Source organism: Acinonyx jubatus, chromosome X (assembly GCF_027475565.1).
Source record: "Acinonyx jubatus isolate Ajub_Pintada_27869175 chromosome X, VMU_Ajub_asm_v1.0, whole genome shotgun sequence".
Taxonomy (NCBI): Eukaryota; Metazoa; Chordata; class Mammalia; order Carnivora; family Felidae; genus Acinonyx; species Acinonyx jubatus.
In genome coordinates, this window is record NC_069389.1 from 62,434,007 (window position 1) to 62,506,095 (window position 72,089).

Genomic DNA, 72,089 nt, shown 5'->3' on the forward strand with positions numbered 1-72,089 from the left:
TGCTCAAATATTCGTCCATAGTTTCTAATATGTTTGCTTACCCTCTATACTTTTATTTTTGTGCATGTTTGTTTAATTACAGTTTTAAAAACTCAGCTACCTAATTCAGCCTCTTCTTAATAATATCCATGACATGATAGATATGAAGTGCCAATTTTATTACATTTTAAAGCCTTAAAACAAATGTGTAACTTGTAAGTGTATAAAAACCTATTCCTAGCACCACCAAAAATAACTTTTCATTCCTTCAGTGAAATTTGTTCCACCCACTGGAAACACCGGTCTTGTCTATTGTGCAAGGACCAAGAAACCTTCCTAAACAGGTTCAGCCCATAGTGAACTCATCTTCTCACCTTCTACATAATTTAATAATGTTATTTACTATGCAATGTTTTGTAATTATATTATTAGTGATCAAGTTGTCCCCCAAACTGTTGAGTTTAGAAAATAGATGGCATATTTTACACTTCTGAATCCCAACCTTTCCACTCAGCATTTAAAAAAAATTGTTCATTAATGTAGCTCTTTGGGTACTTCTTGTATGATTAATTCCAAAAAGTGCATGTATAATCTGCCGAAGAATACTCTGGCATATAGAATCAGAAACTGGAAAGTATGTTTTTTTCATTTCCTTCATTTTGCCCTTCAGTCAAACTATGCTCTCTCTGTTGGATATTGAGGGTCATTATCTCAGAGTTACTCCCACTGTTGTTTTTTTTTAAGTTTTTATTTTTATTCCAGTATAGTTAACATAATTTGTCACATTAGTTTACAAGATAGTGACTCAACAATTCTCTACATTACTCAGTGCTCATCATTTTAAGTGTACTCTTTAATGCCCATCCCCTATTTTAACCATCCACCCACCCATGTCCCCTCTTGTAACCACAAGTTTGTTCTGTATAGTTAATACTGTTTCTTGTTTTCTCTCTCTCTGTCTTTCCCTTTGAATGTTTTGTTTCTTACATTTCACAAATGAGTAAAATGATGTGTATTTCGCTGATAGACTAATTTCACTTAGCATTATACTCTCTCTCTCTCCTCATGTTGTTGTGAATGGCAATATTTTATTCTTTATTTTCGCTGAATAATATATCATTGCATATATATGCTACATCTTTATCCTTTCATTTATTGATGGACACTTGGGTTGCTTTCACAATTTAGATATTGTAAATAGTGTTGCTATAAACGTGTATCCCTTTGAATTAATCCCTTTGTATCCCCTTTGAATTAATGGTTTTGTAGTTTGGGGTTACATACCCTAATGTGAATGCTGAGTTACAGGGTAGTTCTGTTATTAACTTTTTGAGGAATCTTCATACTGTTTTCCAGTGGCTGCACCAGTTTGCATTCCCACCAACAGTCCACAGGGGTTTATTTTCCTCCACATTCTTGTGTGGAAATAAGCAGATTTCTGTACATTGATATTGTATCTTGTGACTGTACTGAATTTGTTTGTCAGTTCTAGACATATTTTGGTCAAATATTTTGGGTTTTCTATATATAATATGTCATGTACAAAGAGTGAAAGTTTTACATCTTCCTTACTTTTTTGGATGGCTCCCATTTTTTTTTCTTGTTTGATTTCTGTGGCTAGGATTTCCTCTACTATGTTGAACATAAATGGTGAGCATGGGCATCTTTGTCTTATTCTTGACCTAAGGGGAAAAGCTCTCAGTTTTTCCCCATTAAGGACAATGTTAGATGTGGGTTTTTCATAGATGGCCTTTAAAATGTTGAGGTATGTTCCCTCTAAACCTACTTTGTTGAGGGTTTTTATTATAAATGGATATTGGCCCTTTTCAATTTTTTTCTGCATTTATTGAATGATCATGTGATTTTTATCCTTTTTGTTATTGATGCGTTGTATCATATTAATTGATTTATTAATATTGAAAAATCTTTGCAACCCTAAATATGTCCCACTTGATCCAGATGAATGATATTTTAATGTATTTTTCGATTCTGTTTGATAGCACTTTTTTTGAGGGTCTTTGCATGTGTGTTCATCATGGATATTGGCCTGTAGTTCCCTTTTCTAGTGGTGTCTTTTTTATTTTATTTTATTTTATTTTATTTTATTTTATTTTATTTTGTTTATTTTTTAATTTTATTTTTTATTTTTTAAAAATTTACATCTAAATTAGTTGTGGTTTATATACACAATGGAATACTAAGTGGCAATGAGAAAGAATGAAATATGGCCTTTTGTAGCAACGTGGATGGAACTGGAGCATGTTATGCTAAGTGAAATAAGTCATACAGAGAAAGACAGATACCATATGTTTTCACTCCTATGTGGATCCTGAGAAACTTAACAGAAGACCATGGGAGAGGGGAAGGAAAAAATAAGAGAGGGAGAGAGCCAAACCATAAGAGACTCTTAAAAACTGAAAATAAACTGAGGGTTGATGCGGGGTGGGAGGGAAGGAAGGATGGGTGATGGGTATTGAGGAAGGCACCTGTTGGAATGAGCACTGAGTGTTGTATGGAAATCAATTTGTCAATAAATTTCATATTAAAAAAAAAAGAAAGAAAAAGAAAATTTACATCCAAATTAGCATATAGTGCAACAATGATTTCAGGTGTAGATTCCTTAGTGCCCCTTACTGATTTAGCCCATCCCCCCTCCCACAACCCCTCCCGTAACCCTCAGTTTGTTCTCCATATTTATGAGTCTCTTCGGTTTTGTCCCCCTCCCTGTCTTTACATTATTTTTGCTTCCCTTCCCTTATGTTCACCTGTTTTGTCTCTTAAAGTCCTCATATGAGTGAAGTCAATCTAGTGGTGTCTTTATCTGGTTTTGGTATCAGGGTAATGGCCTCATAAAATGAATTTGGAAGTTCCTTTCCTTTTCTATTTTTTGGAATAGTTTGAAAAGAATAGGCATTAATTCTTTCTTAAATGTTTGGTAGAACTCACTTGTGAAGCTATCTTGTCCTGAATTTTTACTTGTTGGGAGTTTTTTGATTATGTGTTCAATTTCTTTGTTGGTTATCATTCTGTTCAAATACTCTATTTCTTCCTGTTTCAGTTTTGATAGTTTATATGTTTCTAGGAATTTATCTATTTCTTCTGGATTGTCCAATTTATTGGCATATAATTTTACATAATATTGTCTTATAATTGTATTTCTGTAGTGTTGGTAATTATTTCGCCTCTCTCATTTGTGATTTTATTAGAGTTCTTTCTCTTTTTGTATTGATAGGCCTGGCTAGAATTTTAACAATTTTATTGAGTTTTTCAAATGCCAGCTCCTGGTTTCATTGATCTGTTCATTGTTTTCTTAGTTGCTATATCATTTATTTCTGCTCTAATCTTTATTGTATCCTTCATCTGCTGATTTTATGTTTTGTTTGCTGTTATTTTTCTAGCTCTTTTAGGTGTAATGTTAGGTTGTTTATTTGATATTCATCTTTCTTATTGGGGTAGGACTATATTATAAAATTGTTTATTGGAACTGCTTTTGCTGGATCACAGAGATTTGAACTATTGTATTTTCATTTTTATTTGTTTCAATGTAATTTTTTATTTCTCCTTTTATTTCCTTATTGACCCATTTATTGTTTAGTAACATGTTATTGAATGTTTATATATATGTGGTCTTTCCATACTTTTTTCTTGAGGTTGACTTATTTTCATAGCATTGTGTTCAGAAAGGATGCGTAGTGTGACTTTAATCTTCCTCAATCTGTTGAGGTTTGTTTTGTGGGATAAATATAATCTATTCTGGAGACTGTTCCATGTGATCTTGTAAAGAATGTGTATTCTGCTGTTTTGGGATGGAGTGTTCTGAATATATATGTTAAATCCACCTGGTCCAAAATATCATTGAAGGTCATTGTTTCCTTATTTTGTTTAGATAACATGTCCATTAATTAAGTGGGGTATTCAAGTCTCTTAGTATTGTTGTATTATTATTGATTAGTTCCTTTATGTTTGTTATTAACTGCTTTATGTATTTGGGTGGTCCTATGTTGGGCCCATAAATATTTACAATTGTTATATCCTCTTTTTGGATTGTCTCCATTATTATTATATAGTGCCCTTCTTTGTCTCCTGTTACAGTCTTTGTTTTAACATCTATTTTGTCTGTGTAAGCATTGCTACCCTGGCTTTCTTTTGGTAATGATTTGCATGATAAATAATTCATCTCCTCGCTTTCAGTTTGCAGGTGTCTTTGGGTCTAAAGTGTGTCTCTTACAGACATCATATAGATGGGTCTTGTTTTCTTATCCATTCTGTCATCCTATCTTTTGATTTGAGCATTTATTCAACTTACATTCAAAGTAATTATTAATACATAAGTATTTACTTTCATTTTATTATATGTTTTGTGATTGTTTCTGAGAATTTTCTCTGACCATTTCTTCTCTTTCTCTATCATGTTTTTCTGATTTTATTTAGTGATATTTTTTTATTTCTTTGTCTTTATTTTTTGCCTGTTCATTAGTGGTTTTTGATATATGGTTACCACTAGTTTTGTATAAAACATCACTTGCAGATAGCATTCTATCTGAAGTTGATAGTCATTGAAATTTGAAGACTTTTTTTTACTTGTCTCCTCCCCATGTTAAGTATATATTGTAATATTTTACATCTTTTGATTTTGTGAGTTCTTCACTTATTTCTGACAGAAACATCCATTTTTACTATTTTTTATTTCTTTCTTTTATACTACTACTTTTGGCCTTTCCTTTCCATTGAAAGTATGCCTTTTAATATTTCTTGAAGGGCTAGTTTGTGGTCAGGAACTTCTTTAGTTTTTATTTTCTTGGGAAACTCTTTATCTCTCCTACTCTGAGTGACAGTCTTGTTGTATAGAGTATTCTTGCATGAAGATTCTTCCCATTCAGCTCATTGAATATATCATACCTCACCCTTCTGGCTTGGAAAATTTCTTCTATAAAATCCCCTGTAAGATGTTTGGATTTTCCCTTCTAAGTTACTGTTTGTTTGTTTTTTTTCCTTGCGGCTTTAATTTTTTTTTTTTTGTTATTACTGTATTTTGCCAATTGAATTACAATATATTTTGTATTGATGTGGTTTCCTTGATTTTGATGGGGGTACTCTGTGCCTCCAGGATCTGAATATTTGTGTCCTTCTCAAGATTAGGGGATTTTTCAGCTATTATTTCTTCAAATAAATTTTCTCCTCCATTTTTTTCTCTCTTCTTCTTCTGAGATCCCTTTAATACAAATGGTATATGTATATAGTGTTAATAAGTTCCCTAAGTCTATTCTCATGTTGCATAATTCTTCTTTCTCTCTTTTTTCTTCTTGATTACTTTCCGTTACACTGTCTTCTAGGTCATTAATTCATTCCTCTGCTTCTTCCAGCCTGCTGTTCATTCTGTGAAGAGTATTTCTCATTTCATTTATTGAGCCCTTTATCTCTGCTGTTATTCATTATCTGTGTTAAGTGTCTCACCGATGTCTTCCACTTTTTTCTCAAGTCCACTAAATATCCTTGTGATCATCACTTCAAATTATTTATCAAGTATGTTACTTATATCTGTTTCACTTAGATCTCTGACAATGGCCTTGCCTTGTTCATCATTTGGGATTAATTTCTCTGTATTCTCATTTTTTTCTGAGTCTCTGTGCCTGTTTCTGTGTATTAGGAAAGTCAGCTACATATTCTATTCTTGAGAGTAATACCTTATGACGAAGAGGTTCTATAGTACCCTGCCACGTAGTGTTTTCTGTTTTCCAGGGGCGGGTGTTTCTGGACGTGTCCCCAGTACGTGCTGCTTGTGCCTTGCTGTTTTTTCTTGGCTGCTTTATCCTTCAGGCCAGTCATCTCCAAAGGCTGTCTTTGCCTGCTGTGGCCAGTGTTTTGCCCCTGTCTTGAATATGGTGTGTTTCTCTTCACAGAGAAGTGTTCTCTTCTCTGTGAAATAAGACTTGTCCCCAATGCCACTGTAACTGAAGCTCCACAAATCTGTATCAGGAAATGCAATGTGTGCAGTAGTTTGTGCTGGTCTTCTGAGGGAGTGGGCTTACTGTGCTGGGACTGAGGCAAGCATGGCTGGGAATGGCAGTTCTGCTGGAGTTGGGGGCGGAGCTTGGTGTAAGCAAGTTAGCAGCCAGTTTGGGCACTGTGGTGGTTCTCACAGTTGCCCTGTGCTTATGCTAAGGAACGGTGGAGGGAATGGCACTGGCCAGTCTCTTTTTTCCCCAAAGGTGTCTGTCCATGGACACTATCTCTCTGGGACGTTCTCCAAGATGAACGAATACGTTTCCCACTGTGTGCCCCAGGTTTTTTCAGGTCACTGATTCCAGGCTGTATATTCTCAGGTTGTTTGCCTGCCTTTTCACATAGAGCACTGCAACGCTCTCTGGGCTCTATTAGGTCAAGCCTGCTGACCTTTAAACATCCAGGGTTTAAGCTCCACTGATTGCCAGAATTCATGAAATTCTGGCCCTCTCACTTTCCAAACCAGTTGCTATGGAGGTTCATTTGTCCTGTGTGGTTCCTTTGTGCACTAGTCTGTCTCTTCCCCTTCTCCATTACTGTGGCTGCCTTCCAACTGCAGGATACATTTTTCTCCGAAACTGTGCTCCACATTTTCTAATATTTTTGATGTGGCCTCTTCTCCACATTCAGTTGTGAAGTTTGTTCTGCCAGTATTGAGGTCAATTTATGGAGTATGAAGGATGATTTGACAGTTATCTAGTTGTATTCATGAGGTAAGGTGAACCTAGGGTCCTCCTATTCTGCCACCACCTTCCCATTCCACGTTCAAAATAATTATTGATGTATATGTTTTTATTTCCATTTTGTTACTTGTTTTGTGGTTGTTTTGTCATTTTTCTATGACCCTTTCTTCCTTTAGGTTTTTCATGATTTTTTGGATTTCTCTAGTGGTATACTTGGATTCCTTTCTTTCTATTCTTTGAATATGTAGTACTGGTTTTTGATTTGTGGTTACCATTAGGTTTGTATATAACATTTTATTCTTATAGCACTCTATGAAGTTGATGGCTGCTTAAGTTTGAATCCATTCTTTACTCCTCTCCCCACCTCCATGTTTTAGGTATATGGTGTCTTATTTTACATTATTTTATAAATACTTTAATTTTTACAGAAATATTTATTTTTACTGTTTTGGTATTTTTACTTTTTATGCTTTCACTTATGGTCTTTCCTTTCCACTGGAAAAGTCCCCTTTATAGTTTCTTGTAAGAGTGGTTTATTGGTCATGAACGCCTTCAGTTTTTTTTTTTTGTTTGTTTTTGTTTTGTTTTGGAAACTCTTTATCCCTCTTTTTATTCTGAATGATAGCCTTTCTGGATAGAGTATTCTTGCATGCAGATTTTTCCCTGTCAGCACTTTGAATGTATCATGCTACTCTCTTCTGGCCTGAAAAATTTCTGCTGAAAAATATGCTCATAGTCTTATGGGGTTCCCCATATATGTAACTGTCTGCTTTTCTTTTGCTGTTTTTAATTTATTATCACTAGATTTTTCTCATTTTAACTACTATGTGTCTTGTTCGGTTTGGTTTGATTTTGTTGGCTGATATTTGTGCCTCCTGGATTTCCCATATTAGGAAAATTTTCAGCTATTATTTCTTCAAATCTTCTCTCTCTTCTGGGATCCCTATAATGCCAATGTTATTATGTTTGGTGGAGTCACCAGGTTCCCTTAGTCTATTCTAATTTTGTGTAATTTTTTTCTCTCATTCTGTCTTCCAGGTAATTAATTCATCCCTTGCTTCATCTCACGTGCTATTTATTCCATCAAGTGTAATTTTAATTTAATTTATTTTGTCCTCAATCTGTGATTGATTGTATCTATCTCCTTATTATGGGTCTCATTGATGTCTTACAGTCTTTTCTCAAGTCCAATGGGTATCTTTATGATCATAACTTCAATTTTTCTATCATGCTTATTATTTATATCTGTTTCACTTAGGGCTTTTGCTGCGGTTGTGTCCTGTTGTTTCATTTGGGAAATATTCCTCTGTTGCTTCATTTTGTCTAAATCTCTTTTTCTGTTTCTGTGTGCTAATAAAGTCAGCTACATCGCTTGGTATTGAAGATGATGGTTTCATTAAAAAAAAAAAAAAAAAAGGAGTTCCTGTTAGTGCCCTGCAGTGCATTGTCCTCTGTTCCCCAGGATGTGGTACTTCTGGAAGTGTCTCCTATGTATGCTGCATGTGCCCTATTGTTGAGTCCTAGCCATTTTTTTCTTCAGTCCAGTTGTCTGTAGAACCTTTCTTTGCCTATTGTGGGTAGTGTTTTGTCCTCGCCTAGGTGGAACACATTTTAACAAATTGTGCAACAGTCTGCTAGAAAAATGAGACCTGCTACTGCCTGTTGACAGAACTGTGTTTTCACAAACTTGTGGGTTAGGAGATGAGTTGTTGATGGGGTTTGCACATGTTTTCTGTGGAAGGGAACCTAGAGCACTGAGACTGAGGCAGAAGTGATGGGAAGAGCAGATCTACTGAAGGGTGGGGTAACAGAGCTTGGTGTAAGCAAGTTAGGTAAAAAGAGTTGGCATTGAGCTTGTGCTCTTAGAGTTTATGGTGGGTTTGTGCTAAGGTGTAGAGGAAGGAAATGTCATTTGCCAGCTCCTTTGTTCCAGAGGGGTCTTCCCATTACCCCTGACTTTCTAGGCCACACTCTGAGATGAGTAAATAACCCTCCTTCCTGTATGCCCCAACATTTTTCAAATTCTGCTTCCAGGCTCTATCTCTTCTGTTTGTCGTGCTCCCTCTTTAAGAGTGGGAACTCAGCTTCCCAATGCCTGCCAGGCTCTCCCAGAACTAACTGTGATGAGTTTTAAAGTTCTAGACTTTAAGTCCTACTGGTTATAAGAACTCATGAAGTTTGGCCCCTTTCACCGTCTTGCTTTGAAAGCCAAATGTTTTGGGGCTTTGTCTTCCCCATTCAGGATAGCCAGTGTGATAGTGTGTTTCTCACCCTTCTCTGTGCCACCAGCTCCCTCCTCATCATGGATTGCCATAGTCCATTTCACTCCCAAACCACAGCTTCACTCTTCCTACCTTCTTTAATGTGTCTGTTCTCTAGCTTTTGTGGATTTTTTTTCTGCCTATCTTCGGGTCATTTTCTGGGTTATTTACACTGATGTGAGTGTTATCTAATTGCATCCGTGGGATGAGGTGAGCTTGTGGCCCACCTACCCTGCTATCTTCTCTGTTATTCCCCCTCCAGATATGAGAAAGTCTTGAAGACTGCTTATCTAATGCAATTAATATTCACTAGTTGTAATACAAAAGGAATTGAAATCACAGTTCACTCTTTTATAAAAAAAAAAAACAAAACAACTTTTTTGTTTCACTATTGTTCCAGAAAGGATTGAAAATAACTCAAAATGCTGCATACTATAGCAAGACCACATAAATAAGTATGAAGTGGTGTAAATTAATAAAGACAAAACTAAGTAAGGACATAAAAATAGAGGCATGAAAGATTATAAATAAAAGAAAAAACATACCATAAAAAGAAGTCCAAACTTGCTACCAGTAGACTATAAATTAGTTCCAGGTTTTTCAGCAGACTATATAAAAAGAGACATATGAGACACAATTATCAATATCCATAAGAATCAAATCAAAACAATTACTTAGGAAATATTTAGTTTTTCCCAATATTAAACATTAACAATATATTGTGTTTCTAAGGAGAACACAATAACAATAAAAATAGTTATCACACTTAAACCTGCTCATATTATTAAAGAATACCCAAAAGCCTTTAAACTACCAACTCATAAATTTACCCTAGTCTAGGGAAGATATGATGACATCAGTTAAAAATAAACTTTGAGGAGATACATACAGAGACAAGAGGAGTTCAGAACTATGGGAAAAATAGGACATCTGTACTTTTTTTTAGACTCTTATGACTGAATATTACTTTGTTAGAAGTGATATTGATTCCTACACAGTTAGTAATATTAAATAACTAAAAAACTCTGTTCTTAAAGTTAATTTAAGTTATCAGCTTTTTCGGTTGATCCACAGATTTACTTTTTTTTAATTTTTATTTTTTAAAAATTTATATCCAAATTAGTTAGCATATAGTGCAACAATGATTCCAGGAGTAGATTCCTTAATGCCTCTTACCCATTTAGCCCATCCCCCCTCCCACAACCCCTACAGTAACCCTCTATTTTTTCTCCATATTAAGAGTCTCTTATGTTAGATTTACTCTTTTTAATTAAAACTTTAAAATCAAAACTTTACCTGAATTGAAATTGTCTTTACCTAAAATGAGTCACTGACTTCTGAACAACTTTTTCTTCCCTTTTTAGGACCAATGAAAAGAGAAGACACTTGCATGCAAAAGGAAATGAGGTAAGCTGCAGGCTTTCTTAGCATGTTAAGGTTTTTTTTTTTTTTTCTTTTGTGAAATGAAGGTAGGAGGTAGTGAAAATAGCTAATTATCAGGAAAAGATTATTTTTCTCCCTCTGTCTCAGGGTTTGGCTTTAAAGCTCAACAGTTATGGAAAGTTTTTTGTCCAGAAAATATTAACACCCTAAGAAAACTGGCTCACACTGCCCAAATTCACAAAGGATAGATTTTTACTAGAAATCCAATTTAACAATTTATATTGAGGAACAGAACTTCCAAATGGACTGAAACGTGTATTGGACTGTCAGTGTATTCTCCTTTTAGTAGGATGTCAAGCCAGAAAACTAAATTAACAACAGATTCAAACGGGATAAATATATCGAGTCAGAATTAAGAAGGGGATTAGAAGGTCAAATATTTGATATACCTCAGCCAGGATTGGTATCTTTTCCTTTTGTCAGTCCTCACAAGTCATGGTCTTTTTATAAATCAGTTCAACTTCATAGTTTCTAGTGTTAAAAGTTTGTCTTTCCCAACTCTTGATGCCCTTGAAATTTGTATTAAACATCTCTGAGTATTATACATGGCTTCATCTAGATCTTGAATGGTTCTGGTTTTATAGGGCGAGCTTGTTGCAGATCTAGATTGCCCTCCCACAAAAATGTTGTCATTTACTTTCTCCTTATTAGTTTTATCCATAAATTAAAGTGCTACTGTTCGACCTAACCTACTATACTTACCTTTTTTCCCCTTTGCTATGGTTATTACCCAGAAGGCTCTTTGCAGCTCTTGGCCTTGGTTTCTGAATGCGGTTCCCTTACATGCCCACAGAAGTTTGTACATTTTGTAAGCCTTGTTTTTTCAGAACTACTTTCAGACTTGGCTGACACTATAATACCCAAGTATATATTTTTCTTTATTTTCATAATTATAAGGTCCCATAAACTTTTTACATAAAGACCAAAATCTTAGTACACTGGAAGGAGACTCTAATCAGCACTTTTCATTTATTTAGTCATGAGTTATTTGAACATTTGTTTTTTTTCATTCATTCCCTCACTTATTCATTCAACAAACATAAAAGTGCTTTGTTCTAGACTAGTTGGGAAAACAGAGATGAGTCAGACATAAAATATTTGCCCTCAATCAGTTTGCAGTATACAGAAAGGATAAACCATGAACAAAAATAACTAACTATACATTAGGTTTTAAGCCTTGAGATGAGAGGTTGAGGGAAAAGCACTCCATGTGGAGGGAACCTTTTAAGCAAAAGTACTTCAACTGCTGTTCTTAAGGTTTTTTCACCTTATGTCCTCAGGCTTGAAGGAGTTGCAGCTTTCTTTTTCTAAAGTAAACTCTCTTCAAATTTTGCACCAAAATCCTATCTTTCCATGGAGATTCTAATGAGACAGATAGACATGTGAGTTGTGTTGGAAAGAGATAGGGTGAGGGACAGTAAGGAAGGCTGTATGCAGCTATGGTTTGATTTTGTACAGGCTTTGACTCCATACTCTTTGAATTTATCTGTTAAATGAAATAAAAATGAAATAAAACTTAAGTACTGTCATCTGCTCAAGGGACTTACCTTTGGTCTGTACAAATAAGGTTTCTGTGGTGAGACACCAAATGAACTCAACTTCCTCTTTCAACAACAAATTTTTCAGTTATCAGCAGAATCTGTGCCGCCCAGAGTTAGGCTTTTTCACTCCCAACTCCCTGCAAAGAAACAGGAGTGCTAATCCCGACAAGGCTCCAGGGTAAGTTACAGCCTAGTATCTTGGAATTGGTGGTTCCATGTGGGAATATTGGTGAGGGCATGAAGATCCAGGATAGAGACAGATGTGGGACCAGTGTCCAACGTGAAAATGGCCACTGGTTTCTCATTTCAAATTTCTTACAGCAAGATCAATCGTGCTTGCCCTTGAGCCTGACTAGAGTACAAAGTCAGGGGTAACGCTATCAAGTACCCCACCATTCTTGAGGAGCATGGAGTATGTGATGCAGCTCACTTTTTGCTAAGGGCTCTGTGGTTCTCCATCAACCAGGGAAGAGAGCACAAAGTGTTGAGAAAACTGTGTTAAGTGAGACTCATTGAGACAACTTGACATTTTAAACTCAAAAAAGAGTATTTGAATATTTGTTTTGTGTAATTTATACAATTTCATAATAAAAAAAGTTTTATGTATTAGGTCCTTATTTTGTTAAGTTTAGTTTTTCATATACAGAAATAGCAAGTTTTTTCATGATAGAAGGAAAGAAAGATCATGGACTTTGGAATTGAAAGAACTCTTAATGATTCAAATCTTTCATAATACAGATGGGAAAACTGAGAGTCAGTGAAATAAAGACACTTGATTTCGGATAAATGTGAAAGTAAATACACATGATTTCAGAGTGTGCTCAGGGATGTTTCTTAATCCTTTAAAAGTTGCTTTGTTAACTCTAGCCCTTCTGTATAGAAGAACCCAAAGGAGAGGCACCTATCTTTTAAGTGATTATTGTTCTTATTACTCTGAGTAGTAGAAACCTCTTTGGTTCTGAGCCAAGATGACTGAGTCAAAAAGAAACTTCTACTGGGGAGTCCTTAAGGGTGGATTGTGCCATGCTTTTTGGTACCAGGATCATTGTGGATAGAATAATAAACTTTGTTGTGCTTTTGGTGGGGAGTAGTCTCAATCCCTAAGTCCTGTCAGTGGGAACATTTTTATTTTGATTGCTTAAATGGATGGAGGGTGTCACTGCCATTTCTATTAATTGAGTAGCTTATCATTTAGCAATTGTTACACAGTAAAATTATTCAGTGCTGAAATAGATGATATGCTGGTATACTGAGGTGGAAAAAGGCCTGAACTAAGAATCAGGTAATGCATTCAAGGTAATGGTCTTTGCCATGATTCTTGTTGAACACAGGTCCTCCTTTGGTTAAAAGCAGTTCTTATTGGGGTTCAACTAGGAAAGTTGTTAATTCATGTTGTACAGACTGCTCAAACCCTGGAAGTGGTGGAGCATAAGACTGAAAAATGGGTGATCATACTTCTGGGTGATTTCTGTTGGCTTTTCATGGCTAGTTATGTTGGGATAACTCAACTGGTACCATAATAGGCAGGGAAGTCTATACCCTTCAGTCACAGCTCAAGCAAAGAGGACAGAGCTGTCTATTGCAAAACCACTCTAAGAGGCCCAACAATCAGGACAATGACTGGCAGAGAGTCTGCTTTACTTAAAAACTTTTGGTCAAGAAGTCTACTTACATTGAGGTCAAATTATTTTGCAAGGAAGTTTTTACTTAGTATTGGTTTGCATGCATCACAGGAGGAGTGATGGAGTAGGTGGATCAATAAACACAGAATCAAAAAGACTTGGTCCTAACTCAAGTTCTGCCAATGACTTGCTGCGTGGCCTTGGGCAAGTTGCTTCATTTGTGTAGGTCTCAATATTCTCACTTGTAATAAAGGCAAGAGCTTAGAACAGATGGTCTTTACTTTCCTTCATAACAATGCAATGATTTGACTCTAGGCTCCTAGGTACCTGAGAAAAGTGACATATCATTAAGTGGTAAATAATAGGGCCGTAACATGAAAATTTCATTAGAGGGGACTTTCTGGAAATATAATCTAGATCATAAATGAAACCCAGTAAACTTTGTCAAGGACCATTATATTTCATTCAGAATAATGTTATTGTGAGAACTTCAACTTTTAGACCACAGGCAAATTTTTTGTAATTAATTTCCTTTTTAAATGAAAAACACAAACAACAAACAAGCGAACTAGGCCTGAAATCTGACTTCCACAATGATATTGTCACCCAATCAGTATTACTCAATCTTTTAAGACCAAAGTATCCTTTGAGAAACATAAAAATGTCACTACAAGGTTATGGACTTCCGTCCCTAGGAACCAGACCCTGGACTCTTAGAGATGTTTTTTTTTTTTAATTTTTTTTAACGTTTTATTTATTTTTGAGACAGGGAGAGACAGAGCATGAACAGGGGAGGGTCAGAGAGAGGGAGACACAGAATCTGAAACAGGGTCCAGGCTCTGAGCTGTCAGCACAGAGCCCAACCAGAGCTCGAACTCACGGACCGTGACATCATGACCTGAGCCGAAGTCCGCCGCTTAACTGAAGTCCGCTGCTTAACCGACTGAGCCACGCAGGCGCCCCAATGGACTCCTAGAAAAACCTGCCCCTTTACACTGACATTTTCCAAATACTGCATGCTCAACAGCCACGAATATTGTGTAGATCTGTATTTTCAACAGTTTGTATTTTAAGAACAATGATTTTGATTTACAAATATATTTACTATAATAAGGGATATTCTTTTTTAAAATAACACATGCTTTCCAGCCTTCTACTTTAAGAAATTTTATTTTAGCTCTGTTAGCCGTCTCTCACAACTATACATTTTTGGGGATTTTCTAAACCCATAAAAGTACAGTATCTAACCAAGAACCCATGGAGATTACTTTCTATACAAGTGAAGGGGAAATGAACTACCATTTATTTAATGTCTACTGTGTACCAGACATGGAAATAGGTCATTTCATGTACATTTTCCATTTAATCTTCACAACAATCTATGTTGCAGGGACTATGATCTTACTTTTATAAATGAAGAAACTGAAGCCCACGAATATGAATTAAGACATTTCAGGCTAGTCAGCTGATAACTGAGTTAAGATATGACCCTAGTTCTGCCCAAAGAACCTGATTCCTGCTACCTCCAAAATACTGCAACTGCAAAAAATGATATATAGTTAAGCATCTTTCCCAAATGATTAAAAATATAATACAGATGCATGAATGACAGTTAAATTCAAACATTTAAGATTTGTTTGTCAATAGTGTAGTTACTTTAATTCATTTTAGGGATGAAAATAATTTTCACTTCTTCTAATTTATAGAAAAAAATGTCTAGACTTACAGGATATATACAAAGCTTAGTGTTTCTGATGTCAAGTGGGTAATTTAGAGTTGATTCTAATCAATTCAGGAGATAACAGGGTTCCAAATTCAAGTTATTCTTCTTCAGCTGTGATTGTGAGTGATTGAACAAAGGACACCATGGTCATATGGGTCAGACTGGCATAGGTAATAAATGTGAGACTTTTAAGGTTTAAAGAAGGAAAAGGTAAAGTAAGACAAAGCAAGTTAGGTTTCCAAGTGGCTTGTAAAGGTTGCCCCCTAGAGAATGGGAGGGAACCCCCTTCAGAAACCATTCCTTATTTAATTTTCCCTTGTTCTCCAAAGATGGCAACCTCACATACTGGCCCTATTGTCAAAGAAAATAGAAGAAACAAATTTTATAAACATGCTCACTTAACAGTATTAGTGACTTAATGATAAGGGGTGGAAAGAGGGGGAGGACTGAAACAGTGAAGATTTGTAGTGTTGTACAGGAAGAGCAGTCACCTTAGTACTGGAAACCTTGGTTTCACTCTCCTCACTCTGCTACATGCTAACTTTATGTATTCAGGTAAATAAGGTCATTTCTCTGAGCCTCATTTTTCTGATCCTTAAGATAGACATAATATTCACTGACCAGGTTATTCACAACCTATACCTTTACTAATGATTAACAGCAATTATTGGTGCAATAATGGTTTGCAAAGTATAAATCAGTAGGTGGGTTGAGATGGTGGTTGCTGCATTAATGATGACAGTGGCAGTGCTGGTAGTATTATTTAGATACAGGGGTTGAGAGGAACCATGCTCATAAAATCATGGCAAGTTAGTAAAATCATGGCAAGTTAGGGCTGGAAGGGAGTTAAAATCATCCAGTTCAAATTGTCATATTTTAATAATGAAGGAAATGAAAACCACAGAAAGGAAAAAACTTAGCAGGGCAACACAAAGAACATTTGAATAGTTACTAGGACCCACATATCTTAGCTCCAAATCCAGTGCTCTTTTTCAATATATACTACTGCTTTTAAGTCTTTCCCAATCTAGGGCAAATATTGTCACATTCATATCACTACTGTTATAAAGAAACTGTTCTAGTACTCTATTCACAGATCTATTATGGTTTGGGTTCATAGGCAAATCTTCATAAAGATCCCTCGTTTTGATGCAATACTATGATGACACCTGGTGGGCAGTCATTTGCCATCTATGCATAGATATTAAAAAAAAAAGCACTAGAACTAGAATTGAGAATAACAGCCTTATATATTTGATGGGCACTCTTATTCATAGAAATGCCACTTAAAATATCTTTTTGTTTGTGAAAAAAGTTGTATTATAATTTTAGCTTTCTTTGCTCATAAATTACATTTACAACTGAAATCATAATAGCTGTGACTTTAATAAACTTAATCCTGTTGAGCCTACATTTTCTGATCTCTAAAAGGTATAATAGCAATTAACTCAGAGCTCTTACAAGGATGAGGTAACATGAATAGCACTTGGATAGTGACTGACAGGATGCATGCGAAAACTTCTTGGATTTAGCATTTCACTGAAACTTAGAAGTCTGGTATGAATTCTGATGACATAATAATATAAGTTACATTGGCTCTACCATTGTGAAACCACAGCATGGAGATGGTTGGGATGCAAAACTACTTTTGGTTACATGTTATTGGCAGCTCCTAAGTTTTTGGACTCAGCTCCATTGAGTTATATTTAAAGACCCAACATACCTTTATGTTCTGAGACAACAGACCATTTCTCTTCATTTCCATAAAAAGAATGTTTAATGACCATATTCTTACTTAAGCTTAAAATCCTGTTGGATTTTAAATAAAAATCCAGAATTGCACGCTTTGGAACTCTCAGATGTCCATCTTTATTAGACTCTAACCTTATTTTCCTTGCTTTGACCATGTATTCAGTAGTAGAGGAGACCATAACTATGCCTATTCTCCATACTCTTGTCTTTACAAACCAATGTGTATAAACTTATTGCATACCTAACCGTCTGCTAAGAAAAGTGAATAACATAAAAGTCTAAGATACAGAGTCCTCCCTCAGAAAGACTACATTCTTATAGTGCAGGCTATAAGTCCTTATAAGGGTATTATAAATGTACAAAGGAGGAAGTCAGAATAGGGTTTCCCAGTGCATGGGAAAGATTAGAGTTGAGAGAGAGTAAAATATTGACCTTTGAGATAAAATCCAGGAAGAAAGTTCCCGTTAAAGTTTAGCTTCTATCATCATATTCCTCTTTCAAGAGAAGAGGCATCTGTCATCATGGTCCTGGATTTTGGTTTAAGCAGCATGTACCTTGGACATAGCACTGCACACTGGAGTGACCAAGGGCATTTACTTCTATAATGCTGGTATTGGAGGCACTAAAAATTCTGTTCTTATTTCTAAGTGGTTCACAACTACAGAGCTAAGGGCTGAAGTATATGCTGAGGATGTGGCATTTTCACAGGTTATAATTTACCTGGAATTTATTGTCAGTGTGGTTTTGGTTAGATGACTTGATTATGCAACAACAATGAGATTAAGCCCTTGGGATTAATCCCTACATGGGCCGGTTAACAGCAATTGGTTTACTAGTGCTATATGTTTAGCCTTATTATAGAGTTAGAAAGATAAATTTGTTTAAATTTATTTAACAAATAAATTTAGTTTATTAGATTCCAACCTTATTTTCCTTGCTTTGACCATATATTCAGTAGTAGAAGAGACCATAACTGTGCCTATTCTCCATAATCTTGTCTTTACAAACCAATGTGTATAAACTTATTGCATGCCTAACCGTCTGTGTGGAGAGATTCATAAATAGTTACACAATATAAGAGTTGTTACAAAGCAGTATATTTTTTCAGTCAAAATATTGACTTAATGACTATGTGCCAATCATTCTGCTGGATTCTGGAGATTTAAAAATGATTAATATGTGGTTTTAGTCTTCAAAATTCTCATGGTTTAGTAGAAATACAGAAAAAAATGGAAACATTTGATATAATGCAATGAGTGTATTATTAAAGCAATTCCTATGGTGACATGGTAGCCAAAATTTGCATTTTTATACATCATTTTGATACCATAGTAGATAATAGTAGATAATAATTTTTAACAGGGCAGTCCTTGAGGGAGTTAGATCAGTTAATGAATGTTTCAATAATCCAGAGAAAGAAGAGAGAGTGTGACAGGGAGGGAGAGAAAACTTGGTTGACTGAAAGAGAGAGAAAGACTCTAGGATTATTCTAAGAATTCTGATAGATAGTGGTGTATAAGTAAACGTTCAGGGAATATGATGACTTTTTTTTTTTGGACATACTCATTTTGAGATGCCTGGGAGACATTCATATGTGAATTTTCAGCTGGATGCTGGACAAAATGGGTTTATATCTTAGGATAGGCCAGTCCTGGACATAGAGATATGAAAGTCATCAGAATATGGGTGGTAACTTAAGCCATTAAAGTAGGTGATGTTACTCAGCATTAAGGTAATGAATAAGAAGAGAAGAGGCAGACCTAGGGAAAGCAAATGGTTGAAGGATGTGAAAAAATTAAATAAACCATGACGGAAACTCAGTGTAAATGAACAAGAAGTTAAGAGAATTAAGAAATCATTGTTTGAAAGCCAAAGGAAGAGAACTTTGCAAAAAGATGGAAGTGGTCAGACTGTATCAAGGGCAGCAAAGAAGCCCTGCATGATTTAGCAATGTGGTGGTCACTTGTCACTTTTGCTAAAGCAGTTTCAGTGAGGTTCTGAGGGCATATACACCACCTTCGAGTGCATAAAGAATGGATATAAAGTGAGGAAAGGAAACAACAAGCGTAAACAACTATTATGAGTTTATTTTAAAAGATTAAAAAAGTAACAAATAGCTAGAATAAGATGCATATAGAAGAGAAGAATTATTTTGGGGGTTGGTGAGACTTGATAACACAGATCTAACTGAGAGTGGAGGAAAGGATGATGATCTAGAATAAATGGGAGCAATTAATGAAAGAGGATCTTGAGAGATATAAAATGAATTAAATTTTTAACGTTTATTTACTTTTGACGGGGGCTCAAGGGACAGAGAGAGAGGGAGACACAGAGTCCAAAACAGGCTTCAGACTCTGAACTGTCATCATAGAGCCCGAGGTGGGGCTCGAACTCATGAACCATGAGATCATGACCTGAGCCCAAGTCAGATGCTTAACTGACTGAGCCACCTAGGCACCCCTAAAATGAATTGAGAGCATGGTAATTCATCTTGAGCAACAAGAAAAGTAGCTGTGTTTGGAAGTAAGAAAGATGCAGTTGTATATAAGATTATGTGTTGGGAGGAGACAGTAGATGAAATTGAGTTTCTTCTCATCCAACAACCTCAACGTTGTCTGTGATTTAAGAAGACTCTGCTGAACAGTTTGTGGGAATGCAAACTGGTGCAGCCACTCTGGAAAACAACATGGAGGTTTCTCAAAAAGTTTTTTTTTTTAACTACCTTATGACCCAGCAATTGCATTAGTAGATATTTACCCAAAGAATAAAAAAATAATTCAAAGGGATATATGTTTACAGATGTTTACAGCAAAATTATCTACCATAGCCTAATTATGGAAACAGCCCAAATGTTCATCGACTCATGAATGGATAAAGAAGTGGCATATATAATATATAATATATATATATATATATATATATATATATATATATATATATAAAATGGAATATTACTCAGCTATAAAAATAGAATGAAATCTTTCCATTTGCAATGATATGAATGGAGTTAGAGAGTATAATGCCAATCAAAATAAGTCAGTCAGAGAAAAACAAATACCATATGATTTCACTCATATGTAGAATTTAAGAAACAAATGAGCAAAGGGAACAAAAGAGAGAGGCAAAACAAAAAAAAGACTGGGTATTGTATGGAAGTGTTGAATCACTATACTGTACACCTGAAACTAATATTACACTTTGTTAACGAACTTGAATTTAAATAAAAACCTTAACAAAGTCTCTGCCGGGAAAGGTGGTAGATGGGAGAGTAGGAGAGAAGAAACTTTAGTAAAGTTGTGAAGCTGTTGAATGGCCACCATGGAAATGAAAGAAGATAGTAATCACTGGTGTGCAAAGAAAGGCTGAAGCAAAAAGTCTTAGGCTAGAGTCATAAATTTCTAGTTTTTGCACTCCAAATAGATCCTAGTATTTTTAATAGGAGCATTCAGCAGATTGGATAGTAAAAAAAGAACACGCAAAAAAGAGCAAGCATTCTCTTGCTCTCATACAGCAAGAGAATGGTGAATAAGGAAGTTGAGGTTTTTTGTGTAAGAGTAGTTGGTTTGACCATTTAATCTAGGCTCAGTAAGGAAGGAAGTAAGATAAGGGAGGGTGCTAGGTTGGCCATCAGAAATGGAGGGATTTAAATATTTAAGGTCTCTGGGAGTGTATGATGCATGCTAGTATGGTACAATTTGCAGTGAAACTTAATAATTATACTGTTGATGAGTCAAGAATTGAAAAGGCTAGCCAGAGAGTACAAATTTGAAAAGTCCCAGGATAAGGAAGAGGTGAATTGGCTCAGATTGTCAGGAGAGGTGAATGCTATGTGCTACTAATCTGAAAGGGCTTTGGAAAAGCGCAAAACTGTGATATCTCTTTCTAAAATTTCACACATTCTATAACTGAATTTATCTTTGAATCCTCAAACAATGTCCCAAACTGGTCAATTCCATAACTGAATTTTACTTGAAATTCTAATATTCCTGCCATAACAAGTTCAGAGTTGTTGTTTTCACCTCAACTGTTGTACTAATAAGGTGATCAACTATACTGTTCGCCTTGCACTTTCACAGTTTTAGCCCTGAAAATCCTGTCTCAGGAAACCCTCAGTCTTAGGTAAACCAAACTGTTGGTCACTCTACAAATTCCCAACTGATACGGATTTCCTGTCTGACATGGCCCATCTTTCCAATCCATTTCTACACTTTTGCCAGAGTGATTATTTTAAAACATTAGTATGGTAATATGACTGTCTTCCCAGAATCCTTTAGAGATTTTTGCTAAAACTCTCCATGATTGGGTTGCATCTACCTTTTTAGTCTCTTTTCCCTTCTACTCCCTTCTCCCATTCTCACCTCTCATTCCACCTTCCCTACCATCTCACTGTTTTTCAGATGGACTAGGACACCTATTATTGCTACCTATGTCATTTATTTTTATAGTTTGGGATGTTTGAATTCTATTTATTCATTGCTGGAATTCTTCCCCCATCCTTTCTTCTCCTGTACCCTGCCCACCCAAATTGTTTGTTGAAAATGGACTTTAATCTTTAAGTTGAACATCCAATCCTCTTCTGTGCAAGATTAGTTTCTACTCCCACAAAAACTTCTTTGTTTTCTCTTTCATGGCATGTTTCAAAAATCTATTATGGCTAGTTATTCTTATGTCTATCTCTCTTAAATAACTGTAAACATTTTGAGAACAACAGTCATGCACTACATTTCTCTGAAATTTCCCACCTCAATCTACCATTATTAGCAATTAGCATATTGGATATACTCATAGCAGAATTTTAATTTGCTGTATGAAGTCATAAATTTCTGAATCCCAGATGAATAGTATTGGTAATACCCAGTGCAGGCTTTCTTGAAGAGATGAAACTTCACCAAAGCCTTAAAAGGGTATTAGGATTAAAAAAAATAGTGTATAAATCAGGCAAAGTACGTTAACTTTATCTCTTCCTCAGTCACCATCTCTATTTTTCTTTCCAACCCTGTTCCTAAAGAGATCAATAAGAAAATGCAGATGGCATGCCACAAGTGCTATTTCTTCTGGCTTGAGGTGCTCTATCTCTCAGAATTCAAAAAGAAATCAGCCTGATATGGTAGAAAGAGCATTGAGTAAGAGGCCTACAAGTTTGGCCTCTGGTCTCACTTTCACCATATTCTTACCCTGTGAGCTTGAAGTGGGTATTTAATTGTTCTTAAATTCATCTCATTGTCAGTTAAACACTATGGTAAGGGTATTACTGGTATCTGTCTCACTTATTTCATAGGGATGATGCTATGATAATATGAGAATTTGTTATCACCTATGTAATTTACTGCAGTTCTTGTGATGCACTGATTATGATGTTGGAGATTTTAAAAATATTTCCCCCACCAGACCAGAAGTTTCTCAGAGACACAGAGCAGAAGGTTCTTAGGGACAGAGATTATGGCAGATAATTCTGTATTCTCCACAGAACCTAGCACAAAGTTTATAAGATTTTGTTAATTAAATATATATTGATTAAGCAGCCAGAGTTCTCAAAAATCTATGGAAAAAATAGAGTTATTTTCCCTTTATGCTTAGTTTTAATGAGTGGAGAGCTTTGGGGATTGCAGATGCACCCTCACTCTCCTTTTAGTTCCTATGCATAGGTGGGTAGGAAGTTATTTGCTGATTAGATGAGGCAGTTTTACCCTTTGCAGAATGACAGCCTAGAAACATAAAGGGTTACAATATTTTTAGAAGTAGACCACAAGTACTAGCTTCTTTCTGAGGTCCAGATAATGCTTTTAATGATACTCTGAGAACTTGGGTGGTACTGGTTCATACCCATAGGATATGTCTGACCACTTGTGATTTCTAAATTAATTAGTTTGCTTCTCTGTCAACCTTCTACAGGTATGAATTTTCTGAATTGAAAAGGATAGGTGCAAGGTATGTTGATGATAATAACCCAAATCAAAAAAACATCCTAGGGAAATCAGGCAGCAGAAATGTATTAGTTGACATATCTGAGTTTGCATTTTTGCTTGAGGCTTCCAAATAAGGACTTTAAGCTGCTCTGTAGTAAGCTGCTCTGGCTATATGGTGATTAACATAGCAGATGTTGTTATGGCACCAGTGAAGCTAATGGCACAGTGGATGAAAAAGCCAATAGACAAGTAAACAAACATTTAAATTACAAATGTTGATGCTATGAAGAGAAGGAACAGAGAGTTTGAGTATATAATGATGTGCAAGACTGCCTAGATAGTATTGGCAGTGGCGGTCTCTGATCTGAAAACTGAGATTAAAAGCAACCAGGCATGAAAATCTTGAGGGATATAGTCGCAGACAGAAGAAATATATGTAGAGGGTGTTGTCAGAAAAAAAAAGTTTGGCTTGTTCTAGAAACTGAAAACATCTCAGTGTAGTTAAAATATAGAGAATGAGTAAGAGAATGGAACAAAGTGATGTTGAAGGGCACAGGAGACATATTAGCTATGGCCTTTAGGCCATGGTGAGAAGTTTGGCTTTCATACAATGGAAAGCCAGCAAAGAATTTTATGGAGGAGAATGACATATATCAAAGAAAGTTTGTTTGGGCCACCGTATAGAAAGTGTTAGAAGAGGTTAGTAAGTTCCAGGACAAAGGTAAGAGAGTGTGAAAACAAGCATAGGCTCTAATTCTAATACCCTACCTCTATACTATGTAAGTTTTGTGACTGGCAAAACTTATTTAACTTCTTTTCATCTCAGTTTCCTCATCAGTAATATGGAAATAATCATAGGGCTGCAATGAGGACTAATGAGATAATATGTGAAGAGTGCTTAGCCTGCAAATAAATGGTAGCTTTCAGTAAATCATGGCCAAAATTAATATTAGTGTTATACACAGTATGGAGAATGGACTTCAGGGGGCTAAGACTGAAGTGCAGGGAGTCTGGTAAATCAATCTGTTTTAGTAGTCAAGAGGAATGATGACAGTAGTGTAGATTAGGATGGCAACAGTGGAAGTGTAGATGGATTGTACAGATTTTTACATGGGAGAATCACCCCATTTTCTGATTGGATATGGAGGAAATATAGTGATATGGGTTGGATAAATCCCTACTCTCCAGGTTGAGTGTCTGGGAGGAGAGTCAAGGCGCTTACTGAGAAGGGGAATTCAGACACAGGAGTGAATCACCAATCTTATACATTTTTCTGAGACAGGAAACAAAGATATGTGTAGGTGGAAGGGGAGAAAAATTGACAACAGAGGTAGCACAAGCCACCTGGAAATAGTCAACAACAGGGCTAGAACCAAAGAGAAACAGAGACAGTGGCAAGAGCAGAGACAAAGGAACACACTCCAACTTTAGCCCTTCCATTCAGCATTTTTCTGTGAGCGGCTTCTTAGCTTGTTCTCCTTTCTTAAATTTCAGAAGTGTCACAGATTGTCCACAGCAAGCTAAATGTCCCCTGAGAGAGCTTATATTTCTGTCCTGCCCAAAACAAATCCCCCCAGCTTCACCTTGGGAATTTTACATTTAATTGTCACCAGATTTGGGGCAAAACCATCCTATCTTCCCTTCAGTCTAGACAAGAGATTTTGGAAAGCAGACCATGCAAATCTCTAAGCTCACATTAAACTGAATTGCAAAGGCATAAAAACCCACAGAAAAAAGAAGGTGTGAATTTGATCTCTAGTTTGCTGTTCTGGCTTAAGAGGTTTCTGTTATTTAACACAGAGGTGTGAATAGAACATCCCCCTTTAGTAAGTGAAACTTTCTACACCAGTGAAGCAGGAACAAATACCCAGGTCTATAAAGTACAAAAGTGGAAGTGTGACTTGGGTGGGTGTGAGATGTTCTCAGTTCTTGGAACTGTAGTGCACGTTATGCATCTTCCCTTGCTTTCTCACAGTTTTTGTACGGATAATAGATAATAGTAGAAACATTGCCAATAATGAAATCAAAGTGGTTGTTGAGGATGGATGGGTGTTATATGTGGGGAAAAGTGTTTTGTTATATCTTATTAGCCTAATTAAAGTAATCCTAGTGTTATAATATTATGAAGTCTTACTATGGAATTAGAAAGGTTCTTCTATAATGTACCCTCCAGATGTCATAAGCCCCATTCTATTAAGTAGTCCCTCCTAAGCAAGGAGAAGCAAGTGGTGTAGTAGAAATAGCATAGACTTTGGAGAAAGTAAGGCAAAATAGTATAATCCCATTTTTACTATTTTCTAGGTTTGTTACCTCAGAAAATTTACTGCATCTTTCTGAACCTCAATTACCTCATCTCTCATCTGCACATGAGAGTAATAATAGTACTTACCTCTTATGATGGCTGTGAGAATGACATTGGATAAATTCATGTGAAAAATTTCATTGCAGATTCTGGAGTGCATTGATGATAGTCACATCATGGTAATTATTTCCTCTTTTCACCTGTGAACATCCTTCTACCTTCTGTTCAAAGTCATACATACATAAGCAAGATGACTGCATGACATTTCAGGAGATATCACAGGCCAAGTAGGGAGCATAAAATATTAAGGGAGGGAAAGTGAAAGTAATGGTAGAGTAATGGTAGCTCAGAATGTTGACTCTCTTTTATATGTGAATTAATTGTTTGGGGTTCTGTTTTTATTTGTGTATTTATTTATTTTTAATTTGTTAATGTTTATTTATTTTTGAGAAAGAGACAGAGTGAGAACAGGGGAAGGGCAGAGAGAGAGGGAGCCACCGAATCTGAAGCAGGCTCCAGGCTCTGAGCTGTCAACACAGGGGCCAATGCGGGGCTCAAACTAACGAACCCTGAGATCATACCCTGAGCCAAAATTGGTTGCTTAATGGACTGAGCCACCCAGGTGCTCTTGGGGTTTTGTTTTTAATTCAAATTTCTATTCCCTGCAATAAGACGTAAAATGATATAGGAAGTGATTTCTGCTCCTTATGAGGAGAATCTAAACTTTTGGTTTGTAAACTTACTTAAAACAGAAACAATTAAAAACAAAAGTGCTATTCCACCTAAGGAACAACTTCACTCCTTTATTTCTTCCACGTTTAGCTCTAATTGCAGTAAACATTCCTGCAATATGAACAGAAGCTATGTTTGTAAAATTTGTTTTGGAGAGGAAAACAAATGAAGAGAAGGATGTAAGGATATAAGTATTAGGCACCTTGTACTCCCATTTGAAGTCCCAGATCTTCTGTTTAGTAGCTTTGTGTCTCTAATAAACCTCTCTTTTGGCCTTACTTCTTCTACATGTATTATGTGAAGGCAGAATTAAATAATTTTAAAGGTTCTTTTCAGTGTAAAATTCTATAAAAGTGTTAAAGTAAAATACTGAAGTTGTTGCTTTCTTATTATTTGCAGGCAGCTTGCATAAATCCATGACCAGACCTTGGGAAGTCCTAAAGATTACTTTATATTCTCCATGTTCTACATATAACAAACAATAAAAACCTCACTGAAGCATAAAATAAGATTAAGGGAATTAAATTTTTAAAAACTTTATGGTGACTATTTGAATGAAATAAGTATTAAGTTTCAAATTGTTTCCAAAAAATGATTTTGTGGTCTATGTTGCTGGTTCCCTAATCAATGTTTACTGTGACTTTTGGATCATTTGCCATGTCCATGATGTTACTGCAGTACAGAATTCCTGGCAGAAAATTCCAGATCACATAAGGAGAATTCCTAGTTCAGCCTATAAATTCATGCATTAATGATATTTTTCATGTAAATTGGAATATACCCAAAGGCAAAAGAGAGAGAGAAAGAGATTTTAAGAAGTACCTATGCTATTGTGATAGAATAATAAGGAGGTAGTGTTCTCAAAGTTTTGAAACTTAGCCAGCATTAGCAATGCAAGCTTAAGTGGCAGGGCCATTTTCAAAGTGCTAGAGTACCAAGGTAGGAAGTCAGAACCCAATGGACCAGGTGGTAGACAAAAGAGAAGAAAGGGGACATAAACGGTGAGGTTGGATTTCTATCATTGCAATTGTAAATGAGTAAGCAGTATTCACATTAACCAGGCCTTGGGGCAAGAAAAATTTGGATACAAAAGGAATAGACTGAAATACCATACGTTATTTTTGTGGTGGTGAGACCACTAGAGTAAATATTTCAGGATGTCCTTGCCTGCAAGACACAATTTAGACAATCTCAAAGGTCAGTTTGGGGACAATTGCATGGTTTTCAAACTGATTCATTAGGTGACCTTGGATCATTTACATATCTTCCTTGAGCATCTGCTCTTTCATCTGTAAACAAGTCTTTTCTAATTTTAATATTCTGTTCTCTTTAAGTATAAAAAAAGAATCTGGGTGTTGGCTATAGAACTTATTAGTCATTATATTCTTTTTTTTTCTTTCATTAAGGAGGGATTATAATTCCACGGCTTACCTTGATGAGTATACTGAAATATTCAAGATGGGTAGCAACAGTACCAGCAATGCTGAGACTGACTGCAATGCTACTAATGTGACATTTCAGAACTCCCTTTATGCAACTACCTACATCCTCATATTCATCCCCGGTCTTTTGGCCAATAGTGCAGCCTTGTGGGTTCTGTGCCGCTTCATCAGCAAGAAAAATAAAGCCATCATTTTCATGATCAACCTCTCTGTGGCTGATCTTGCTCATGTGCTGTCCTTACCTCTCCGGATTTACTATTACATCAGCCACCACTGGCCCTTCCCGAAGGCCCTTTGCCTGCTGTGCTTCTACCTGAAGTATCTCAACATGTATGCCAGCATTTGTTTCCTGACGTGCATCAGCCTTCAGAGATGTTTTTTTCTCCTCCAGCCCTTTAGGGCCAGAGACTGGAAGCGTAGGTATGATGTAGGCATCAGTGCTGCCATCTGGATCATCGTGGGAACAGCCTGCTTGCCATTTCCCCTTCTGAGAAGCACCTACTCATCCAACAACAATCAGTCCTGTTTTGCTGATCTTGGTTACAAGAAAATGAATACTGTGGCTTTGGTTGGAATGATTACAGTTGCTGAGCTGGCAGGATTTGTGTTCCCAGTAGTTATCATTGCATGGTGTACCTGGAAAACTACTATATCCTTGAGGCAGCCACCAATGGCTTTCCAAGGAATCAGTGAGAGGCAGAAAGCACTGCGGATGGTTTTTATGTGTGCTGCAGTTTTTTTCATCTGCTTCACTCCTTATCATATTAACTTTATTTTTTACACTATGGTGAAGGAAACCATCATTAGCAGTTGTCCCATTGTCCAAAGCACACTGTATTTCCACCCCTTTTGTCTATGCCTTGCAAGTCTCTGTTGTCTTTTGGATCCCATTCTGTATTATTTCATGGCCTCAGAGTTTCGTGACCAACTATCTCGCCATGGCAACTCTGTGACCCGTTCCCGCCTTATGAGCAGGGAGAGTGGTTCATCAATGATTAGCTAAAAATAAAATACCTTTTCAATTGTGACTTTAGCTATGTTTTCTAGCTTTTTCCAAAGGCCAGAATGACCAGCCAGACAATTTGTTTAAGAAATTTGTGAACAATGGAAATTTTCTTTTGTGATAATTGTGGTCACAAGGATGTAATGGTGGAGGCAGTGTAAGAAATGTGGGAGAGGAAGGAAGGATAGAGTTTGCTTGTTTCCTCTTTGAAATTCAAAATACTTTCTTAGACCTAGATCAAGTTTTTACAGATGTTTTCAACCAAATGGAGATTGTATATTTTATCTTAAACATTACTTCAGTAAATATATTGTTAATAAGATACAATAAATACATGAATCTTTTCCAAGATATAAAAGTAAATTTCTATTATATTAAAACTTTTATTTGTGAATGAGAGTAAAATTCGTCAATCTTTTTAAGAGATAAATAAATGCACAGGCAAAGGGGGAGTGACAATTGAGGCAATGTGTGCATAAATTTCAGGGCCACAAACCTATTACTGAATAAAGGGCATAGAAATTTTTTCACTCACTAAAAATGTATTGGATACCTATTGTATTCTGGGTTACCAGAATTTCATGGGTACTTTCACAATTTAGCATCTCATCTGGTCCTTTTTTTTTTTTTAAAGTTTTAATGTTTATTCATTTTTGAGAGAGAGACAGAGTGTGAGTAGAGGAGAGGTGGGGGCAGGAGGGGGATACAGAATCTGAAGGCTCCAGGCTCCAGAATCTACAGGCTCCAGGCTCCGAGCTGTCAGCACAGAGCTCAACATGGACTCAAATCCACAAACCATGAGATCATGTCCTGAACCAAAGTCGGAGGCTTAACCAACTGAGCCACCAGCCTCCCCTCATCTGGACCTTCTAATAAATTTGTGGAAGTTTCCAATACAAGTGAATAAATAGAACCTCAGAGAGGTGAAATAACTTGCTTGAGTATAAACAGTGGTGAGCCAAAATTTTTTCCTGTATACACCATATATACTTAATTTATTCCTTCTATTTTTGTTGCTACTTTTACTAGCTCAATATTAAACTTTACGTTAAAGGTGAAGACACAGACCAAAGCTAAGCTGCATGAGACCAAGACCATTTCTACACATTTTGCTTGATATTATCTGAAAAGTCTGGATTATTGGTATGGCATATAATGCTTCAAGCTACAAAGTATCAAATGATAGATAGGTTGTTCTAATACTGTCCCAATCTACAGTCTTAATGACCAGGGATATGAGACACAAATAGCTCATTCTTTCCTACTACATATATTTTAGGTCTTAATGTATGTCATACAAAACCCATAAATAGATGAAATAAGGTTATAAAGCTGAGAGATATAGAAATTCCTTATATATGGGTTTTATCGGATATATCATTTGCAAATAACTTCTGCTATTCAGTACATTGCTTTTTTTGTTTTGTTTATGGTTTATTTCACTGTTCAAAATCTCTTTTATTTTCATGTAGTCCCAAGAGTTTATTTTGGTTTTTGTTTCCCTTGCCTTAGTTGACATATCTATAAAAATGTTGCTATGAGGGGGGTAGCCAAAAAAAAAAAAAAAGCTGAGAGATGAACATCTTGTGAAATTTAAATGTTTTGGGAACTTTTCGGAATGTTTGTCTTATTAAACATTACTATACAACACTCTGAACAAATTTATGTTTATTGAGAAAATTCTCGTGAGTAGAGCTCACAGAATTTTATTAGAAACCGAAAATATTATCATATAATAAATGAATGGGAGAGAAATATGTGTCCTCTTTCTGGCAATCTCCTTATCCTTATTTTTCTAGCAGTTATGTCTATTATTTCAGAGTCATTATGAGGGATTTGAATATAAGCAATCCTCAGCTTCTCAGGTTGTCATGTATGAAGCTCAATACATCCCTCTCATCATTTATGCCCCAAATTTAAATAACATAGTCACTTTGCATGGAAGGAAGAGAAGTGAAGTGGTTGTCTTCTTCAGAATATCCACGTGAACAGGCAGCTAAAGAAGAAGGAGGGAAAACTAAAAAAGGAGAAATTAAAAGAAAAAAGAACAAGGTTTCTAGGGAGGAAGAGAGTTCTATAATGATAAATTAATGAAACGAGTTTTCTTTTTTTAGTGTTTATTTTTGATGGAGAGAGAGACACAGAGATAGAGCAGGGGAGGGACATAGAGAGAGGGAGACACAGAATCCGAAGCACAGAGCCCGAAGCTGGGCTTGAACTCATGAACGGTGAGATCATGATCTGTGTGAAGTCGGGTGCTCAACCAACTGAGCCACCCAGGTGCCCCACTGAAACTGGTTTTCTTTTGCTTTATTAACCTACATCTGAAAGCACTGCTTAAAGAAGGTTTCCAGATAGGTTTGGAGTTAATGGACGCATTATCAGAATGACTGTCTAGGCAGTCCCACTCTAAGGACATTATTTGGAAAGGAAATTATGTGGAACTATACATCCTGCTGTTTGTGGAGAAAATGTATTTCAGTTCTAAATACTCACACCTACTTTGAAGTTGTTGACTAGAGATAGTACTTCAAACACGAGATTTGTGGACTTGTGGTCTAATTAATAAATGTATCTTTCCTTTGGCTACCATAAAAGTAGAATCTTTGGGTTTTGACATATGAATCCCTATTGTAGTGAGAGAGAAAAATATAACATTATAACAAAATATAACAAAATAAGGAATAACATTATCACAAAATATAACATTATAATAAAATATAACAAGATAAGGAATAACAATATAACAAAATAAGGAATGCTGGTTCTTGAATTTTGAAGGCCTGGATGCCTTTATTCAATGATGGTGGAAAGGTAAATGCTTGATCTTATGAGATAACAGCTCAATAAATCAGTGAGATTGCTTTAAGGTATTACAATGAACAACAGTCTTAACACTTATCTGTATACCTATTACAGAGACATCATGCAAGACAAATAGGACAGGAAAATATATCTCCTTGAATCAGCTTTTCAAGAAGTCACTATAAAAAGCTTTACATATTTGCCTCAACATCTCTGAAAGATACTTGTCAAAATCTGCTTAGATATCATTCCAAATCTTATAATTCTGATAAAAGGCTCTTTAACCTAATAGTTTCATAAAAAGAAGATAGATATTTTTAGAGATATTTTGGTGCAACAATCTATATGACCTTAAATGCAATTTATTCATAATTGGTTATGCAGTTTAATTTTAGAAAGCTTTAAATACTAGCACAGAGTACATATATAACACTTAACCAAAATTAAATAGATTATCCTTATGTAGTATGTGGTCATTTCTATAAAAATGTTAAGCATAATGCTCTTACTTGAAAATTTAACTTTCTCACTATAAAATTACAGCTATGGGGAAAATCGATTTCTCTTTACATTCTTTTGCACATTTTCTAGGAATACAACCCATCATAAAAGTAAACTTAGTGCTTAAAATATAAATTTAAAGCCTCATTTCTCTTTTAAGTAGTAAGTAGTTTAGGTATCATATTAATTATGGTTATTATTATTATATTATTATATATTAATTTAGGTGTCATATTAATCATATGGTTAAAAATATTTAACCATAATTTTCTTTTTGGAATAGAAAGTTGGTTTCAATTTTTCATATAGGTGGTTTCCATTTTCATTGCTTTGAATAAGTAAATTACATGTGCAGAATTTTTGACGTACAGAATTGATAGAAAGGGAACAACTGGTTTGCAGAAGTTGAATTTCAAGTTGGCTACTAAAGGGAAAGAAAGACACTACCAAACTTCCAGGAGATATTATTATACACTAACAGATTTCCTGATCTTCTGGGGTTGGGAGTAGATTTCCATGACCTGAAATGTTGGGTCTTACATGATGGATTTTTTTTTCAAGTTGTTGCCAAATACAGAGAAAAAAGTAAGGATTCTTACTGGAAAACTTTCTGAGCCAAAGGTAGAAAGGGAAAAAATCTGGGAGGTGACTAATAACAATTACTGTAATTTGGCTAAAAATATACAAGAAATAACGAGGTTGTAAAATTTAGAGATCTGGTTCTAGTTCAAGATGAGGACATTGGGAGAACCTGTACTCACTTTCTCCCAATGGCGCACAAAGTCTAAAGCTGTATATATAACTATATATACAATATATATAGATAACATGTGTATGATGCCTTGGTTTTTGCAGCTGTCATCCCGGAGATAACCCTTGAACACTTGGTTCTGGTGGCCAGAGAGTCTTGTGTTTCTGGGCTCCACAGGTCTGTAATGATTAGAAAGATAGTTCTTGACAGGTTACTATTCCCAAAGCACTGCACATGCAGCAAAATGAAACATACACCGAGCTATTCTGTGTAGCTTCTCCTGGAACTTAAGGCTTAAGGGTAGGTTTAAGGTTTGGCACACATCTAGGAACTATAAATTTGCACTCAGAAAACATAGGCTGGGAAACACCATTAGAATGCTGTATCTCTATGTCACTGAAGCTCATTGGCATCTCCAAAAATAGAGATGCAGAGGCCCAGTTTTTCTGACTGCGCCCAGAGAACAAATCCAGCCTGGCTCTGGTGTCCTGTGGGGCTCACACTGGCAGTCTCATAGGACTGTATAGATTTGCGTTCTTTAAAAGACGTTGTCTGAGGGTCTGGCTTTTAATCAGACTAAAGCAACATCAAAGATGTTTTTCACATTCACATTATAAGAGTCCCAGAAGGAGAAGAGAGACAGAGACAGAAAATTTAAAGAAATAATGGCTGTTGGGTTGCCTGGGTGACTCAGTTCGGTTAAGCACCTGACTTCAGGTCAGGTCATGATCTCGCAGTTCAAGAATTCAAGCCCAGCATTGGGCTGTGTGATAAAGGTCATGGCCTGAAACCTGCTGCAGATTCTGTGTTGCCCTCTCTCTCTGCCGCTGCCCCACTCGTTCTCTCTCTCTGTCTCTCTCTCTCAAAAATAAATAAATAAATAAATAAACAAACAAACATTAAAGAAATAATGGCTGAAAACATCCTCAACTTGAGGAAGGAGGCAGACATACAGATATAGAATGTCCAGAGATTTACAAATAACATGAACCCAAAAAGACCCCCACCAAGACAGATTATAATTAAAATGTCAAAAGTTAAATATAAAGAAAAAAATCTTGAAAGTAACAAGAGAAAAATAAATCTAATGTTAGATACAAAACAAACCCCAAAAGACTATGAGCACATTTTCCTAGCAAAATTTTTCAGGTCAAAAAGAATAACATGATATATTCAAAGTGCTGAAAGAAAAAAATCCCAACCAATAATAGTCTGTCTGGAAAAGTCATCATTCAGAATTGAAAGCGAGATGAATAGTTTTTCCATAAAGGGAAAAGCTAAAGGAATTCATCACCAGTATACTAGCCTTGTAAAAAAATATTAAAGAGACTTCCTTAAGCTGAAGAGATGATACACAAGAAAAGTAACAAGAAAACACATGAAGGTATAAATCACACTGATAAAGGTAAATACAGTAAATATAATACATTAGTCACTTATAAACTTAGTATGAAGGTTAAAAGTCAAAAGTACAAATAACTGTAACTGCAATAACTAGTTAAAGAATATATAAGATAGATGAAATGACGCAAAATGTAACATCAAAAACAAAACATGGGAGGAGAGTAAAAGTGTAGGGCTTTAGAATGTATTCAAACTTAAGTCGTTATCAACTTAAAATAGACTATTATAAATATAAGGTGTTACATGAAGTCACCATAGTAGCCACAAAGCAAAAACTTAGAGTCAGAATAATATCACCAATATGGTGATATGTTGTTCCTGATTTCACCCACCCTCACCAGAAGAAAGACTAAAATTTTTCAAGAAAAGTAAAAGAATCTTAGATCACTGGGGTGAGACTGAAGTACTCTTCTACACCACAGAGACCAAGACAGACTACATTAAAAGAGTAAGAGAAGTGGCTACACATTGACTACATTGTTCCTTCCCCAGGCCAATATAGCACCACACTGAGAGGTTTCTTCTGTCTCTGGCTTCTCCAATGTGAAAGAATCTAGGGGGAAAACCAGCCCTCCTCAGCATTATGGGTTGCTTTGTGGAAGTCCCTACTCTGATTTTGCACCATGGGAATTTCAGGAGAATCTTCAGGGTTCAATCACTGAGAATCTGACTGGGATGGAAGGGAGGGGAGGAGTTTGCAACAATCAATACATAGATACTGGCAGACCAAGCTCATACATGCAGCAGTCAAAGAAGTAATCCTAACAAGTAGATTTGCTGGTCTGCAGAACCAAGTCAGGGGCACATTATGACTAGGGAAATTTGCAAGGTTTGGATATGCCTGATTTGGATCATCAGGTGAGGAGTTTTGCTTGCCCTAGAACTTGGTTTGCCTATGCCCAAGCAAGACGTTAAATCACAACCCCATCTGCAGTGGAGAATGCCTTTAAGCCCCCAAAAGGCTGGAAACAACTTCTGGAAGTAATGCAGCCCACAAGCACCAAAGCTGAGAAGCAGGAGGACAGAACTGTTGCCCCCAGAGCAAAGCCAGTGCCAGGTGTGGAGCATTCCTGTGCTATGTACAGGCAAGGAGATTAATTTATACCCGAGGCTGAGAATAGCTCCCAGCATGTAAAAAAAACAAACAAAAAACCTGGGAAAGTGAAATTAGCCTGGAGAAGCTCCTTCTCCAGCCCACACAAGGAATCTGTGACATAGTCCCATGCACTGGTGTCTTTCAAACCCCAACTGACAAGAAGGGGTGGTGCATTTTCTGGAAGCTGTGCAGCCCAATGTCACATGAAACCAGAGGTGGGCAAGCAAAGGTGGTAGTTTTCAGAGCAAAGCCAAGGGCTATCTTCACAAGGAAACACAAGGTATGGGTCAATTTGAGTTAAGACATCAAAGAGATTTTCGAGATTTAGAGTCACTTCCCCTGCTGTGCCCAGGCAAAGAATTCAATTTGTAGTTCTGTTCATTGCTGAATAAATCTCTAGCTTGTCCAATCAGGGAGCATAAAAAGAGCATACAGGAATCTGGATTGTCCATTCAGAAGCTATACATACAATAGTACTTAGAGAACACAACCTGTGGCTTCCTAACTCTGCAGAGCACAACCAGCGTCCTCACTTGACCAGTGAATTAAGTGTACACTGTGGCCTGCTTCGGATCCCCAAACAAGTTGTACAGGCTCTGGCTCCCATACTGCTGCCTAGTCATGGCAGGTAAGCTGATTCTTAGCACTACCTACTATTTTTTTTCTTTTTTCTTTTTAAATAATTTACATCCAAAGTAGCATATAGAGCAACCATGATTTCAGGAGTATATTCCTTAGTGCCCCTTACCCATTTATCCCATCCCCCCTCCCATGACCCCTCCATCGACCCTCAGTTTGCTCTCCATATTTATGAGTCTATTCTGTTTTGTCATTCTCCCTGTTTTTGTATAATTTTTTCCCTTATGTTCATCTCTTTTGTCTCTTAAAGTCCTCATATGAGTGAAGTCATGATTTTTGTCTTTCTCTGACTGACTAATTTTGCTTAGCATAATACCCTCCAGTTCCATCCACATAGCTGCAAATGGCAAGATTTCATTCTTTTTGATTGCCGACTAATACTCCATTTTATATATATACCACATTTACTTTATCCATTCATCCATCAATGGACATTTGGGCTCTTTCCATACTTTGGCTATTGTTGATAGTGCTGCTATAAACATGGAGGTTCATGTGTCCCTTCGAAACAGCACACCTGTATCCCGTGGATAAATGCCTAAGAGTTCAATTGCTGGGTCATAAGTAGTTCTATTTTTAGTTTTTTTGAGAAACCCTATACTGTTTTCCAGAGTGGCTGCACCAGCTTGCATTCCCACCAACAATGCAAGAGAGATCCTCTTTATCCTCATCCTCATCAACATCTGTTGTTGCCTGAGTTGTTAATTCTTTCAGAATGGCTTTCTGACAGGTGTAAGGTGGTATCTCATGGTGGTTTTGATTTGTATTTCCCTGATGATGAGTGATGTTGAGCATTTTTTCATGTGTCGGTTGGCCATCTGGATGTCTTCTTTGGAGAAGTGTCTATTCATGTCTTTTTGCCCAATTCTTCAATGGATTATTTGATTTTTGGGTGTTGAGTTTGATAAGTTCTTTATAGATTTTGGATACTAGCCTTTAATCTGATAAGTCATTTGCAAATATATTCTTCCATTCCATTGGTTGCCTTTTAGTTTTGCTGATTGTTTCCTTCGCTGTGCAGAAGCTTTTTATTTTGATGAGGTCCCAATAGTTCATTTTTGCTTTTGTTTCCCTTGCCCCTGGAGACGTGTTGAGTAAGAAGTTGCTGCGGCCAAGGTCAAAGAGGTTTTTACCTGCTTTCTCCTCGAGGACTTGGATGTCTTCCTGTCTTATATGGATGTCTTTCATTCATTTTGAGTTCATTTTTGTGTACGGTGTAAGAAAGTGGTCCAGGTTCATTCTTCTGCATGTCACTGTCCAGTTTTCCCAGCACCACTTGCTGAAGAGGCTGTCTTTATTCCATTGGATATTCTTTCCTACTTTGTCAAAGATTAGTTGGCCATATGTTTGTGGGTCCATTTCTGGGTTCTATATTCTGTTCCATTGACCCGAGTGTCTGTTCTTGTGCCAGTGTTATACTCTCTTGATGAATACAGCTTTGTGGTATAGCTTGAAGTCTGGGATTGTGATGCCTCATGCTTTAGTTTTCTTTTTCAAGATTGCTTTGGCTATTCAGGGTCTTTTCTGGTTCCATGCAAATTTTAGGATTATTTGTTCTAGCTCTGTGAAGAATGCTGGTCTTACTTTGATAGGGATTGCATTGAGTATGTAGATTGCTTTGGGTAGTATCGACATTTTAACAATATTTATTCTTCCTACCCAGGAGCATGGAATCTTTTTTCCATTTTTTTGTGTCCTCTTCAATTTCTTTCATAAGCTTTCTATAGTTTTCAGTGTATAGATTTTTCACCTGTTTGGTTACATTTATTCCTTGATATTTTATGCTTTTTTGTGCAACTGTAAATAGAATAGATTCCTTGATTTCTCTTTCTGTTGCTTCATTGTTGGTGTATAGGAATGCAACTGATTTCTGTGCATTGATTTTATATGCTAAAACTTTGCTGAATTCATGAATCAATTCTAGCAGTTTTTGGTGGAATCTTTTGGGTTTTCCATATAGATTATCAGGTCATGTGCAAAGAGCGAAAGTTTGACTTCCTCCTGGCCAATTTGGATGCCTTTATTTATTTGTTGTCTGATTGCAGAGGCTAAGACTTCCAATACTATGTTAAATAACAGTGGCAAGAGTGGACATCTCTGTCTTGTTCCTGATCTTAGGGGGAAAGCTCTCAGTTTTTCCCCATTGAGGATGATATTAGCGTTGGGTCATTCATATATGGCTTTTCTGATCTCGAGGTATGCTTCTTCTATCCCTACTTTCTTGAGGGTTTTTTTTCAATAAAGGATGCTGTATTTTGTCAAATAATTTATCTGCATCTTTTGAGAGGATCATATCGTTCTTGTCCTTTCTTTTATTAATGTGATGAATCACGTTAATTGTTTTGCAGATATTGAACAAGCCCTGCATCCCAGTTACAAATCCCACTTGGTCATGGTGAATAATTTTTTTAATGTATTATTGGATCCGGTTGGCTAATATCTTGTTGAGGATTTTTGCATCCGTGTTCATCAGGGAAATCAGTCGATAGTTCTCCTTTTTAATGGGGTCTCTGTCTCGTTTTGGAATCGAGATAATGCTGGCTTCATTGAAAGAGTTTGGAAGTGTTCCTTCCATTTCTATTTTTTGGAACAGCTTCAAGAGAATAGGTGTTAACTCTTCCTTAAATGTTTGGTAGAATTCCCCTGGAAAGCCATCTGGCCCTGGACTCTTGGTTTTTGGCAGAGTTTTTACTAATTTGATTTCCTTACTGGTTATGGGTCTGATCAAATTTTCTATTTCTTCCTGTTTCACTTTTGGTAGTGTGTATGTTTCTAGGAATTTGTCCATTTCTTCCAGATTATGCATTTTATTGGCATATAATTGATCATAATATTCTCTTAATATAGGTTTTTTTTCTGCTGTGTTGTTTGTGATTTCTCCTCTTTCATTCTTTATTTATTTGGGTCCTTTCCTTTTTCTCTTTGATCAAGCTGGCTAGTGTTTTATTAATTGTATTCATTCTTTCAATGAACCAGATTGTGGTTTCATTGATCTGTTCTACTGTTTTTTCGGTTTTGATAGCATTAATTTCTGCTCTAATCTTTATTTTTTCCTGTCTTCTGCTGGTTTTGGGTTTTATTTGGTGTTCTTTTTCTAGCTCCTTAAGGCATAAGGTTAGGTTGTGTATCTGAGATCTTTCTTCCTCCATTAGGAAGGCCTGGATTGCTATATAGGTTCCTCTTATGACCACCTCTGCTGCATCCCAGAGGTCTTGGGTTGTGGTGTAATCATTTTCATTGACTTCCATATACTTTTTAATTTCCTCTTTAACTTCTTGGTTAGCTCATTCATTCTTTAGTAGGATGTTCTTCAGTCTCCAAGCATTTGTTACCTTTCCAAATTTTTTCTTGTGGTTGATTTCAATTTTCATAGTGTTGTGTTCTGGAAATATGCACGGTATGATCTCGATATTTTTGTACTTAGGGCTGGTTTGTGTCCCAGCTTGTGGTCTATTCTGGAGAACATTCCATGTACACTGGAGAAGAATGTATATTCTGCTGTTTTAGGATGAAATGTTCTGAATATATCTGTTAAGTCCATCTGTTCCAGTGTGTCATTCAAAGCCATTGTATCCTTGGTGATTTTTTGATTAGATGATCTGTCCATTGCTGTGAGTGGGGAGTTGAAGTCTCCTACTATCCTATTACTTTTGAAGAGTTTCCTTATGTTTGTGATTAATTGATTGATATATTTGGGTTCTATCACATTTGGTGCATAAATGTTTACAATTGTTAGGTCTTCTTCATGGATAGACCCCTTGATTATTATATATTGCCCTTCTGCAACTCTTGATACAGTCTTTATTTTAAAGTCTAGATTGATATAACTTTGGCTACTCCGGCTTTCTTTTGTTGACCATTAGCATGATAGATGGTTCTCCATCCCCTTATTTTCAATCTGAAGGTGTCTTTAGGTCTAACGTGGCTCTCTTGTAAACAGCATATTGATGGATCTTGTTTTCTTATCCATTCTGTTACCCTATGTCTTTTGATTGGAGCATTGATTCCATTGACGTTTAGAGTGAGTACTGAAAGATATGAATTTATTGCCATTATCATGCTTGTAGAAATGGAGTTTCTGGTGGTGTTCTCTGGTCTTTTCTAATCTTTGTTGCTTTGAGTATTTATTTATTTATTTATTTCTCTCTCTATATATATTTTTTCATCTTTTCTCCCCTCAGAAAGTCCCCTTTAAAATTTCTTGCAGGGCTGGTTTAGTGGTCACAAACTCCTTTAATTTTTGTTTGTCTAAGAAACTTTATCTCTCCTTCTATTTTGAATGACAGCCTGCTGGAAAACGAATTCCTGGCTACGTGTTTTTCTGATTCAGCACACTGAATATATCTTGCCACTCCTTTCTGGCTTGCCGAGTTTCTGTGGATAGGTCTGCTGCAAACCTGATCTGTCTTCCCTTGTATGTTAGGGAGTTTTTCTCCCTTGTGGCTTCATGATTGTCTCCTTGCCTGAGTATTTTGTGAATTTGACTATGATATGCCTTGTTGATGGTCGGTTTTTGTTGAATCTAATCGGGGTTTTCTGTGCTTCCTGGAGTTTGATGTCTGTGTCTTTCCACAGGTTATGAAAGTTTTCCACCATGATTTGTTCACATAACCCTTCTACCCCTATTTCTCTTTCTTCCTTTTCTGGGACCCTTATAATTCTGATGTTGTTCCTTTTTAATGAGTCACTGATTTCTCCAATTCTTAAATCACGTGCTTTTGCATTAATCTCCCTCTTTTTCTCTGCCTCATTATTCTCTATAGGTTTGTCCTCTATATCGTTGATTATCTGTTATGTCTCATCCATCCTTGCTGCCGTTGCATCCATCCATGATTGCTGCTCAGTTATAGCATTTTCAATTTCATTCTGGCTACTTTTTACTTCTTTTATCTCTGCAGAAAGGGATTCTAACCTATTATCGACTCCAGCTAGTATTCTTATTATTGTGATTCTAAATTCTGGTTCAGACATCTTGCTTGTATATGTGTTGGTTAAATCCCTGGTTGTCATTTCTTCCTGCTCTGTCTTTGGGCTAATTCCTTCATTTTGTAATTTTGAAAGGATAAAAGGAATTAATGAGATAGAAAAATTGAAATAAAAATGTTAAAATATATTAAAATTAAAAATAAAACACTCACACACAAAATAATCGAATAGATGATGCTAAATCCATAGGTGTGCTTTGGTCTGTGTGTTGAATGTGGTTTGACAGATTAGAGGAAAAAAAGGAGGGGTGGAGGAAAAAAACAAAGAAGGAAAACGAAAAAAAAAGAAATCATTTGAGAATTTGAAAAAATTAATACACGGAAGTAGAGTAAAATGAGATAATTGGAGTAAAATAGAATTTGAATGAATATGCACAAAAGTAAAGAATATAGTAGAAAAATAATTAAAAAGAAATATTTTTAATAAAAATTAAAAATACATACGATTTTTTCTTTTTCTGTATTCAAGAACAAATAAAAAAAGAGAAAAAAGAGAAAAAAGAAAAAAAGGAAATCATTTGAAAATTTGGAAAAGTGAATACACTGTAGTAGACTAAAATAAAATGATGGAAGTAAAATAGAATTTGAAAAAGTTTACATAAAAGCAAAAAATATATTAAAGAAATTAAATGAAAATATTTTCATAGAAATTGGAAGTAAAAATGAAGTTTTTCCCTTTCTACATTCAAGAAAAAGAAAACAAAAAAGAGAAAAAAGAAAAATAACGAAAAAAAAGGAAATTGTTTGAAAAACTGAAAAGGTGAATACACTGAAGTAGACTAAAATAAAATGATGGAAGTAAAATAGAATTTGAAAAAATTCACACACAACTAAAAAATATAGTAATAAAAATTAAAGAAAATATTTTTAATAAAAATTAAAAATAAAAATGATTTTTTTCTCTTTCTGTAATCAAGAAAAGGAAAAGAAGTGTAAAAGAGAAAAAGAAAGAGAAAAAAAAGAAAGAAAATTGAATAGATGAATCTGCTAACAGATTGAAGTAGGACTGAAATTACTTCGTTTTCCCTCAAAGTCAGTCTATGTAGCGCTGTATAGTCCATAAACTAAGCAGGCGGTGAGACTTGTGTTCTTGAAGAGCAAAGTTGGCCCAGTTGGGCGGGGTTCAGTTTAACCGCTCTGCTCTCCAGTAGATTGCGCTCCTAGCTTACTGGGGTGGGTTGTTTTGACGCTTTTGGTTGCATATGTGCATGCGCAGGAGCCGTGAAAATGGCACTACCCAGCTACCCAGATCAGGCATTGTCCCGGATTGCACACCCATCCTCTGTCTTCAGCTTTCTTCCACTCCCTGCTTTTTCACTGTCCACGACCAGCCCCCAGGCAGTACCTCTCTCCTGAGTTTTGTCTCAGATGCGCCTGTTTTCCCTGACCCCTTACTACTGAAGGACTGTGGCTTTGACCTGTTCTGCCCCTCTGCAGGAGGGTCTCACTGCACAATGGCTGAATGAGCAATGGCTGAATGTTGGCTGCACCCAGGAACGCTTGCTGGACCCTGTTGCTGCCAGTGCCCCAAGACTGTAGCCAGGTGCCAGCCCGTCCCAGAAAAAGTTCACGAGATAGTGTAGCAGCAGTGTTTCAGGGATTATGGAAAACCACAACACACATCTGGCACCAGGCTTCACCTTAAGGACCTTGTTCCAGCACCAGTGAATGTGGCCATTTTCTGGGGTCTGCTGAGACCAGGTGGCTTCAACAGTCTCTGCCAAATGTCCTTCCAGCAGTGGAAACACTTTTCCCCATGTGGCCTGAGAACCTCCCAGACCCCACTCTGTTTCTGGGGATTCACCCTTCCCACCAGAGCACCGCCAGGTATAGAGCAGTGTAGTTGCAGCCTTTGTGCTCCCCTTGTTTAAGGTCTTAATGAAATTTAAACCCTCTCTTTTCTCCTTTATCCCTTTTAAGTTTATTCCCTTTGGCTGTTTCCAATTTTCCACTTTCTCTCCAGCTGCTTTTGGGGAGAGGTGATTTTCCCATATCTTCCCTCCCCATCTCTGTCTTCTGCCCGAAAAAGCACCTCCCTTCCTGCTGCTATTGCTCCCCAAGTTCAGCTCTCCGCGCTGTGTACCTGCTGAATTCTGTGGTTCAGGTCATGCAGATTGTTGTGTTAATTCTCTAATTAGTTTTCTAGGTGTGCAGGATGGTTTACCTGTATTTCATGGATGCGAGACATACAAAAAACTTCCACGCTGTTCTGTCATCTTGGCTCATCCCCTACCTACTACTAAATATAGTACCCAGTCCTTACCATCTAGTAAGTCTTATCAGAAGAAGCAGACAATCGTGTCACCAACCCTACAACCTCATCTGTGTAGGAAACAAAGCCAGCAGCCTTATCCAACAATTCTTAGCCAAGGGTATACCCTAGATTCCCACTCTCAAAGCTCAGCTACTTAATCCAGAAATATACCATAATAGTAGATCTCATATACCCAAGGATATTATCAATACTCCTAAAAACCCTACTGAGCTGACTGGTGAAGGACTGTCTCTGCCAAACAAACATGTAGCCTAGAAAAGGGGTGAATTAATCAAATGCTCAGATATCAAGGATAACAAAAAACCAGACAATTAATGACACTACAAATGACACAAATAGAACTCTAATAACTTATCTTGATTAAATGGAGAATCTATGAACTATGGATGAATTTAGATCAATCCTATTAAGAAAGGTTAGTGAACTACAATAAAATGCAGACAAATGAAATCAGGAAAACAATGTATAAATTAAACAAGTTCAAGAAGGAGATAGCAACCATCAAAAAGAAACACACACACACACACACACACACACACACACGAAACTTACAGAAATTCTAGAGTTGAAAAATATAACTGAACTGAGGAAGTCAGAAGAGTTTCAAAAGTAGACTTGATCATGCAGAAGAATCAACGACCTGTAAGATAGTATATAGAATTTCACCTAGTAGAAGAAAAAAAAAAGAGTAAAGCATATCTAGAGGTATTGTGGAACACAGTCAAGAGAAACAATATTCACATTTTGGAGATACCTGAAAGAGAAGTGAAAGAGAAAGGGGCAAAAAATATATTGAAAGCAATGTCTAAATAATTCCCAAATATGGGGGGAAATGGATATTAAGTTCCATGAAGCCCAAGGAAAACCATATTGGTTGAAACCAAATAGGGCTACACCTACACATATTATAATTAATTGTCAAAAATAAAAGACAAAGAAATAATTTTAAAATCAGAAGGAGAAAAGAAATAATATACATGCTAGTGAATCCCCATAAGACTATCAATATACTTAAAAACAGAAACATTTCAGGACAGTAGAGAATAGGATGACATATTCAAAATATGGAAAAAAATTGTCAAACAAGATGTCTACATCTGGCAAAGTAGTCCTTCCTTTAGAAAAAAAAAAGAGAGAGAGAAATAGACTTTTCCTAACAAACAGAAAATGATGGTGTTCACTACCACCAGACCTGTTCTACAAGAAATGATATGTAGAGATTATTTTGATTGCAAGTAAAAGAACACTAATTAACATTATAAAAATATATAAAAATTCAGTGTAAATATCACTGGTAATAGTGAATGTATAATCCCAGTTACATTCTGCAATATTTTAAGTGGAGTGCATAATTTATTCACAACTTTAGTTTAAAAATAAAACAAATAAAAATAACCATAATTACAGTAATCTATTGTTCATTACACAATATAAAACAAAACTTGGAAATTATAACAACAGTAACCTAAAATGTGAGGGTGAGAGAAATTAAAATGTAAAATTTACAAATTCTATTGAATGTAAGTTGTTGTGAGTTTAAAATAGGGTATTATAAGTTTGATATTTACATAAGTGTATGGTGACCACAAGGGAAAATCTTGTAAAAGTTGCACAACAGAACACAATAAAGAGGTCAAAGTATACTCAACTTAAAAGACACACACACACACACACACACAGAATAAGAAAAGAGAAATCTGTAAAATACCCAGAAAACAAATAAAATGGCAACAGTAAGTCCTTATTATCAATAATGACTTTAAACATAAACTGATTAATTATTCAATTCTAAGACATAGAATGGCTGAATCTGAATGTATAAAAAATATCAAACAATATGCTGCCTTTAAAAGACTTGTTTTCACATTCAAGGTACACACAGACTTAGAGTGAAAAAATGAAACAAGATATATTGAGCAAATGGTAACCACTCAAAAGCATGGGTAGATATACTTTTGTCAGGAAAAAACAAACTTTAACATAAAAATGTTAAAAAGAGACAAAGAAGGTCATTATAAAATAATAAAGTCAACACATCAATAAGATATGAAAATTATAAATAATTAAGCACCCAACATTAGACCATTGCTTTATATAAAAGCAAAAACTCTCCAAAGAAGATATTCAGATGGTCAATAAACCCATGAAAAAATGCTTAACATCACTAATCATCAGGGTAATGCAAATGAAAAACATGGGATATTACCTCACACCTGTCAGAATGGCTAAAATAATAAAAAAAAAAACCAAGAAATGTCATTGACGAGAATGTGGGGGGAAAGGAACTGTTGTACCTGATTGGGGTGCAAGCTGATCCAGCCACTGTAGAAGAGAGTATGGAGGTTCTCAAAATATGCAAAATAGAAGGCAAGAACATGGCAGTGGAGTAGAAAGACCCTAAGCTCACCTAGTCTTACAAATACAACTAGATAACTATCAAATCATCATAAATGTACCAGAAATTTACCTGAAGACTGACAGAAAAAACTCCACAGCTAAAGGAAGAAAATAAGCCACATCAAATAAGGTAGTAGGTACAGAGACCTATTTTAGGGGCAAAACAGGATCCTGGCTGCTATAGAGTGGAGGAAGCCATGGACACAGAGAAGGGAGAAAGAGAGGAGCACACAGAGGAATGCAGAAGAAGAAAGCTTCCCCATAAACATTGCCTTAGAAAATGAGAGGGGCTAAATTTTGTGAGTCCTTGCAACCAGTAAGGCTTAAAGCCTGGATTTCAAAGGTAAGTGGGCTTGGCTGGGATACAGCCTGGAGGGCACTGCATTGCTCTTAGAAAAAAGGTAAACAACCAGGGGACATACAGTATGGAAACAATGATCTGAATAGCATCTGGGGCACACCGTAAGGAGATTATTTGCTCTTCTTGGAGTGTGCCCTGAGAGGCAGCATTCACAGAGAAATGTCTTTAGGAAAAAAGGAACTGACAGGCACCATTTCCCTCCCTGCTCAGCTAAATACAGAGCCATTTGTGGAAAGGATCACAGTGGTACACTGGATGCCTACCTTTTCTTACACTAAGCCCCACCCCACTGTGCTCCAGTGGAACTGCTTTTCTCAATCTCAGTCCCACTGCAGAGGGTCACGTGCCCAGAAAACCAGCACAAATCCTTGCCCACACCATGTCCCCTACCAGAGAATTTTTCAGGGCCTCAGTTCTGGTGGAAGTGGTGTCAAGTCTCATTTCACAAGCAGAACAGAGCACAACTAGTTACAACTCATGACATTTAGGCCAGGCACCAAACAGCCCACAGCAGGCAAGGAGAGTCTCTGCAGATAACTGATCTGAAGGATAGAGAAATGAGAATATAACAGTAGAAGCCACTCAGAACACACACTAGAGACACTGTCTGAAGTGTCAAGCCTTGGGTACTACATGACATATTCTTCATAAGGCCTTTACATTGAGAAGTAGGAGACATAACTGGCTTTTCTAATGCAGAGAAAAAAACAGAGACTTAGAAAAAATGAGAGGTCAGAGGAATTTACCCAAATGAAAGAACAATATAACATCACAGCCAGATATCTAAGTGAAACAGATAAACATGGCTGACGGAGAATTTAAAGCAACAATCATAGAACACTTACTGGGCCTGAGAAAGAATGGAAGACATCAGTGAGACTTTTACTACAGAGATAAAAGAGTTAAAAAAGAATTAATCAAGGGCACCTGGCTCAGCTGGTTAAGTGTCTGACTCTTGACTTCAGTTTAGGTCTTAACTCACTGTTCATGAGCTCAAGCCCTGCGTTGGGCTCTGTACTGACAGAGTGGAGCCTGCTTGGGATTCTCTCCCTGCCTCTCTCTCTCTCTATCTTCCCCACTCAAGTGTGTTCTCCCTGCCTCTCAAAATAAATGAGTAAACTTAAAAAAATCAATCAGAGATTAAAAATACAATAAATAACTTTGGAAATAGGCTTGATACAATGAACAGCAGGCTGAGAGAAGTAGAGGAATGAATTAATGACCTAGAAGAAAATTAATAGAAAGCAAGGAATGTAAACAAAACATAGAAAGAAGAAACACAAGAATTGACTTAGACAATGCAATAATTCCATCAAATGTACTAACATTCAACAGGACAGCGGAAGATGGTGGCATAGGAGGATGCTGGGCTCACTGCGCCTCCTGCTGATCACTTAGACTCCACCTACACCTGCCTAAATAACCCAGAAAACTGACAGTGGATTAGCAGAACGGAGTCTCCGGAGCCAAGCTCAGATGAGAGGCCCACGGAAGAGGGTAGGAAGGGTGGGGAGGTGGTGCGCACTCCACGGACTGGCAGGAGGGAGCCAGGGCAGAGGGGCAGCTCACCTGCCAAGCAAAGCCCCGGAGTCTGGCTGGCAAAAGCGGAGGGGCCGGACAGAGTGTGTTCCGACAGCAAGCGCGACTTAGCGTCTGGGAGGTCATAAGTTAACAGCTCTGCTCAGAAAGCCGGAAGGCTGGAGGACAAAGGGAGGGAGAGCTGCTGAGCCCCCGGATGACAGAGCTCAGATTGGTGGGGAACAAAGGCGCTCGCCAGCACTATCTCCCCCGCCCATCACCCAGCCAAAATCCCAAAGGGAACCAGTTCCTGCCAGGGAACTTGCTCGCTCCACGCAAACACCCAACTCTGTGCTTCTGTGGAGCCAAACCTCCGGCAGCGGATCTGACTCCCTCCCGCTGCCAGAGGGCCCCTCCTGAAGTGGATCACCTAAGGAGAAGCGGGCTAAGCCTGCCACTCTTGCCCCCGTGCACCTTGCCTACCCACCCCAGCTAATATGCCAGATCCCCAGCACCACAAGCCTGGCAGTGTGCAAGTAGCCCAGATGGGCCACGCCACCCCACAGGGAATCCCGCCCCTAGGAGAGGGGAAGAGAAGGTACACACACACCAGTCTGACTGTGGCCCCAGTGGTGGGCGGGAGGCAGACATCAGGTCTGACTGCGACTCTGCCCACCAACTCCAGTTATACACCACAGCACAGGGGAAGTGTGCTGCAGGTCCACACCACTCCAGGGACTATCCAAAATGACCAAACGGAAGAATACCCCTCAGAAGAATCTCCAGGAAATAACAACAGCTAATGAACTGATCAAAATGATATAAATAATATAACAGAAAGTGAATTTAGAATAATAGTCATAAAATTAATCGCTGGGCTTGAAAACAGTATAGAGGACAGCAGAGAATCTCTTGCTACAGAGATCAAGGGACTAAGGAACAGTCACGAGGAGCTGAAAAGTGCTTTAAACGAAATGCAAAACAAAATGGAAACGACGACAGCTCCGATTGAAGAGGCAGAGGAGAGAATAGGTGAACTAGAAGATAAAAGTATAGAAAAAGAGGAAGCTGAGAAAAAGAGAGATAAGAAAATCCAGGAGTATGAGGGGAAAATTAGAGAACTAAGTGATACACTAAAAAGAAATAATATACGCATAATTGGTATCCCAGAGGAGGAAGAGAGAGGGAAAGGTGCTGAAGGGGTACGTGAAGAAATAATAGCTGAGAACTTCCCTGAACTGGGGAAGGAAAAAGGCATTGAAATCCAAGAGGCACAGAGAACTCCCTTCAGATGTAACTTGAATCGATCTCCTGCACGACATATCATAGTGAAACTGGCAAAATACAAGGATAAAGAGAAAATTCTGAAAGCAGCAAGGGGTTAAACGTGCCCTCACATATAAAGGGAGACCTATGAGACTCGTGACTGATCTCTCTTTTGAAACTTGGCAGGCCAGAAAGGATTGGCACGAAATCTTCAGTGTGCTGAACAGGAAAAATATGCAGCCGAGAATCCTTTATCCAGCAAGTCTGTCATTTAGAATAGAAGGAGAGATAAAGGTCTTCCCAAACAAACAAAATCTGAAGGAATTTGTCACCACTAAACCAGCCCTACAAGAGATCCTAAGGGGAACCCTGTGAGACAAAGTACCAGAGACATCACTACAAGCATAAAACATACAGACATCACAATGACTCTAAACCCGTATCTTTCTATAATAACACTGAATGTAAATGGCTTAAATGCGCCAACCAAAAGACATAGGGTATCAGAATGGATAAAAAAACAAGACCCATCTATTAGCTGTCTACAAGAGACTCATTTTACATCCGAGGACACATTTAGATTGAGAGTGAGGGGATGGAGAACTATTTATCATGCCACTGGAAGTCAAAAGAAAGCTGGAGTAGCCATACTTATATCAGACAAACTAGACTTTAAATTAAAGGCTGTAACAAGAGATGAAGAAGGACATTATATAATAGTTACAGGGTCTATCCACCAGGAAGAGCTAACAATTATAAATGTCTATGTGCCGAATATGGGAGCCCCCAAATATATAAAACAATTACTCATAAACATAAGCAACCTTATTGATAAGAATGTGGTAATTGCAGGGGACTTTAACACTCCACTTACAGAAATGCATAGATCATCTAGACACACGGTCAGTAAAGAAACAAGGGCCCTGAATGATATATTGGATCAGATGGACTTGACAGATATATTTAGAACTCTGCATCCCAAAGCAACAGAATATACTTTCTTCTCCAGTGCGCATGGAACATTCTCCAAGATAGATCATATAATGGGTCACAAACAGCCCTTCATAAGTATACAAGAATTGAAATTATACCATGCATACTTTCAGACCACAATGCTATGAAACTTGAAATCAACCACAGGAAAAAGTCTGGAAAACCTCCAAAAGCATGGAGGTTAAAGAACACCCTACTGAAGAATGAGTGGGTCAACCAGGCAATTAGAGAAGAAATTAAAAACTACATGGAAACAAACGAAAATGAAAATACAACAATCCAGACGCTTTGCGATGCAGCGAAGGCAGTCCTGAGAGGAAAATATATCGCAATCCAGGCCTATCTCAAGAAACAAGAAAAATCCCAAATACAAAATCTAACAGCACACCTAAAGGAAATAGAAGCAGAACAGCAAAGGCAGCCTAAACCCAGCAGAAGAAGAGAAATAACAAAGATCAGAGCAGAAATAAACAATATAGAATCTAAAAAAACTGTAGAGCAGATCAACGAAACCAAGAGTTGGTTTTTTGAAAAAATAAAAAAAATTGACAAACCTCTAGCCAGGCTTCTCAAAAAAGAAAAGGGAGATGACCCAAATAGATAAAATCATGAATGAAAATGGAAGTATTACAACCAATCCCTCAGAGATACAAACAATTATCAGGGAATACTATGAAAAATTATATGCCAACAAATTGGACAACCTGGAAGAAAGGGACAAATTCCTAAACACCCACACGCTTCCAAAACTCAATCAGGAGGAAATAGAAAGCTTGAACAGACCCATAACCAGCAAAGAAATTGAATCGGTTATCAAAAATCTCCCAACAAATAAGAGTCCAGAACCAGATGGCTTCCCAGGGGAGTTGTACCAGACGTTTAAAGCAGAGATAATACCTATCCTTCTCAAGCTATACCAAGAAATAGAAAGGGAAGGGAAACTTCCAGACTCAATCTATGAAGCCAGTATTACTTTGATTCCTAAACCAGACAGAGACCCAGTAAAAAAAGAGAACTACAGGCCAATATCCCTGATGAATATGGATGCAAAAATTCTCAATAAGATACTAGCAAATTGAATTCAACAGCATATAAAAAGAATTATTCACCATGATCAAGTGGGATTCATTCCTGGGATGCAGGGCTGGTTCAACATTCGCAAATCAATCAACGTGATACATCACATTAATAAAAAAAAAAGAAGAACCATATGATCCTGTCAATCGATGCAGAAAAGGCTTTTGAAAAAATCCAACACCTTTCTTAATAAAAACCCTTGAGAAAGTCGGGATAGAAGGAACATACTTACACATCATCAAAGCCATTTATGAGAAGCCCACAGCGAACATCATCCTCAATGAGGAAAAACTGAGAGTTTTTTCCCTGAGATCAGGAACACGACAGGGATGCCCACTCTCACCGCTGTTGTTTAAGATAGTGTTGGAAGTTCTAGCATCAGCAATCAGACAACAAAAGGAAATCAAACGCATCAAAACTGGCAAAGATGAAGTCAAGCTTTCGCTTTTTGCAGATGACATGATATTATACATGGAAAATCCGATAGACTCCATCAAAAGTCTGCTAGAACTGATACATGAATTCAGCAAAGTTGCAGGATACAAAAGCAATGTACAGAAATCAGTTGCATTCTTATACAATATCAATGAAGCAACAGAAAGACAAATAAAGAAACTGATCCCATTCACAATTGCACCAAGAAGCATAAAATACCTGGGAATAAATCTAACCAAAGATGGAAAAGATCTGTATGCTGAAAACTATAGAAAGCTTATGAAGGTAATTGAAGAAGATATAAAGAAATGGAAAGACATTCCCTGCTCATGAATTGGAAGAATAAATATTGTCAAAATGTCAATACTACCCAAAGCTATCTACACATTCAATGCAATCCCAATCAAAATTGCACCAGCATTCTTCTCGAAACTAGAACAAGCAATCCTAAAATTCATATGGAACCACAAAAGGCCCCGAATAGCCAAAGTAATTTTGAAGAAGAAGACCAAAGCAGGAGGTCTCACAATCCCAGACTTTAGCCTCTAGTACAAAGCTGTCATCATCAAGACAGCATGGTATTGGCACAAAAACAGACACATAGACCAATGGAATAGAATAGAAACCCCAGAACTAGACCCACAAACGTATGGCCAACTCATCTTTGACAAAGCAGGAAAGAAGATCCAATGGAAAAAAGACAGTCTCTTTAACAAATGGTGCTGGGAGAACTGGACAGCAACATGCAGAAGGTTGAAACTAGACCACTTTCTCACACCATTCACAAAAATGAACTCAAAATGGATAAAGGACCTGAATGTGAGACAGGAAACCATCCAAACCCTAGAGGAGAAAGCAGGAAAAGACCTCTCTGACCTCAGCCATAGCAATCTCTTACTCGACACATCCCCAAAGGCAAGGGATTTAAAAGCAAAAATGAATTACTGGGACCTTATGAAGATAAAAAGCTTCTGCACAGCAAAGGAAACGACCAACAAAACTGAAAGGCAACCGATGGAATGTAAAAGATATTTGCAAATGACATATCGGACAAAGGACTAGTCTCCAAAATCTATAAAGAGCTCACCAAACTCCACACCCGAAAAACAAATAACTCAGTGAAGAAATGGGCAGAAAACATGAATAGACACTTCTCTAAAGAAGACATCCGGATGGCCAACAGGTACATGAAAAGATGCTCAACGTCGCTCCTCATCAAGGAAATACAAATCAAAACCACACTCAGATATCACTTCACACCAGTCAGAGTGGCCAAAATGAACAAATCAGGAGACTATAGATGCTGGCATGGTTGTGGAGAAACGGGAACCCTCTTGCACTTTGGTGGGAATGCAAATTGGTGCAGCCGCTCTGGAAAGCAGTGTGGCGGTTCCTCAGAAAATTAAAAATAGACCTACCCTATGACCCAGCAATAGCACTACTAGGAATTTACCCAAGGGATACAGGAGTACTGATGCATAGGGGCACTTGTACCCCAATGTTTATAGCAGCACTCTCAACAATAGTCAAATTGTGGAAAGAGCCTAAATGTCCATCAACTGATGAATGGATAAAGAAATTGTGGTTTATATACACAGTGGAGTACTACATGGCAATGAGAAAGAACGAAATATGGCCCTTTGTAGCAACGTGGATGGAACTGGAGAGTGTGATGCTAAGTGAAATAAGTCATACAGAGAAAGACAGATACCATATGGTTTCACTCTTATGTGTGTCCTGAGAAACTTAACAGAAACCCATGGGGGAGGGAAAGGAAAAAAAAAAAGAGGTTAGAGTGGGAGAGAGCCAAAGCATAAGAGACTCTTAAAAACTGGGAACCAACTGAGGGTTGATGGGGGATGGGAGGAAGGGGAGGGTGGGTGATGGGTATTGAAGAGGGCACCTTTGGGGATGAGCACTGGGTGTTGTTTGGAATCCAATTTGACAATAAATTTCATATATTGAAAAAAAATAAAATCATGTTAAAAAAATGAAATAAATGATTTTGAAGTTATTTAAAGATAAAAGGTTGTCTGGGACTCCTGGGTGGCTCAGTCGGTTGAGCGTTCAACTTTGGCTTGGGTCATGATCTCACGGCCTGTGAGTTTGAACCCCGCATCGGGATCTGTGCTGTCAGCTCGGAGCCTGGAGCCTGCTTTGGATTCTGTGACTCCCCCTCTCTCTGCCCCTAACCTACTCGCATTCTGTCTCTGTCTCTCTCAAAAGTAAATACATATTAAACAAATTTAAAAAGAGAAAAGAAAAAATTGCCGTGAGCCAATGCTGCAAGTTTGAATCACAAGTATAAGTGTTTTGAAAACTCATCACAAATTGTAAGGAATGTAAAAACAGGATCTGCACAGTTCACCTTCAACAGAAATATGTGAGAGGGCTTGAAGCAGATTATCTCAATCTGGTCTGGTTAAAATAATAATAAAGCTCCATTTCTTCTTTTTAATTAATGTAATATTGCAATGCCACAAATTTATTTGCCTAGTAATTTTTATTATTGAATGCCACCAAAAAGTAATTAATATTGTTTAAAGGTGCTAGAAGGTTGTCTCTCTCACCTCACCCCAAAATAGGTAACAGCATTATAATTTGTTAAACTGTGGTATTTTTTAGCCAGTTAAACTTGTGAAAGCAAAGGCATGTTGGGCTCAGATAAAGGTGTATTAGGGTACAGTCTTATACAAATTAGAGGTAAAATGACCATTTTAACAAGCCAATTTTTACATGTCTAATGCATTTATTTGGACAGATTATTTTTTGATTAAGCAAACTATCCTAGAGCTTTTTTCTTTCTTTCATCCTTGTCTAATCTTAATCTTGTAATAAGTAATAGAATGTCTATCTAATGGTATTCCTTCTCTTAGGAAAAAAATTTCAAATTTAAAAAAAAAATATTTGACAACAGGGGTCATGGCTTATCCATCAATGTACCAGTGAACACAGTGCTTTGCCAGTACTAGTTTTTAAATAAATACCTGAATAGATAAATGATTCCCTATTTCCTTTATGATACCATCATTCAGTTCAAAATGTAGTAACTGTTGACCTAGACTCAAAATATAGTAATTGTTGATTTCCCCATGTCCTTTCAGTCCCCCAAAACAATTAAAATTCAGGTTTCTTCCTTTGTAACATCTCTCAAAACCCATTTCTTCATATTTTAACCAGCAATCTGATCTGCCACAGTCTTCAGGGACATGGTGAAGAGGCTGTCCTTGTTCCTCTGTGTACATTTTGCACACATCTTGTCAAATCTTGTTTACTTACACACAATAGGTTATAGGAGTTCAGGAATTCTTTCTTCTCAGAACACTGGTCAAATTTTTGCTCTGTTGCTGATATGGAATTACTCCTGTATGATAGGTTATGAAACTTGTAAACATTTTTTTAGGATTTTCATATTTTCCATCCCCCACTGCTTAAGCTAAATTTCTGAGTATTGAGTCTGTAGTTGAACTTTTTCTAATTTGTTTCATCCTTGAAATGATGACTCAAAGTCTATTTACTCACTTCCAAATGCTGTAAAAGTCTATCTATCTATCTATTTATATATCATCTATCTATATCTACATATCTATCTATAATCTATTATCTATGTATATATTTTCATCTCTTTATGTCTCTTACTCATTCTCTTCCCAAAATTGAATACAGTTTATAATAAAAACAATTCTAAATCATGACAGTTAAATATTGAATTATCAATAAAAATCTGTTAACATTTTGTCCACAATTTCAAGAGTTTTGCATGTTTACTGAGATCTTTCCATGGATTCAAGATTAAGATCTCCTGATTTTGAGGAAGAACAGAATTGTAGTATGGACATGAAATGCATAATTTGAAATGGTAAATTCAGCTCTGAATATCCTAGAATCTAGACTGGGGAAAAGATAAATGTGGTTGGCTTCTCTGTCTCATTGCCAGGCAGCACTACTATATGATCATCACAACTACTCTTTAAAGCAGCTGATCTTCTGACTACCTCCTTGTGATGGTATAGGAATTCAGTCTATTCCTTTCCAGTAACCTATCTTCCTGGTATTGAGTCTTTCCTTCTCAATGCCAGTTTTCAATTGCTCATGGCTTGTTCATGACACTTCCCAACTCCAAATTCTTAGCAACTCATACTTGGATTATTACAATACTTCTGAATGGTTTCTTTGCCTTCCAACTCACTTCCTCCCCAATTTATTTGTAAACTATCCTCAGAAGAATTTTAGAGATAATATATTTGATCAGGGCCATCTCTAGTCCAGCTAATTTTTTTAAAATTATTTTTAAAAGTGTCCCTTTTAGTCTAATGTTGTCTTCTGGTTAAAATACTTGTACATTGTGAATTAGAAAATTATACATCTTCCTCCAGGCGAATCAGCATGGTGCTTGGGAGCACTGTTTGGCTTAGATTTCAGTTCCCATGCACATATTGTATAGGCACTCTTTTGCACACCACAATTATATGCAGTATTTCTTCCTTTCTTTATATTACTATTCTATGCTAAATGTTTATTGAGGCCCATGGTTTATAATAATATCATAATCATTTGATTTTCTTTCATATACACAGATCCAAAATAATCTGGAAAGGAAAAGAGCCAAAAGCAAAACAAGGTCCCAGACAGCCCTTATAATCTTATACTCTCAAACTATAACTGCATCAATAGTAAAACTAACACTTTGGGGAGGAACCAATGAGACCAATTCCAAATATCTTACCCAATTTTTGCTTCCAAAGTTTTGCTATTTCTGAATTTAATGATGTTTTCAGACCAAAGGTTGTTGAAGGGCTGTTAGTGAATCCTTCTAATGGGACCAATGTCAAGGTCATGAAATCCTGAATGCTTGACTTTGAAATCCTTAACACTTCCTGAGCGTGTTTCTCCATGATTACACATTTTATATCTTTTCCCCCCATGCCCAAGTTTACCCAAAGAACATATTAAAAATAGGGTGTTAAGAATTCAATGTGTTAAAATTAGCATTTTCAATGACAAGTGTATAAGGAGGGCAATGCTTAATCTAAAAGAATACATCAAAGAAAAATTTTTATCATCTTTATAGGAGACATTAATCAAAATCTTTCTAGTTACCTCAATTTACTCAATTTTGGTGACCCAGTAAGTTGTTCCCTGATTTCTAAGGAAGTTCTGATTTTTACCACCCTCTAACACTTTAAACAGACAATATGGCATAACATAGCTAAGTGATCTAAATACCTCAGTATGGCTCAGAAATATTCATCTTGTATAGTTAGCCTAAAAATCATATTTGACTCAGATCATGTATACATGCACAAGATTTTTTATAAAAAAGGAAGAAAGATCATGACAGAGAAACATGGGTATGTAAATAGTGGGAAGCTTATTTCATTTTTGTCATAATCTCTTTCCAAGCACCATAGCAAAGATACATGGCTTTTTAGACCATTAATAGAAACAACCATTGCATCCATGAAATCTTATGCCCTCTGGAAGTATAGTTCCTTCTGTAAGTATATCAAACTACAGGATAGCTTCCTGATATTTTTAGTGTTTGATAAATGAGTTCCCCCAATACGTAGATGCCTTCCAAGACTGTGCAGCATGAAGTCATGGGAATGAGAAACAAAACATAAGGATAAACAAAGGGACTTCATTGTAAAAAGCAATGTTTAAATGGATAAAGCACCTGAATGTGAGACAGGAAACCATCAAAACCCTAGAGGAGAAAGCAGGAAAAGACCTCTCTGACCTCAGCCTCAGCAATTTCTTACTTGACACATCCCCAAAGGCAAGGGAATTAAAAGCAAAAATGAACTATTGGGACCTCATGAAGATAAAAAGCTTCTTCACAGCAAAGGAAACAATCAACAAAACTAAAAAGCAGCCAAAGGAATGGGAAAAAGATATATGCAAATGACATATCAGACAAAGGGCTAGTATCCAAAATCTATAAAGAGCTCACCAAACTCCACACCAGAAAATCAAATAACCCAGTGAAGAAATGGGCAGAAAACATGAATAGACACTTCTCTAAAGAAGACATCTGGACGGCCAACAGGCACATGAAAAGATGCTCAACGTCGCTCCTCATCAAGGAAATACAAATCAAAACCCCACTCAGATATCACCTCACACCAGTCAGAGTGGCTAAAATGAACAAAACAGGAGACTATAGATGCTGGCGAGGATGTGGAGAAATGGAACATTCTTGCACTGTTGGTTGGAATGCAAACTGGTGCAGCCACTCTGGAAAACAGTGTGGAGTTTCCTCAAACAATTAAAAATAGACCTACCCTATGACCCAGCAATAGCACTGCTAGGAATTTACCCAAGGGATACAGGAGTACTGATGCATAGGGGCAATGCAGCACTCTCAACAATAGCTAAATTATGGAAAGAGCCTAAATGTCCATCAACTGATGAATGGATAAAGAAATTGTGGTTTGTATACACAATGGAATACTACGTGGCAATGAGAAAGAATGAAATATGGCCTTTTGTAGCAACGTGGATGGAACTGGGAGTGTTATGCTAAGTGAAATAAGTCATACAGAGAAGGACAGATTCCATGTTTTCACTCCTATGTGGATCCTGAGAAACTTAACAGAAGACCATGCGGGAGGGGAAGGAAAAACATGGTTAGAGAGAGAGGGAGCCAAAACATAAGAGACTCCTAAAAACTGAGAACAAACTGAGGGTTTATGGAGGGTGGGAGGGAGGGGTGGTTGGGTGATGGGTATTGAGGAGGGCACCTGTTGGGATGAGTACTGGGTGCTGTATGGAAACCAATTTGACAATAAATTTCATAATAAAAAAAAGCAATGTTTATTGTTCTCTGTTAAATAGTAATCATCATTGGAGGAAGGGGACAAGATGGTTGAGCAGCATGGAAGTTTTCTGCTTGTGTCCTCCCTGAAATGCAGCTAGATCAGTGTCAAGCCATTTTATAAACCTAGAAAATTGATCTGAGAATTAACACAACAATCTGCATAACTTAAGCCACAGAACTTGGCAGGTGCATGGTGCAGAGAATTTAACTGGGGGAGAAAGAAGCCACAGAGGGTAAGGAGTGGTATTTTTAGAGAGAGGACAGAGAAAAGGGGGAAAGTACAGGAAAAGCACTCCCAAAAGTAGCTGGAGAGAAAGAGAAAGTGGAAACACCCACAAGTGACTGAACAACAAAGGGAGAAATGAGAAATGAGAGGGTTTCAATACCATTAGGACTCTATAAACGGGGAAGAACAGCAGTGGAACTTCCACGCTCCATTAGCTGGCAGTGCTCTGGTGGGAAGGGCAAATCACCAAGAACTGGAAGTGAGGTCTGAGGGGAGCACAGGCCACAAAGGGAGAGAAGTCGTTCCCCTGGTAGGAGGGCATTTGTAGAGGCTGTGGGTTTCTCCCCACAGGAAAGTTTTCAGTGGATACCAGAGAACACGATTGCTGGTATTGGAATAGACACCAAGGTATGGTGAAACCTGGTGCTGGTTGTGTGTTGTTATTTACCACAATTCCTGAACCACTACTGCTATGTGATCACATGAACTTATTCTGGGGCAAGCAGACATGCACCACAACCACTGAGCCTCTACAGCAGCATGATCACACAAATGTTCCCAGGGGCAAGTCAGCACATGGCCATTTCTCAGCGAGACACTCCCCCAGAGTGTCAGAGTGGGTCTAAGCCACAGGGCCCTCACAATTGAAGAGTCTGTAAATACAGCCCATCTGAGACAAAGTTCAGGAGGGAAGTGAAGCCTGGCAGGCTGATGGCTAGGATTCAGACTGTATAGAAGCAGGGAGTGGACAGAAGCCAGAGACAAAGGAGGGGCACTTGATTGCTGGCCAGTGAGAGTGCAGAATCCTGATGCTAGAGACAAGTGATGACATTTTCACCTCTCCTGTGAGTGTGCATACATGCACACATGCACCACACTGATTCACCCCAGTAAGCTAAGGAGCACCAAATAGTGGAGAACAGAGTTGTTACACCAAGCCCTGTCCAACTGCACCAAACAAGCCCTAGAGGATGACCACAAATCTCTCTGCCTGCTTAGTGTACAGACTCTAAAGTACTTCATAGTTTGGCTTCTAGGGGAAACTGGATGTAATCTCATTGGGATTTCCTTCTGTTTGCTAGTCCAACTATTCAGGCTTTGCTTTTCTTTTCTTTTCTTTTCTTTTCTTCTCATCTCTTCTTTTCTCTTGTCTTCTTTTCTCATCCCTTTTCTTATTCTTGGATACAGAAAAAGACAAATTTTATTTTTCTTTTCCATTTTGATATAAATTTTTATTTTTTACTATATTAGCTTTTTTTAATTTTTATTCTATTTTACCTTCTTCAATCCATTTTATTCTATTTTATTGTGTAAACTTTTTAAATTTTAAACGTTTTCTTACTTTTCTTCTTTTACTTTTTTCTTCTTTTCTTTTCATTCCCTTTTTCTCTATTCAATCAAACTTCTTTCAACAACCAGACAAAAACATACCTAGGATCTAGCTTCCTTTATTTGATTTTTTGTTGTTTTTAATCATTTTAATATTTAGTTTTTATTTTATTAATACTTTATCTTCCTCCAAAAATGACAAAATGGAGGAATTCACCCCAAAAGAAAGAACAGGAAGAAATGACAGTGAGGGACTCAACACAGATATAAGCAAGATGTCTAAACTACAATTTAGAATCACGGTAATAAGAATACTAGCTGGGGTTGAAAAAATCATAAAATCCCTTTCTGAGGAAATAAAAGAAGCAAAATCTAGTCAGGACAAAATTAAAAATGCTATAATTGAGATACAATCTTTTTTTTTAACGTTTATTTGTTTTTGAGACAGAGAGAGACAGAGCATGAACGGGGGAGGGTCAGAGAGAGAGGGAGACACAGAATCTGAAACAGGCTCCAGGCTCTGAGCAGTCAGCACAGAGCCCGACGCAGGGCTCCAACTCACGGACTGTGAGATCATGACCTGAGCTGAAGTCGGCCGCTTAACCGACCGAGCCACCCAGGCGCCCCAAGAGATACAATCTTGAATTGATACCACAGTTACAAGGATGGATAAAGCAGAGCAGTGAATCAGCGATATACAAGAGAAAATTATGGAGAATAATGCCACAGGGAAAAAAAAAGACAGAAACTAAGGCAAAAGAGCATGATGTAAGAATTAGAAACCTGAATAACTCACTAAAAAGGAATAACATCTGAATCATAAGAGACCCAAAGGATGAAGAGATAAAAAGGGGTAGAAGGTTTATATGAGCAAATCAAAGTGGAAAACTTTCCTAACCTGGAGAAAGACACAGACATCAAAATCCAGGAAGCACAGAGAACTCCCATTAGACTCAAAAAAACAAAACAAAACAAAACCCGACCATCAAGAAGTCATATCATAATCAAATTCACAAAATACATGAGAAAGGAAAGAACTATGAAAGCAACAAGGGAAAAAGTCCTTAACGTATAAAGGAAGACAGATCAGGTTCACACAGTAGACATATCCACAGAAACTTGGCAAGCCAGGAAGGATTGGCAGGAGATATTCAATGTGCTGAATTGGAAAAATATGCAGCCAAGAATTCTTTATCTAGTGAGGCTGTCATTCAAAATAGAAGAGATAAAGAGTTTTTCAGACAGATAAAAATCTAAAGTAGCTCATGACCACTAAACCAGCCCTGCAATGAATTTTAAGGGGGTCTCTCTGAGGGGAGAAAAGATGAAACAAAACAAAAGAGGACCATAAGCAACAAAAACTTAGAAAGGATCAGATAACACCACCAGAAACTTCAATTCTACAGGCAAAACAATGGCAATGAATTCATATCTCTCAGTACTCACTCTAAATGTCAATGAAATAAATGCTCCAGTAAAAAGACATAGGGTAGTAGAATCTATAAGAAAACAAAATATATATACATTCTGTTTAAAAGAGAACCATTTTAGACCTAAGGCACATTCAGATTGAAAGTAAGGATCTGGAGAAACATTTATCATCTTAATGTTCATCAAAAGAAAACCAGAGTAGCCATACTTATATCAGACAATCTAGATTTTAAAATAAAACTGTAACAAGAGATGAAGGAGGGCATTATATCATAATTCAGGGGTGTATTCACCAAAAATATTTAACAATTATAAACATTTATGCCGAAAATGTGAAGGTACCCAAACATATAAATCAATTAATCACAAACATAAAGAAACTCATTGATAATAATACCATAATAGTAGGGGACTTTAAGCCCAACTTACAGCAATGGACTGATCATCTAAATAGAAAATCAACAAGGAAACAATGGCTGTAAATGACACACTGGACCAGATGGTTTTAACATATATATTCAGAACATTTCATCCTAAAGCAGTGGAATACATATTCTTCTTGAGTCCACATGCAACATTCTCCAGAATAGATCACATACTGGGACACAAATCAGCTCTCAACAAGTTCAAAGAGTTCAAGATCATAGAGCACATATTTTCAGATCAAAACGCTATGAAACTTGGAATCAACCACAGGGAAAAAAAATTGGGAAAGACAATAATTACTTGGAGATTAAAGAACGTCCTACTCTGGGGCACTTGGGTGGTTCAGTCAGTTGAGCATCTAACTTTAGCTCAGGTCATGATCTCACAGTCTGTGGGTTCAGGCCCCATGTCAGGCTCTGTGCTTATAGCTCACAGCCTGGAGCTTGCTTTGGACTCTGTGTCTTCCTCTCTCCTTCATAATCAATGGAAGAGTATAAGTTCATAATCAAAAATAATGAAATCTTGCCATTTGTCACAACATGGTTGGAAATAGAGTGTATGACGCTAAGTGAAATTAGTCAGAGAAAGACAAATATCATATGACTTCACTCATATGAGGAATTTAAGATACAAAACAGATGAACATAAGGGAATGGAAGCAAAAATAATATAAAAACAAGAGGGGGACAAAACATTAGAAAATCTTAAATACAGAGAACAAACTGAGGGTTGTTGGAGGGGTTGTGGGTGAGAGGGTAAGCTAAATGTATAAGGGACATTGAGGAAGACACTTGTTGGGATTAGCACTGGGTATGATACATAGGGAATGAATCACTGGAATCTACTCCTGAAATAATTATTATACCATATGTTAATTAATATGGATGTACATTAAACAATAAATATATATAAATAAAAAAGTAATCATCATTTTAAAATGATTACAACTTAGTATTTATTTTTAAATAGCAAACTAACATTCTAACAGTTACGCTGAATTTTGCACTTTAAACTTTCAGAATAAACTGAGAAAACTATGGTAATATGTGACAAATTAAAATCAGATACTCTGCTCCTAGTTGAAGTGTACAAATCATGGAAATTCTGAATTTATCAAAGCCAAAATTTCAGTTTTCTTTGCCCACAATATCCTCCTAAAGGAATGCTTTCTAAAACAATTCAGTGATGCTGACAAGGAGTTCTACCTCCCATTAGAAGTAAAAGTTTTGTGTTTTTTTCTCTTGTTAAACGGAATTAACTATGTTACTTCCTCTTGTAGCTGTACAAGCCTGCAGTTCTCTACAGGATATTTGGTTAGAAAGGGTAAGGTTCTTGGCTTTCTCTTAATATATTAAAAAACAGACCTTAAAAATCTCTATGAATTGAACATGACACTTGGTAGTTCTGCTACTTCTATTAAAATGTAATTCTGAATCTGTTAATATTTACCTTTTGAGGGTTATGTTGTTATGAGGAATGGAGGCTCTCAGTAAGGAGATTACTCAGTGAGGTAATATGTGTTTATAAGTTTAAATGGTTAAAATGTTGACTGAAACTACTGCATGTTTTGTGTAAAGAAATGTGGCTCTCTAGGTAGAAACCTCCTTTCTCTACAAGTTAATATGCTGTTGACATAAACCAGGAGTCCAGATGTAAATACTGGTCATAACAAATCTATGTTAAAATTAGGATAGTGGTTGATTAAACACAATTATGTTAGTATGAGCAATGAGGAGAAAAAGTTAACATTTTAAATAGAGAGTTTGTCAACTGAATGAAGTGGCATTCAAGTGGTAAATACCTCCAAATACCTAAATCTTTTCATAAGATGAGACAAGACATGTTTCTTTTGATTGGGACATTTTCCATACATTCGTTTTTTTGGTGGGACATCAGAGCTTCAAATAACACATAAAGATTTGAATCAAGCCCTAGAAGCTAGAACAGCTGTCAAATCTCAGAGGGGCTGATTCTCTATTTATGATGAACATTTCTTTGGATGTATTTTTAATTTGATAACATGGGAAATATTTTAGAACAAAGCTCAGTGTTGTGCTGTCTTTGTTAGGAAGATTCATTCCACACTCCTTCTTTAAATAATAAAAGAATTGCCCTTTTAAAAAATCTGCTAATTTCACAATTAGAGTTTGATTCTTAAGCATGTAAGATTATTTAGAATATGTAAGAATATTGAAAAAGAAAAGTTGATGCAAGTCATCTAATATATGAGTAAGACCTAGTCAGATTGATACCTTCTTATGATATGAGCAAGTATCAAAGTATTTTGTATATACTGAATTCCTCCAGATTAAAAAGTTGGAAGCACTAAATTCCCTTTTAGTAAAAGATGTCTCAATGAATATTTTTACAGTGAAATATCAGGATAAAGACTTAATTGAGAAGATTAATTGAGATTAATTAGATTAATTAGATTATTAGATTAATTAGATTAATTAGATAATAAAGATTAATTGAGAAAACAGCAGTGTGCAGAAACAATCCTGCAATTATATGGTCAATTAATCTTTGACAAAATAGCAAAGAATATGCAATAGGAAAAACAGTCTCTTCAACAAATGGTGCTGAGAAAGCTGCACAGCTACATACAAAAGAATAGGAGTAGACCATTTTCTTACACATACACAAAAATAAATTCAAAATCAATTAAAGACCTAAATGTGAGACCTGAAGCCATAAAAATCCTGGAAGAGAGCACAGGCAGTAATTTCTCTTACATTGGCCATAGCAACGTTTCTCAAGATATGTCTCCAGAGGCAAGGGGAATAAAAGCAAGCATCAACTATTACAATTACATCAAAATAGAACGTTTCTGCACAGTGAAGGAAACAATTAATACGACTAAAAAGCAACCTACTGAATGGTAGATGATATTTGCAAAAGGCATATACAGTAAAGGGTTAGTATCCAAAATATATAACAACTAATACAACTCAACTCCCAAAAAGCAAATAATCCAGTTTAAAAACGTCAGGAGACATTAACAGACATTTCTCTAAGGAAGATATAAAGATGGTTAAAAGATACATGAAAGATATTCAACATCACTCATCATCATGGAATGCAAATTTCACTCCTATCAGAGAGGCTAAAGTCAGAAATACCAGAAATGAAAAATGTTGTTGAGGATGTAGAGAAAAAAAGGAACTCTCATGCATTGTTGGTGGAAATACAAACTGGTGCAGCCATGTGGAAGACAGTATGAAGGTTCCTCAAAAAATAAAAAAAAATAGAAAAGTTAGAGCAGAAATAAATGCTATCAAAACAAACAAACAAACAAACAACAACAACAACAACAACAAACACAGTAGAACACATCTATGAAACCAGAAGCTGGTTCTTTGAAAGAATTAACAAAATTGATAAACCACTACCAGTTTGATCAAAAGGAAAAAGGAAAGGACACAAATAAATAAAAACCAGAATGAAAGAGGAGAGATCACAACAAACACAGAAAATAAAAACAACAATAAGAGAATATTATGAGAAATTATATGCCAATTACATGGGCAATCTGAAAGAAATCGACAAATTCCTAGAAACATATACACTACCAAAACTGAAACAGGAAGAAATAGAAAATTTGAACAGACCCATAACCAGTAGAGAAATTGAATTAGTAATAAAAAATATGCCAAAAAACAAGGGTCCAAGGCCAGATATCTTCCCAGGGGAATTCTACCAAAACATTTAAGAAAGAGTTAACACCTATTCTCTTAAAGCTGTTCCAAAAAATAGAAATGGAAGGAAACCTTCCAAACCCTTTCTATGAAGCCAGAATTACCTTGATTCCAAAACCAGACAGAGGCCCCACTAAAAACAAGAACTATAGACCAGTTTCCCTTATGAACACGGATGCAAAAATTCTCAACAATATATTAGCCAATCGGATCCAACAATATATTAAAAAAAATTATTCACCACGACCAAGTGGGATTTACACCTGGGAGGCATTGCTGGTTCAATATCCAAAAAACAATCAATGTGATTCATTACAACAATAAAAGAAAGTAAAAGAACCATATGATCCTCTCAATACATGTCAAAAGCATTTGACAAAATACAGCATCTTTTCTTTTCTTGATAAAAACCCTCATGAAAGTAGGGATAGAAGGAACATACCTCAAGATAATAAAAGTCATATATGAAAGACCCAATACTAATATCCTCAATGGGGAAAAACTGAGACCTTTACCCCTAAGGTCAGGAACATGACAGGGATGTCCACTCTTGCTACTGTTATTTAACATAGTATTGGAAGTCTTAGCCTCTGCAATCAGACAACACGGCACCCAAATCAGCCAAGAGGAAGTCAAACTTTCACTCTTCGCAGATGACGTGATACTCTATATGGAAAAACCAAAAGATTCCACCAAAAACTGCTAGAATTGATTCATGAATTCAGCAAAGTTGCAGGATGTAAAATCAACACACAGAAATTGGTTGCATTCCTATACACCAACAATGAAGCAACAGAAAGAGAAATCAAGGAATCAATCCCATTTACAATTGCACCAAAAACCATAAAATAGCTAGGAATAATTCTAACAAAAGAGGTGAAGAATCTATACACTGAAAACTATAGAAAGCTCAAGAAAGAAATTAAAGAAGACATACAAAAAAGGAAAAATATTCCATGCTCCTGGATAGGAAGAACAAATATTGTTAAAATGTCAATACTACCCAAAGCAATCTACATATTCAATGCAATCCCTATCAAAATAACACCCGCATTCTTCACAGAGCTAAAAGAAATAATCCTAAAATTTGTATGGAACCAGAAAAGACTGTGAATAGCCAAGGCAATCTTGAAGAAGAAAACCAAAGCAGGAGACATCACAATCCCAGAGTTCAAGCTATAGTACAATGCTGTAATCAAGACAGTACGGTACTAGCACAAAAACAGACATTCAGATCAATGGAACAGAATAGAGAACCCAGAAATGGACCCACAAACGTATCGCCAACTAATCTTTGACAAAGCAGGAAAGAATATCCAATGGAATAAAGGTAGTCTTTTTAGCAAGTGGTGCTGGGAAAACTGGACAGCGACATGCAGAAGAATGAACCTGGACCACTTTCTTACACCATACACAAAAATGAACTCAAAATGGATGAAAGACCTCAGTGTAAGACAGGAAGCCATCTAAATCCTTGAGGAGAAAGCAGGCAAAAACTTCTTTGATCTTGGTCGCAGAAACTCTTTACTCAACACATCTCCAGAGGCAAGAGAAACAAAAGCAAAAAGACCTATTGGAACGTCATCAAAATATAAAGCTTCTACACAGTGAAGGAAACAATCAGCAAAACTAAAAGGCAACCTGCAGAATGGGAGAAGATATTTACAAACGACATATCAGATAACAGGGTTAGTATCCAAAATCTATAAAGAATTTATCAAACTCAACACCCAAAAAATAAATAATCCAGTGAAGAAATGGGCAAAAGACATGAATAGACACTGCTCCAAAGAAGTCATCCAGATGACTAACTGACACATGAAAAAATATTCAACATCACTCATCATCAGGGAAATACAAATCAAAACCACAGTGAGATATCACCTTACTCCTGTCAGAATGGCCAGCATTAACAGCACAGGCAACAACAGATGTTGGCAAAGATGCAGAGAAAAAGGATCTCTTTTGCATTGCTGGTAGGAATGCAAACTGGTGCAGCCAGTCTGGAAAACAGTATGGAAGTTCCTCATTGTCCAAGCGATACAGGTGTCCTGTTTCGAAGGGGCACATGCACCCCAATGTTTATAGCTGCACTATCAACAAAAGCCTAAGTATGGAACGAGCCCAAATGTCCATCGATGGATAAATGGATAAAGAAGATGTGGTATATATATACAATGGAGTATTACTCAGCAATCAAAAAGAATGAAATCTTGTCATTTGCAACTATGTGGATGAAACTAGAGGGTATTATGCTAAGCAAAATTAGTCAGAAAAAGACAAATATCATATGACTTCACTCATATGAGGACTTTAAGGCACAGAACATATGAACATAAGGGAATGGAAGCAAAAATAATATAAAAACAGGGAGGGGAGCAAACATAAGTGACTCTTAAATATGGAGAACAAACAGGTTTCTTAGAGGGGTTGTGGGAGGGGGGATGAGCTAAATTGGTAAGGGGCATTAAGGAATCTATTTCTGAAATCACTGTTGCACTATATGCTAACTAATTTGGATGTAAATTTTAAAAAATGAAATAATTAATTAATTAATTCAAAATAGAACTACTCTATGATCCAGTAATCACACTACTGGGTATTTATCCAAAGAACACAGAAACGCAAATTCAAAGGGATGTATGTACCCATATGTTTTATGTTTTTTTCTTTTTTTTTTAATTGAGAGAGAGACAGAGTACCAGCGGGGGAGGGGCAGAGAAGGAAGGAGACACAGAATCTGAAGCAAGCTCCAGGCTCTGTGCTAACAGCACAGAGCCCGACATGGGGCTCAAACTCATGAACCATGAGATCATGACCTGAGCCAAGGTCCGATGCTTAACCACCTGAGCCACCCAGACGCCCTGTGTACCTGTATGTTTTTTTTTTTTGCAGCATCGTTTATAATAGCAAATTATGGAAACAACCCAAATGTGTGCTGATAGATTAATTAATGAAAACTATGTTATATATATATATATATATATATATATATATATATATATATATATCACATATGTATATGTAAAATTCACCAATAAAAAAGAATGCAATATTGCCATTTCTAACAACATTGATGAAGCTAGAGAGTGCAATGATAAAGGAAATAAGTCAGTCAAGACAAATACCATATGATTTAACTCAGGTGAAATTTAAGAAACCAAACAAGGAAAGAAGAAAAGAGGGAGACAAACTAAGAAGCAGACTCTTAACTATAGAAACCAAAATCAATCCCCTCTGATGATTACCAGAGGGGAAGTGGGTTGGGGAATTGTTGAAATAGGTGATGGAGATGGAAGAGGACATTTATCATTGGTACTGAGTAATGTATGGAATTGTTAAATCACTCTATTGTACACCTGAAAGTAATATAACACTGTATTTAGCTACAAAAAATAAAAAAAGAAGAAAAGAGGGCAATGAGAACAAAAAGGTAGATGATACAGGGTAATGGAAAGAGAAATGTGTTGACACCACACTTCCTGCCTACTTATTAATCTAAGTGTATAATGCACACGTTTCATACCTAGCTAGCAACCTATGATTATAACGATGAACAGCCTGGAGAGTGACCCGTGCCAATCATGGGCTTAACTTTTTCTCTGGCTTTATACTAGAGCAATGCTGCTGTATCATTGTGGGCAAGTGAGAGATTACTGTGTTTGCTGGGACTTACAATCAGATTTCCTGAATATTTTGCCTGAGAGCTGGCTCTGATGAGAAATTCAGTATAGTGACTGCATAATGAATGTTTTTTCCCCCCAGAGAGGCTTCTAAAGGATTTGTAATTGTATTTGTCAAACCAGAGTGATTTTTCTTTCAAACAAAATCAAGCAGAAATCTATTTCTTAATTGCGGATCAAAGTTCATAACAACCGATAGCATGAGAAGTCAGGATTTGGTGGATCATAAGATGATTTCTTACAAAATGTGTTGTATATGGAAAACCTAAGGTAAGTCCTTTTTGATTGGTTTCCTCATAGGGCTAGAAAATTGCTTCAGTGAATCTCAAGAGAACACTTTTTTTGAAAGTTTATTTATTTTTGAGAGAGAGACAGAGACAGAGATGAGAGAGGGAAATACAGATTCCAAAGCAGGCTCCAGGCTCTGAACCATCAGCACAGAGCCCAATGAGGAGCTTGAACCCACGACCTTGAGATCATGAACTGAGCCGAATTCAGCCACTTAAACAACTGAGCCACTCAGGCATCCATGAGACCACTTTTTAAATGTTTTATTATGAAATAATTTTACACTCACAAGAACTTACAAAAATAGTAGAGTGCATCCTTGTATACCCTTTACCCAGCTTTCTCCAATGGTAAGATCTTACAATACTATAGCACATTATCAAAACCAAGAACTGACAGTATAATAGCATTAACTAAACTACACATCTTACTTAGATTCTGCAAGTTTTTACATGCGCTCATTTGTGTGTTTATGTATGTATGTACAATTCTATAAAATTTAATCACATTCATATATTTATGTAACAACCACCACAATCAACATTCTGAACTGTTCTATCACTCACCACCAAAAAATACCTTTGTGTCACAGATTTATACTACAAATCCTGCCCATCCCTAACCCTCTGACAACTACTAATATGTTCTTCATAGCTCTATCATTTTGAGGATAATAAATAAATGTAACTTTTTCAGATTTGCCTTTTTCACTTAGCATCATGTCTTTAAGACCTGTGCAAATTGTTGTGCATATAAATATTTGATTTATTTTTATGCTTATTATTATTCATTTGTATGGATATACCACATTTTATTGATCTATTCACCTACGGAAGGGCATTTGGTTGTTGCCATCTTTTGACTATTAAAAATAAAGCTGGGATGAAAATTAATGTGCAAATATTTCTGTGGACACGTTTTGATGTTCAGAATTTACCTATATTCTGGAGTGGAATTTCTAGGTTATACAGTAGGTTCATGTTTAATTTTGTGAAAGAAAGAGAGAAAGAAAGAAAGGGAGAAAAAGAAAGAAAGAAAGGGAGAAAAAGAAAGAAAGAAAGGGAGAAAAAGAAAGAAAGAAAGAAAGAAAGAAAGAAAGAAAGAAAGAAAGAAAGAAAGAAAGAAAGAAACCTGCCAAACTATTTTCCAGAATAATTGTGCTATTTACCATTTCTAACAGCAATGCATGAGGGATCCATTTCTTATATTTAGTCAGAACTTAACTATTGTCAGTATTTGTTGTAGACATTCTAATAGGTATCTCATGGTATGGCACTGTGGTTTTAAATCACATTTTCCTATTTTATATATCGTTTTATGTGCTCTTTAGTGAATTTCCATGTCTTTTGACCATTTTCAAATGGAATTGTATGTTTTCTTACTGTTGAGTTTGAGGGTACTGTGCATATTTTAGATGCAAATCTTTTTTGGATATCTAGTTTGCAAACATGTTTTTCATGTCAAAGGTCAGCCTTTCATCCTCTTAATATGGTCTTTCATAAAGTACAGCTTTGAAATTTGATGAAGTCCATTGTATTGATTTTGTTTCTATTTTGGATTATTCTTTTGGTGGTATGTCTAAGAATACTCTACCAAGTCCCAGATACTGAAGATTTTCTCCTATGTTTCATTTAAGATTTTTATAGTTTTATAGTTAGATATGTGATCCACTTTTAGTTATTTTTTATATAGAATGTGAGGTTAAGTTCAACATCAGTTTCATTTTTGCTTATAGATCGATGTATAATTGTTAAAACATCATTTGTTGACAAACTATTCTTTCTTTATTGAATTTTTGTACTTTTGTAAAAAAAATATAAAGGTTGGTTCTACTTGTGTGGATCTATTTCTTTATTTTCTATTCTGTTTTATTAATTTATATATATCAACCTCTACCAATATCACATCACCTTGATTTCTTAACCATATAGTAAGTTGTAAAATTCGGTACTGTGATTCTTCCAATTTTATTTTTGTTTTTCATAATTGTTTTAGCTATTTTAGTACATTTTTTCCACATATATTTTAGAATAAGTTTATATATATATATATATATATATATATATATATATATATATATATCTACAAAGATACATGTGGAAATTTCGAGAGTAATGCTGCTAAACATATTTAGCAATTTGGGAGAATTTTCACCTTTATTATGTTGTATTGTCTAGCCAGTGAACAATTTTGGTCTATCCACTTATTTAGGTCTTTGATATCTTTCATCAAAATTTGGTAGTTTTCAGCTTATAGTTCTTGTAACATATTATGTTACATTTTTACTTAAGTATCCTTTATTTTTTGAACTATTTTAAATGGTATTATGTTTTTAATTTTCACAGTAATATGTTCTTATTTTTCAGTTTAATTCTAGCAATGCTTATTGTTAGTATACAGTTACACAATTGATTTTTTTGTGGTAACCTGTGACCTTGCTAAATTCACACATTAGTTCTAAGAGATTTTTTTAAGGCCGATTCCATTCTATTTTCTACATGTACAATCATGTGGCCTGAAGAGAGGAATAGTTTTTTGTTTTTTAACATTTATATCTATTTCTTTGCCTTGCTTATTGCACTGGCTAGAATTTCTATTAGTATTATGAATAAGAGGTAAGAGCAGACATTCTTATTTTGTGACTGATTTTAGAGAGAAAGCTGTTCAGTCTTTCACCATTAAATATAATGTTAACTCTAGGTCTTTTAGAGATATTCTCTATCAAGGTGAGGTAGTTTCCCTTTATTCCTAGTTTGCTGAGATGTTTTCATCTGAATGGATATTAGATTTTTTCCAAATTATTCTTCTGTATTAGCTGATATCTTCATGTGTTTTTTTAACATGTTAATACAGTAAATTATACTGTTTATTTTATTTTATAATTTTATTTATTTTATTTCTAAATGAATAAGTCACTGTTTATTCACTGAGACACAGGACGTTACTAGATTAGACTTCAGCAGAATGAGTTGGGCAAGACAAACCAGAAAAATACCAAAACTCTTCTTGTTATCTTTAGGTGAAATGTATAGCTCCCCCTGGGATTGTCCCAACAAAGGAGCTGACCTAGTTTAATATAAATATAGTGTTTTTCCCAAAATTCCCCAAACACTAGATACACGAAAGTGTGTCTTTGCTGTTTAAAGTGGTGCAACTAATACAGATTGACCCACTTAAAGTGAGCCTTTTTACACTAGAGCCTTCCAGGAGAATTCTTGTTGTCTACACTCTAATAAGGTTCAACTGCTTTTCTCTGAATGGCTGTTGAATAATTTGTGTTTACCAAAAGACAC

General features: G+C 36.5%; 1 protein-coding gene across 3 annotated transcripts; it reads left to right on the top strand.

Moving 5' to 3' along the window:
• The first annotated feature begins 11,942 nt into the window (after positions 1-11,942).
• Positions 11,943-29,015, top strand: LOC106979650 (putative P2Y purinoceptor 10). 3 transcript variants are annotated; one of them, XM_053202522.1, is made up of 3 exons: positions 11,943-12,088; positions 25,362-25,394; positions 27,354-29,015. In XM_053202522.1, the coding sequence occupies exons 1-3, from the start codon at positions 11,958-11,960 to the stop codon at positions 28,390-28,392; spliced, it is 1,203 nt and encodes a 400-aa protein (XP_053058497.1). In that variant the 5' UTR covers positions 11,943-11,957; the 3' UTR covers positions 28,393-29,015. The 3 variants fall into 3 exon arrangements, with proteins under 3 accessions (XP_053058497.1, XP_014933052.3, XP_053058496.1); XM_053202521.1 differs by having other exon boundaries at positions 11,968-12,088; positions 25,215-25,394; XM_015077566.3 differs by lacking the exon at positions 25,362-25,394.
• Positions 29,016-72,089: the final 43,074 nt, after the last annotated feature.

Bases quoted from the DNA above. Each gene is read 5' to 3' on its own strand.
- LOC106979650 (XM_053202522.1), top strand. From the start codon at position 11,958: ATGAACTCAACTTCCTCTTTCAACAACAAATTTTTCAGTTATCAGCAG. The intron at 12,089-25,361 runs GTAAGTTACAGC...ATTTCATTGCAG, and splicing joins AATCCCGACAAGGCTCCAGG to ATTCTGGAGTGCATTGATGA. The intron at 25,395-27,353 runs GTAATTATTTCC...TCTTTCATTAAG, and splicing joins TTGATGATAGTCACATCATG to GAGGGATTATAATTCCACGG.